The sequence below is a fragment of the Nicotiana sylvestris genome, chromosome 2 (genome assembly GCF_000393655.2).
Source record: "Nicotiana sylvestris chromosome 2, ASM39365v2, whole genome shotgun sequence".
NCBI lineage: Eukaryota > Viridiplantae > Streptophyta > Magnoliopsida > Solanales > Solanaceae > Nicotiana > Nicotiana sylvestris.
The window spans coordinates 85,532,961-85,605,049 of NC_091058.1; the positions used below are offsets into that span (position 1 = coordinate 85,532,961).

Here is a 72,089-nt window from a genome sequence, read left to right on the forward strand (position 1 = left end):
ATTTTATATAAAGGGTTCATCCATCTGTCAACCCTTCAGGATTTCAAACTCAATAAGAAAGAATCAGAAATAGTCACATTAGGTCTCCAACATTAACGCAAGTAGACCCAGATTACATAATTTATCAAAACCTTATTCGAAAGTTTGCTACACCATCAATCATTGTTTTCCATTTCAATGGTTCTTAGCAGGACATGAGGACACATATACTTACTCAATCAATTTCACAGTAATGCATTGCTCACTTAGAATAAGAATCAGATGAAAACCCAAAAAAATTACAAGCAAACGCTGCAACAAATAAAATTTGCAGGCCTCAAGTTTTATACAAACCATGTGCTGTAAATCACTAACTCTAAATTCTAAACTTCAAAAATTATGCTATCATAAAATGAACTCCAGCATCTTCTAAGGTAGTCAATGGATGTGATTAGCTGACTGGTGCAAATAGCTTAAATGAAAAGTAGATATACATAGTATGATTTTCAACATAGATATTCATGTGAGTTCACATGAATATTAAATTAATATCATAGATTCATAATTATTGAACATAGCTTCAATTTTCTAGCTTCTAATTAATAAACTATCCAAAACACTGAAATTCTAAAACTGAATCATATTTGAAGCAATAAGCATTGATCAGAAAAGGAATACAAGCATGTAGAAAAGGAATACAAGCAAGTTTCAGGATTAGGCAAACTAAATTCAAGAAATTAGACATAAACTCATCATGAACAAATCAATGTGTCATCCATAGATTCAGAGAAGAGAATACATATAAAGATTTACATACCTTGAGCAAAAATAATAAAGAAATGACCAAATAAAGGTCTGGAATCCAAATAAACAAGCTCAGCTAATAATAGAGAGACAGCAAGCAGAGAAGACCAAACAATGATCCTAACTTTAAAATTATAGCTCAAACACAGCCAAACAAGAGCAGAAACAACACAAATAGAAATAGCCCCAAAAACTCAGCTTGATGGAATATTTTGAGTGTTTTCCTCAATGTCAAAATCAGTATCAAAAATGAAGAAAAGGAGTCTGAATTTCAGAGGGATTTTTGTGAGTCCAATATCTGTGAATAAAGGGAATGCGAGGCCTTTTATATAGGCAAATGATGAGTGAATAATTTTTGGGAATGCAGTCTCTAAAAATATGGAGAAAGGGCATTTTTGAAACTGAATTGGGACAACCATTGGAGAGCTGTCCATTCAGATATTTACTCACATTTTTTCAGCCCTTTTACTTCTGATTTTAACCCTTTTAACCCCAAAATCAGATCTAATTTCTGTTTTTAATGCACTTTAGTCCCTTCTAGAGACTTTCCCAAAAAACTGAAAAAGATTTCATATTTTCAATGCCCTTTAGCCCCCCTTAAGTTTCAGTTAATACCAATTAGTGCCTTCTACCGTAACTCTATTGTCCTCTTTCATTAAACAGAAACAACAATTACTAAACAACAACTAACTATTCTAAATTAAAATTAAACTATCAAGTACAATTTAATCAAAAACATCAAACTAATTAACCTATTAATTAAGTACAACGTAATTTTTAACGACAACCTAATTATCAATCGACTAAACTTCAAATAGTTATTTTGAAAGCTAAAGCATTTTAGGCATTTAATTATTAACCTAAGCATGTAGTGAAGCAAAATTGATAATTAAAGAAGAGGAAGTGATGAGATTTTACCCCGATTAAACTTGGAAAGAACAATAATGATGAAAGCCGGTGGGCGAACGAATTCTGGCCAGCCGAATATGGGTCGGTAAAATTCTGGCGACTTCAAAATGAGCCAAAAATGACACTAATCGATTGTTCTTATTGAGAATAATCGATTAGCATAAATTTCAAGTCAAATCGATCCTTGAAACTCAACGAAAAATCAAAAGAAGAAAGAAACTAGGATTTTTCTTTTTTTTTTTCTTTTTAGATCCGAAATTGAGGACATTCGGTAGGGATTTTGTGGAAACCAGTGGTAGGATGATGATCAGAGGGTGTTAGAGATTATTTTGTGTCAATTTGGGGTGGTTTGGAGGTGTCGCAGCCGCCGTGGGGAGATTTCCGGCGGGTGACACTTATAAGGAAAGGGGAGATCAGTTGTGGACCATTAGATCTGTGAAAATCAACGGCTGAGATTGCACAATGCCCAAACGGCATCGTTTGGACATAAGGCTGGACCGGTTGGGGTTTTGATTTGGGCTGGCGGAATAGGGGGCGAATTTGGGCCATTGAAATTGTTTTTGGCCCAGATTTAAACAAGATTAGCATTCTAAATCTCTTCTTTGCTTCTTCTTCTTTTTTTCTTCCTTTCTATTTGATTTTATAAATTTAAAATTCTAAACATACTAACTAAAATCCTAAATTAGATTCTAAATTAATCTATTTTGTAAAATTATTCTTAACTTATTTTCACTAATTTAAACGCTAATTAACTTATAACTAAAGCTATTGCAATTTAAAACTAAAAGCTAATTAATCTATTTTCACTAATCCTAAATTACTTACTTTGATTTTTGTTTAATAAAGCACTTAATTAATGTAATTAAATCCTAAATGCAAATATGTCACAACCCGAATTTTCCACGTCGGGATCGTAATGGCACCTAGCATTGAACCCGCTAGGCAATCCAACATTACTGATCATTTTACCCTTTTACTTTGTCCTTTAACAATTTATAAGTTAATATAAGGAAGCAGCACAAACAAAAATGCGGAAGAACAGAATTTAACAGTTTAACTTAGTACAATTACGAAATCATAAGAAAACTCAATCCAGAACTAGTGTCATAATCTCACGGACTATCTACAAATACTACAAATAGTGGTCTGAACAAAGAAAATACACATCTGTCTCAGAAATAGATGACAATAGAAAGAAACAGGATAGAAGGGGAAACCAAGGCATGCGGACGCCTGCAGGACTACCTCGGGTCTCCACTGGATTGAAGGCAACAACCTCAATCTATGGTACGTATGGTCCAGTATCAGAATTTTCACAAAAAGTGCAGAGTGTAGTATCAGTACAACCGAACCCATGTACAGCTAAGTGTCGAGCCTAACCTGGGCGAAGTAGTGATGAGGCTAGGACACAACAAACATCATAACTTGTGCAATTAAACAATATCTAATAAAATAACAACAATAGAAGCTAAACAGAAATTAATGGGAAGGGGCAACATGCTATGGGGAATTCCAAAATAAGGAAACACATAAGTAACAGGAATGAAATAATTAAGGCACTTGATCTGATAACAACAATTAATCACAGCAAAAGGAAAATGAATGCACGGCATCACCCTTCATGTTTTTACTCTCAATCCTCACCATGCAATCAATAATGAAAATGTGCACGGCATCACCCTTCGTGCTTTATCACTCTTTCTAACTATATGAATATTAGAAATGTGCACGGCATCATCCTTCGTGTTTTATCTCTCTTCCTCACCATATGCATCAGTATAAATGTAAATATGCACAACATCACCCTTCGTGCTTTATCACTCTTCCTCACTATATGCATAAGTATGAAAGTAAATGCGCACGGCATCACCCTTCGTGCTTTATCACTCTTCCTCACCATATGCATAAGTATGAAAGTGCACGGCACCGCCCTTCGTACTTTATCGCTCTTTCCTCACCGAAATAACAAAAACAACAACATCTTGGCAAGGGAATCAATGATAGAAATAAATACATCCCAGTAAGGGAATCAACGACAGAAGTAAATACATCCTGGTAAAGGAATCAGCTGTAACCAATCTCGTTCCAACAATTAACTTCACAAAATAAGTCTCTACTTGGGCCAATACTCAACAATGGACATATACCAAGAAAATATCATAAATCTTGTTCAACATAGATAATCATCAATTTAGGCATAGATAGTACATAATATGAATCACACTCGTCACCACACCTATACATCATACATAACACTAACACATAGAAAATAAGATACAACACCTATTCCCTCAAGCTAAGGTTAGACCAAACACTTACCTCGGATTCCACGGCCAAACTCAAGCCTCAAATACCGCTTTCCCTTTAGATTCTACTTTCAATTCACTTGTATCTAGCCATAATTAACTTAACAACATCAATAAATGCTAAATAATTCAACTCCAATGCTTAATTATAGGGTTTCTATCATTTTTTCCAAAAAGTCAAAAATCGACCCTGGGCCTGCACTCAAGGATCAGAGCAAAATTCGATTACTCATTCACCCACGAACCCGAATATGTAATTAGTTCCGAATTCTGATACCAAATCGAGGTCTAAATCCCCAATTTTCCCAAAATCCCTAATTTCTACCCTTAAAGAATACGATTTAGGCCTATAAATCTAATGGGTGATGATGGAAAATAAAAGAAATGAGTTTAAGAACACAAACCTAGGATTTAGTATTGAAACTTCTCTTCAAAAATCGCCCAAGGTCGAATTCTACAGAAGGAGATATGAAATTTTGAAGAAATCCCGACCTAGGTTCTGTTTTAAAATCACTAGACAGACCTTTTTCGCGTTCGCGAAGGGTCTGTTGCATTCGTGATGATTTGTGGCCAAAAGGGACTTCGTGTTCGCGATGAGCTACTTGCATTCGCGATGGTCTGTTCCCCCTGACCATCGCGCTCGAGGGCTTGGGACAGCGTTCGTGATGAGCAACTCAGAGACTCCCCCAGCCCCCTCTATTACACTACGCGTTCGCGTATGGCCGGTCACATTCGCGAAGAGCAATCCCCCCCAGTGCTCCGCATTCGCGTAGAAGAAACCCCCCCCCCAGCCCAGCTTGCACTATACGTTCACTAGAGTTGCATCGCGAACGCAAAGAACAAAATATCAGAACACCAGAAGCAGAAATACAGTAGAAGTTCTTTAGTCCAAAACATCTCGAAACCTGTTCGAAACTCACCCGAGCCCTCGAGGCTCCAAAAAAAACATGTACACAAGTCTAAAAATATCATACGGACTTACTCGTGCGATCAAATCGCCAAAATAACAACAAGAACTACGAGTTTAGCATCAAAATCAAGGAAAATTTCAAAAACTCTTAAAGTTTCCATTTTCACAACCGAGGGTCTGAATCACATCATATGAATTTCGTTTCTCGGGATAGGGACCTCGGAATTCAGTTCCGGACATACACCCAAGTCCCATATTTTTCTACGGACCCTTCAGGATTGTCAAATTACGGGTCCGGGTCCATTAACCCAAAATATTGACCGAAGTCAACTTTGAAAGTACAAGAGGGGTGAATTGTAAATATTTAAACTTAATTACTTATTAGTTGACTAGTTAATCTAGTAGTCGACTAGATATAATAACTTAAAAGTTATAATGACAGAAGGTAAGATGTAGAAAGTAAAAGCAGGACTTAAAGACACCAGGATTTTATATTGGTTCAGATTCAATGTGAATCCTAGTACAGTCCCCTTGGGTTGCAAGGGAGTTCTCTTTAGTAAATGTGTTTCTCCGAGTACAGTTGAAGTGAATTGACAACACAGTTTCTCTAGCACTCATTTTTTTTTTATATAATGCCTCACCAGTGTTATACTCTCTTTTTTCTCTAACTTGCTACACAACAGATCTTAGTAAACTACAATGTTTGTTTGCAGTAGAAAAAAAGAGGATTTTTGGTTCGATCAAAGTATATCTAACTAAGGTTTAAGTCTAGGTATAAATACTTTGATGAAGGTCGAGGCTTGACAACCCAAGAGATTTGATCCTTGAAAAGAGATTGATTATTTCCAAGAATAAGATAGCTAGCCATTGTTTTTCCTTGATTTCCTTCTTTCAGCAGATGTATGAAATGAAGACTTGCTCCTTGATTGTTGGTTCTTCCGAAATAAGTCGTGTATCAAACTTTACAGGATCTTCGATCTTCCGGGATGTTGGCCTTGATTCATGCCTTAAGTTTAGGCTTGTTTGATTCTCTCCATCGCAGCTGGCCGTTACTCTTTACTGATTGATTTGCTGATTGAGTTCTTTCCTTGGTTATCCAGATTTGCGAGTTCTTTCCTTAGGCATCAGATTTGCTGATTGATTTCTTTCCTTAGGCATCAAGTTTGACTCCAGCAATCTTGTGGTATCTTCTTGATTCCTTGTAATTGATTTCCTGCATATGTATATTATTTGCATCATTAAAACTGGATCTAACAATCTCCCCCTTTTTGATGATGACAAAATAATATATAAATGTAAATACCAGTTGACTTCCCTGTGTTTTACTTCCCCTCAATGTATGCAGTTGACTAATCCATGATACTCCCCCTCAATGTATGCAGTTGACTGGTCTATGGTAGAGTCGACTTCTGCCACAAACTGTACCTGTACAGATATAACATATACTCTTTCTCCCCCTTTTTGGCATCAGCAAAGAGGGAACAAGCCAAGAACTAAACAAAATATATAGCATTTAAATAGGAGAGTTCTAGGAATCATCCAACGGTTGAGAACACAGCCCATAAAAACAGCACAGTAAAAAATATAAATTATCCAAAGGCTGAAAACACAGCCCATAACCAGTAGAGCAAAAGAAATTGTCATAAAACAACCACACTAACGACGCAGAAAATAAGTAAGGGTGTTGCAGATGGCCTCCTTCAACTGTTCAAAGCTTGCATTGGCTGAGATGCTCACTCTATCCAACCTGTCATGAATCTTCCTGAAGGCTTTGACAGCATTTTCCCTAACTCTGAAAACAACAACTCTAATTTTGGACACATTAGACCCTGTCTCCTTAGAAATGCATGAATGTCACCAACAGTAGACTGAGTGGCTGTGAGAAGATTTTTGATTTTAGAGAGTTGAGAGTCAATAGCACGAAGTTTGTCACCAAGATCAGGGCTGTCAAGACTGGGATGAGGAACAGAGGGTGAAGGTTTGGGCTCTACAGGGGCATGCTTTGCTTCACTATCGTGCTTCTTAACCCAGGAGCCTTTTACACTCACATATCCCATACTAGCAAAGGCTCTAGAATTGTAAGACTTAGATATAGTGATGAAGGGATAGTTTGAGAGGGAAATTTGATGAGCTTCCACAATGTGAGTGATTGTCATGCCATAAGGTAGACTGGTGGGATCTTCAGCACTCTCAATCATTAAATTGATGACCTGGGAGGAAAGCTTGATTTTGAGTTTGGTCATGAGGCAATAGACGAAGAAGGTGTCTCTTTAAGAGAAGGTTGAAAAGAAACCAGTACGGGGAAGCAAAGTAGTTGCTACAATATGGGCCAGAACGCGAGTTTCGAAACTGACATCACTGGGACCTAATTGGTTTGGAAGGGAGTCAGAGGGACACTCAGCAATACACTGTTTGGCTTGGTCAAAGGAAATTTCAAAGTCATCAATCCAGGTGTTTTTAAACAACATAGGAAGACCAGAACAACGACACTGAAAGAGCGAATCAAATAGGGCATAGTCAAGAACAATGCGCTTACCTAACACTAAAGATTCCAACCTATCAGGTTTACTAGAACGAAGATTTGCAGAAAATATTTTTACTAGGGGTTCATATATAATAGGCGGAGGAATAGAGAAGAACATAACCCAACCTTGATGAACGAAAAGGAATTTGACCTTGCAGTTGAGGGCTTCCATGTCGTCAAGGTTGACAACCCTTCCATGAGCAATAGGCTTGTCTTTCGGAGCAATGAAGAAATCCCTATTTGGGGAATCCCAGAAAATGAGGTCAGATTCAAGAGAGGCAGAGATATCAACCTTGGATTTCTTTGGGGTGGATGAAACAGGGGGTTCTTCCATGGGTCGCTTACCTAAAGCTTTTTCTCCTAGAGTTTAAGAATGTTCAGAGAATCTCCCTGAAAAGAGGCGAAACCCTCAGAGTGATCGGACCCTAGGTCTACTTGTTCTGGGGGCATAGAAGAGGGTTTTGCTTTGGAACGAGTGCTTTTTCTGGTGGAGGCAGAGGGATTTCTGGGATGTTTGGACATTGTAGAGAAGGGGTTTGATCAGAACTTTTGGAAAAGAGATAAAGATGAGAGTGATTGAAAAGGGTTCTCCGCCTTAAGAAGAGGGTTTTTGACGGTTGAGTACAGAAAAGGAAAAGATGTCAGTTGAAGAGACGTGATGATTGGCTTTCCAACTTTGAATGACAAAATGATGTGAAAGAAGAGAAAAGAGAGGGAAAAACTAAGGCGTAATTAATGCATGGGTAAAGGAAAATTATTGCGAAAAAAAAATTAACAGTACACATAGGTCCTAAGGGTTATTAGTAATGCAAGTAATACCAAGTAATTTTCTTAAATCACAAAATCTCTCTTCTAATAAAGGTTTAGTAAAAATATCAGCTAACTGATCAGCGGTTCCAACAAAAGATATTTCTATGTCTCCCTTAAGAACATGATCTCTAATAAAATGATGCTTGATATCTATATGCTTTGCTCTAGAATGATGCACATGATTTTTTTAAAGACAAATAGCACTAGAGTTGTCACAAAAAATTTGTATAGGCTTAAACGAAAGTTCATAGTCACCCAATTGATGAGACAACCACAGTAGTTTTGCGCAAAATTGTCCAATAGCAATGTATTCAGCTTCAGTAGTAGACAATGTGACTGATGCTTGTTTTTTACTGTTCCAGGATATCAATGCCTTTCCCAGTAATTGACATGTAACACTTGTGCTTTTTCTATCGTCCTTATCACCTGCAAGGTCAGCATCTGAAATACCTTCTAATTTAAAAGAGTTAGAGATAGGGTACCATAGTCCATAAGATACAATCCCAATGAGATATCAAATGATTCTTTTTATAGCAGTCAAATGTGATTCCTTGGGAGCTGACTGAAACCTGGCACATTTAAATACGCTGAACATAATATCCGATCGACTTGCTGTCAGATACAGCAGTGATCCAATCATTCCATGATATTTAGTTTCACAACAGGAATATTATGTTCGTCTTTGTCTAGATTTGTGGAAGGGCTCATTGGTGTGCCAATGGATTTTGCATTGCTCATACCAAATTTTTGAATCAACTCTATTGTGTATTTGGTTTGACATATAAAGGTTCCTTCTTTAGATTGTTGAATTTGTAATCCAAGGAAGAACGTTAGCTCACCCATCATACTCATTTCGAATTCGCTTTGCATAAGATTTGAAAATTCCTTGCACATGAGAGGGTTAGCACTACCAAATATAATATGATCGGCATAATTTGAATAATGAGGTTACCTCCCGATGATCTTTTAATGAACAAGGTAGTATCTATGTTACCTCTTGTGAAGCCATGATCAACAAGAAAGGAACTCAGTCTATCATACCAAGCACGTGGATCTTTTTTATCCTGTACACCGTCGTAGTGAGCATGTATACATGGTATGGGAATTTTGAATCTACAAATCCTGGAGGTTGTTTCACATATACTTCTTCTTCGATAAATCCATTCAAAAAGGCACTTTTAACATCCATTTGAAACAGCCTGAATCCTTTAAATGATGCGTATGCCAGAAGAATTCGTGTGGATTCCAAATGAGCTACTGGGGCGAAAGTTTCATCATAGTCGACTCCTTCCTATTGTGAGTAGCCCTAAGCAACTAGTCTGGCTTTATTTCTTATGACCTTTCCATCCTCGTTCAATTTATTTCTAAAAACCCACTTTGTTCCGATTACTGACACATTATATCAGATTCCACACTTGATTCTTACTGAACTGATCTAACTCTTCCTGCAAAGCTTGCACCCAGCTTGAATCTTTTAGTGCTTCCTCTATCTTCTTTGGCTCAATCTAAGAGATCAATGCAATATTTGATTTCTTTTTGAGATCTCCCCTGGTTTTCATTCTTTCATTTGGCTCCCCTATAATGAATTTCTGAGGATATTCAGGCTCGTTTCTCCATTCATTTGGACGAGCTACATTAGTAGTTGACTCGATTGGTTGATCTGGTACATTGTTGTTGTCTTCACCAGTTGACTCTGTTGCAACAGATGTATCAGTCAACTCTTGAGATTTGCTTGTCTCCTGAGTTTCTTGAGCTTGATCTTCATCACCTGCAGTAATTCCTGATTCATCTTCAATAGCACATCCTGTTTTCTTAAAATTTACCTCATATCCTGAGTTGCAGAGTTGACTTATGCTCAAGAGATTGTAGTTGAGGCCATAGACAAGATAAACTTCAGTGATGTCACAATTGTTATTGAAGGGAATTGTTCCAGTACCAATTATTTTGCCTTTTGAATCATCCCCAAACTTAACACTTCCTCCATCAATTTTGTAACTTCTTTGAACATATTTTTGTCACCTGTCATATGACTGGAACATGCACTGTCTAGATACCATTTGTTTTTGCGGCTTATTCTATGGTGTTCCTGCAAAACAAGATGATTACTTTCTTTTAGGTACCCAAGCTTGCCTAGGTCCTGGAGGGTTAGTGTTACCAGGTTTAGAATTTTTTGGTTTCCAAACCCATCGTGAAACGTTTGTTTTGCGAAAATGACAAAATGAATATTTATGCCCACTTTTGTTACAGTAATGACACATAACTTCTGACCTACTTTTAGGTCTTTCATTAATGTTAGTACTAGTCAACTTGATTCTAGCTGCTCCTTTTCCAGTTGACTTGTAAGTTGTCTGGTTTGACCTAAAGAACTGTGACTGGTGGACTTGCGCATGCCATTGAGTTGCATTTGCAATTCCACAAACACTTCTTGAAGTACTTCCTTTTCTATTTCACATACTTCATGTTTGAGTTTCCAGTCTTTAACTTCCTTATTGAGTCTCTTAAGTTCATTCATAATTTTTTTAGACTCCTTCAAAGTTAAATCAAGAATATTCTGCAATTCATTGCATCTTTCACAGTTATAAGATCTTACCTCACTGGTTTCACCTTGTGCCATGAAACAGTTTTCATTTTTGTCATCTGAAATGTCTCGTCTATCCAGCATCCTGAGAATTTGTTCATTTTGTTTTCCAGAATTGTCATGAAGCAGAGATTTGCTATCTCTTCGTGGTCTGAATTATCCTCATCACTCCAGCTTCCGAAGGATTTGTTCTTGTTGAAGCCTCTAGAGATCTTCCTCTTAAGTTCTGGGCACTCAACTTAAATATGCCCAAATCTTCCACATTCATAGCATTTTCCATCATTCTTATCCTGTTCGTTGTATTGTCTGGATTGTCTTGGTGGAATTCTTCCTTTCTTTGTGTTCTTGTATCTTCTCATCAATCCATCCATATTTCTTGATAGCATAGCAATCTCTTCTTGCAAAGCTTCAGGATCATCATCAATTTCGTTTTCAGCTATTTCAGTAGAGGTCTTAAATGCAACTATTTTCTTTTTCTCTTCTTGATTGGTCTTCTTGAGATGCGTCTTTTCAAAAGCAATGAGTTCTCCTCGTAGTTCATCATAGGATAATTTGTTTAGATCTTGAGATTCCAGTGTGACTACTTTGGTCTACCAAGTGGTTGGCAAATTCCTAAGAATTTTTCTAACTTGATCATCACTGGTGTAAGGCTTGCCAAATGCCTTTAGATCGCTAATTATTTTGCTAAACCTGACAAACATCTCTTCAATAGATTCTCCTTCTTTCATTGAGAAGAGTTCGTAATCATGGACCAGCATGTTGATATGTATTTTCTTTACTTTGCTGGTTCCTTCATAAGTGACCTCAAGCTTGTCCCACATTTCTTAGGTTGTGTCACAGCTTGAGATTTTCTCATATTCTTCACCATAGCATTATGGAGCAGATTTCTCACTTTGTTGTTAACTTGTACCACTTCCATTTGCTCTTTTGTATATGAATCTATATCTTTAGGATCAACAAGTGGTGGAGTGGCAGCTGGTAAGGGATAGTTTCCCTTTTTGATGACTCTCTAGACTTTGACGTTATAGGCTTTGGCAAAGATCTCCATTCGTACTTTCCAGTGGGAGAAATGTTGTCCATTGAAGTATGGTGGTCTAACTTGTGAAGTTCCTTCCTGAAAGAGAGCTCTTATGATAACTTGACTTGTCATGATCTTTTCTCACAAACTGTTAAGCAAAAGTAAAATGTGAGCTTTGCTCTGATACCAATTGAAAGTACAAGAATGGGGTGAATTGTAAATATTTAAACTTAATTGCTTATTAGTTAATTAGTTAATCTAGTAGTCGACTAGATAGAATAACTTAACAGTTATAATGACAAAAGGCAAGATGCAGAAAGTAAAAACAGGAATTAAAGACACCAGGATTTTATACTGGTTCAGATTCAATGTGAATCCTAGTCCAGTCCCCTTGGATTGCAAGGGAGTTCTCTTTAGTAAATGTATTTCTCCGAGTACAGTTGAAGTGAATTGACAACACAGTTTCTCTAGCACTCATTTCTTTTTGATATAATTCATCACCAGTGTTATACTCTCTTTTTTCTCTGACTTGTTACACAACAGATCTTAGTAAATTACAATGTTTGTTTGCAGTAGAACAAAGAGAGGATTTTTGGTTCGATCAAAGTATATCTAACTAAGGTTTAAGGCTGGGTATAAATACTTTGATGAAGGTCGAGGCTTGACAACCCAAGAGATTTGATCCTTGGAAAGAGATTGATTCTTTCCAAGAATAAGATAGTTAGCCGTTGCTTTTACTTGATTTCATTTTTTCCTTGATTTCCTTCTTTCAGCAGATGTATGAAATGAAGACTTGCTCCTTGATTGTTGGTTCTTCCAAAATTAGTCACGTATCAAACTTTACAGGATTTTCGATCTTCCGAGATGTTGGCCTTGATTCATGCCTTAAGTTTAGGCTTGCTTGATTCTCTCCATCGCAGTTGGTCGTTACTCTTTACTGATTGATTTGTTGATTGAGTTCTTTCCTTAGTTATCCAGATTTGCGAGTTCTTTCCTTAGGCATCCAGATTTGCTGATTGGATTGTAATCTTTGCTGATTGATTTCTTTCCTTAGGCATCAAGTTTGACTCCAGCAATCTTCTAGTATCTTCTTGATTCCTTATAATTGATTTCCTGCATATGTATATTATTTACATCATTAAAACTGAATCTAACAAACTTAAATTCAATTTTAAAGGAAAAATTAGCATTTTTCTCAAATTTTCACATAAGAATTTTTTGGAAGCGCGCCCAGACTGCGCATGCAAATCGAGGAGAAATAAAATGAGGTCTTGAAGGCCTCGAAACCCTGGATTGGGTTCTAAAACACGAGATGATATTTTGGGTCATCACATTCTCCACCTCTAAAACAACCGTTCATCCTCGAACGGACATAGAAAAGTACTTAAGTGGGGGAAACGATGGGGATATCGGCTACGCATATCGGACTGGGACTCCCAGGTCGCTGCCTTAACAGGCTGACCTCTCCACTGCACACGAGCTAAAGGGAAATTCTTCGATATCAACTAACGAACCTGCCAGTCTAGAATAGGTATCGGCTCCTCCTCATAGGTCAAGTCCTTGTCCAACTGGAAAGTGCTAAAGTCTAACATGTGGGATGGATCACCGTGATACTTCCGAAGCATGGGCACATGGAACGCTAGATGCACAGCTGATAAACTCGACGGTAACGAAAGTATGTAAGCCACCTCTCCCACTCGATCAAGAATCTCAAAAGGACCAATGAACCTAGGGCTTAACTTGCCCTTCTTTCCAAATCTCTCACGCCCTTCATGGGCGACACCCGAAGCAACACTCGCTCTCCGACCATGACTGCCACATTACGAATATTGCGGTCGGCATAACTCTTTTGCCTGGACTGAGCTGTACGAAGCCTATCCTGAATGATCTTAACCTTGTCCAAGGCATCCTGTGCTAGATCTGTACCCAACAACCGAGCCTTTCCCAGCTCAAACCACCCAACTGGAGATCGACACCGTCTACCATATAATGCCTCATAGGGAGCCATCTGGATGCTCGACTGATAGCTGCTGTTGTAGGCAAACTTCGCTAAAGGAAAGAACTGATCCCACGAACCTCCAAAGTCAATAACACATGCTTGGAGCATATCCTCCAAGATCTGAATAATATGCTCGGACTGTCCGTCCGTTTGAGGATGAAATGTTGTGCTCAACTCGACCCGTGTACCCAACTCACGCTGAACTGCCCTTTAGAAATGCGAGGTAAACTGCGTACCTCGGTTTGAAATAATAGACACAGGCACACCATAAAGACGAATAATCTCCCGGATATAGATCTCAGCTAACTTCTCTGAAGAATAGGAGACTGCCACATGAATGAAATGCGCTAACTTGGTCAGCCTATCCACAATAACCCACACTGCATCGAACTTCCTCTGAGTCCATGGGAGTCCAACAACGAAGTCCATAGTGATACACTCCCACTTCCACTAAGGAATCTCAATCTTCTGAAGCAAACCACCAGATCTCTGATGCTCGTACTTTACCTACTGACAATTCAAACATTGAGCTACATGTGCAAAAATAACTTTCTTCATCCTTCTCCACCAATAATGTTGCCACAAATCCTGATACATCTTAGCGGCGCCTGGATGAATAGAATACCGGGAACTATGGGCCTCCTCTAGAATCAACTCACGAAGTCCATCTACATTAGGCACACAAACTCGACCTTGCATCCTCAAAACTCCATCATCTCCAACTATAACCTGCTTGGCACCTCCGTGCATCTCCAACTAAATGAGGATCATCATACTGGCGATCTCAGATATGCTCAAATAATGAAGAACGAGCAACTGTGCAAGCTAGAACACGGCTGGGCTCAGAAACATACAACCTCACGAACTTATTGGCTAAAGCCTGAACATCCAAAGCAAGAGGTCTCTCATCGACTGGAATATATGCAAGGCTGCCCATACTGGCTGACTTCCTACTCAAAGCACCGGCCACTACATTGGCCTTCCCAGGATGATACAAGATGGTAATATCATCGTCTTTCAACAGCTCTAACCACCTCCTCTGCCTCAAATTTAACTCCTTCTGCTTGAACAAGTATTGCAAACTCTTGTGATCCGTGAATACCTCACATAATACGCCATATAAATAATGCCTCCAAATCTTCAGTGCGTGAACAATGGATGCTAGCTCCAAATCATGAACTGGATAATTCTTCTCATGAATCTTCAACTGCCGCGAAGCATATGCAATAACCTTGCCATTTTGCATCAACACCAAACCAAGTCCAATACGAGATGTGTCACAATACACTGTATATTTCCCTGATCTTGTGGGCAATACCAACATCGGTGCCATGGTCAAGGCTATCGTGAGCTTCTGGAAGCTCGCCTTACACTCGTCTGACCACCTAAACTAGGCACCCTTCTGGGTCAACCTGGTCATCAGGGCTGCAATAGATGAAAACCCCTCCACAAACCGACAGTAATTGCCCGCCAAACCCAAGAAACTCCGGATCTTTGTGGCTGATGTAGGTCTAGGCCAGTCCTTGACTACCACAATCTTCTTAGGATCCACCTGAATACCCTCTGCTGATACAACGTCACCCAGGAATGCCACCGAACTCAAACAAATCTCACATTTTGAAAACTTTGCATACAACTGACTGTCTCTCAGAGTCTGAAGAATGACTCGAAGATGCTGCTCGTGCTCCTCCCGGCTGCAGGAATAGATCAAAATATCATCAATGAAGACAATCACGAAGGAATCCAAATAAGGCTTGAACACTCGGTTAATCAAATCCATGAAAGCTGCTGGGGCATTTTTCAACGCAAATGACATCACTAAGAACTTATAATGCCCTTACCGAGTGCGAAAAGCTGTCTTGGGGATATCGGATGCCCTAATCCTCAACTGATGGTAGCCAGACCTCAAATCAATCTTCGAAAGTACCTTGGCACCCTGAAGCTGATCAAACAAATCATCAATCCTCAGCAATGGATACTTATTCTTGATGGTGACTTTGTTCAACTAACTATAATCTATGCACATCCTCATCTATCCATCCTTCTTCTTAACAAACAACACCGGCGCACCCCAAGGCGAGACACTAGGTCTAATAATGCATTTATCAAGTAGGTCATGCAACTGTTCTTTCACTTCTTTCAACTCTGGCGGGGCCATACAATATGGCGGGATTGAAATGGGCTGAGTGCCCGGAGCCAAATCAATGCAAAAGTCAATATCCCTGTCGGGTAGCATCCTCGGCAGGTCTGAAGGAAATACCTCTAGAAACTCACGAACAACGGAAACAGAATCCATAGAAGGAACCTCGGCACTAGAATCATGAATATATGCCAAATAGGCCAAACTCCCTTATCAACTATACGTCGAGCCTTCATATATGAGATAACCCTGCTGGTAGAATGATCAGGAGTCCCTCTCTACTCCAAACGAGGCAACCCCGGCAATGCTAAGGTCACGTTCTTGGCATGATAGTCCAATATAGCATGATAAGGGGATAAAATAATCCATCCCCAAAATGTCATCGAAATCCACCATATCGAGAGGTAGGAGATCTACACTGGTCTCAAGACCCCCAATAACAACCACACATGAACGATAGATACGATCTATCATAATAGAATCACCCACCGGTGTAGACACATATACAGGCGCATCAAAGAATCATGAGGCACAACCAGATAAGGGGCAAAATAAGATGACACGTAGGAATACGTGGACCCTAGATCAAATAGAACCGAAGCATCTGTACTGCAAACTGAAACCGTACCTGTGATAACTGCATCGGAGGCCTCAGCCTCAAGTCTGGTGGGAATAGCATAACATCGGAGCTGGGCCCCACCACTCTCAAATGCATCCCTAGGACAGCCTCCTGCTGGCAGGCCTCTACCTCTAGTTGCCTGACCTCCACCTCTAATACCTCGAACCCTACCTCTAGCTGGCTGAGTGGGTGGTGGAACACCCAGTGCTAGGACCATAGCACGATAACCCTGGTGCTGATAATTGCTCGAGGCTCAAGGGCAAAATCTAGCAATGTGCCTCCACAAGTATAACAAGACTTCGGCTGGTGAGACTGCTAACCCTGAAACTGACCCTGATGACCTGAATAACCACCCTAAAAACTCTGGAGCGGAGGTGCACTGATAGAAGTCGGTGGTGCATTGTAGGGAAACTGATCAGAATACTGCATATGAGAACCATAGCCACCTGGAGCACCGTGAGAAGCCTGAAGTGCTGACTAAAATGGCGTGGAAGGATGGCCTCTACCAAAAAAATCCCTACCTCCAGACGAGGCACCACTGAATATGCCAGAATGATAAGGCCTCTTATCAGACCCCTGACCGCTCCCCTGAGCTAGAACCATCTCAACCCGCTTGGCCACATTGGCCGTATCCTGAAAAGAAATCTCGCTCCTGGTCTCCTTATCCATCTGCAATCTAATAGGCTGAACGAGTCTCTCTCTCTCTCTCTTTCTCTCTCTCTCTCTCTCTCTCTTGGTAGGGAGTATCAGAAGCGCATGACGAGGAAAATTAATAAACCTCGTTTCATACTGGGTAACAGTCATAGAACCCTGTTGAAGATGCTCGAATCGTCTGCGGTACTCCTCTCTCTAAGTGACGGGAAGGAACTTCTCGAGAAATAGTTGTGAGAACTGGCCCCAAATGAGAGCTGGTGACCCAGCTGGTCTGGCTAAACAATAATCTCTCCACCATTTCGTAGCATAACCTGACAGACGAAAAACAGCAAAGTCGACTCCATTGGTCTCCACTATCCCCATGTTCCGAAGAACCTCATTACAGTTGTCCAAATAATCCTGGGGATCCTCTGAAGATGTACCGCCATAGGTAGTAGTGAAGAGCTTGGTGAACCTGTCCAATCTCCATAAGGCATCTAAAGACATAGCTGACTCATCACCGGTCTGAACTGTAATACCCGATGGGACTACCCAAACTGGCTGAGCTGCTGGAGTCTGAAACTGGGGAGTCATCTGCTCCAGAGTTTGAGTAGCGGGAGTCAGTGCTCCTCCCCTATCCTGAGAGACGGCTGGTGCTACAGGAAGTATGCATGCCTTATTGACACTCTCCATAAGTCCCACTAGACGGACCAGAGCATCCTGGAGTACCGGGGTAGAGATGAACCCCTCTGGGACCTGAGCTGGGCCCGCTGGAACTGTCTGGGCCGGAACCTCATCACCAAACTTTACCTGAGGCTCTGCCGCTGGTGCTGCTGCTCTGGACTGAGCTCTGCCCCTACCTCGGCCCCTAGCACGACCTCGGCCTCGTCCTCTGCCCCTCGTAAGAGCAGTCGCTGGGGGCTCGGGCTACTGATCAGCTGATGAAGCGGTACGTGTTCTCGCCATCTACGAAAGAATAGAGTAGAAGTTCAATTAGCATCGATAAATCAAACCGCACGACAGAGATAAATAGAAATGAAATTGTTCCTAACTCTGTAGCCTCTGGGATAAGCACAAACGTCTCCGTACCGATCCCTCAGACTCTACTAATCTTGTCTATGAATTGTAAGACCTAAGCAACCTAGAGCTCTGATACCAACTTGTCACGACCGGAATTTCCCACCGTCGGGATCGTGATGGCGCCTAACATTGAACCCGCTAGGCAAGCCAATGTTACTGATCATTTTACCATTTTACTTTATCCTTTAACAATTTACAAGTTAATATAAGGAAACAGCGGAAACAAAAATGCGGAAGAACAGAATTTAACAGTTTAACTTAGTACAATTACGAAACCATAATAAAACTCCACCCAGAACTGGTGTCACAATCTCATGGACTATCTACGAACACTACAAATAGTGGTCTGAACAAAGAAAATACACATCTATCTTAGAAATAGATGAAAACAAAAGGAAACAGGATAGAAGGGGACGCCAAGGCATGCGGATGCGTACAGGACTACCTCGGGTCTCTACTGGACTAAAGGCAGCAACCTCAATCTATGGTCTGTATGGTCCAATATCGGGATCTGCACAAAAAGTGCAGAGTGTAGTATCAGTACAACCGATTCCATGTACTGGTAAGTGTCGAGCCTAACCTCAGCAAAGTAGTGACAAGGCTAGGACATAACAAACATCATAACCTGTGCAATTAAACAATATTTAACAAAATAGCAATAATAGAAACTAAACAGAAATTAACGAGAAGGGGCAACATGCTATGGGGAATTCCAGAATAAGGAAACATAGAAGTAAAGGGAATGAAACAATTAAGACACTTGATCCGATAATAGCAATTAATCATAGCAAACGAAAAATGAATGCACGACATCACCCTTTGTGCTTTTACTCTCAGTCCTCACCATGCAATCAATAATGAAAATGTGCACGGCATCACCCTTCGTGCTTTATCACTCTTCCTCACTATATGAATATTAGAAATGTGCACGGCATCACCCTCCATGCTTTATCTCTCTTCCTCACCATATGCATCAGTATAACTGTAAATGTGCACGGCATCACCTTTCGTGCTTTATCATCTTCCTCACCATATGCATAAGTATGAAAGTAAATGTGCACAGCATCACTCTTCGTGCTTTATCACTCTTCCTCACCATATGCATAAGTATGAAAGTGCACAGCGTAACCCTTCATGCTTTATCGCTCTTTCCTCACCCAAACAGCAGAAACAACAACATCCCGGCAAGGGAATCAACAATAGAAATAAATACATCCCGGTAAGGGAATCAACAACAAAAGTAAAAATATCCCGACAAGGGAATCAGCTATAACCAATCTCGTTCCAACAATTAACTTCACAAAATAAATCTCTACTTGGTCCAATACTCAACAATGGACAAATACCAAGAAAATATCATAAGTCTTGTTCAACATAGATAATCATCAATTTAGGCATAGATAGTACATAATATGAATCGCAGCAATCACAATATAAGACTCGCGGGCATGCTTGACACCAACGTATAGATACTCATCATCACACTTATATGTCGAACACAATACTAACACGTAGAAAATAAGACACAACACCTATTCCCTCAAGCTAAGGTTAGACCAAACACTTACCTCAGATTCCACAGCCAAACTCAAGCCTCAAATACCGCTTTCCCTTTATATTCCACTTTTATTTCACTTGTATCTAGCTATAATTAACTTAACAACATCAATAAATGCTAAAGAATTCAACTCCAATGCTTAATTATAGGTTTTCTATCATTTTTCCCAAAAAAATCAAAAATCGACCCCGGGCCTGCTTGGTCAAAACTCAAGGTTCGGACCCAAATCCGATTACCCATTCACCCACGAGCTCAAATATGTAATTAGTTCCTGAATCCGACCCCAAATCGAGGTCTAAATTCCCAATTTACAAAATCCCTAATTTTCCCAAAATCCCGAATTTCTACCCTTAAAGAACAAGATTTAGGCCTAGAAATCTAATGGGTGTTGATGGAAAATGAAAGAAATGAGTTTAAGAACACAAACCTAGGATTTGGTATTGAAACTTCTTTTGAAAAATCGCTCAAGGTTGGATTCTATGGAAGGAGATATGAAATTTTGAAGAAATCCCGAAATAGGTTCTGTTTTAAAATCATTGGACAGACCTTTTTCGCGTTCGCGAAGGGTATGTCGCGTTCGCGATGCTTTGTGGCCAGAAGGACATTTGCGTTCGCGATGAGCTGCTCGTGTTCGCGATGGCCTGTTCCCCCCTGACTATTACGTTCGTGGGCCTGGGACCGCGTTCGGGAAGAGCAACTCAGAGACTCCCCCAGCCCCCCTCCATTACACTACGCGTTCACGTATGGCCGGTCGTGTTCACGAAGAGCAATCTCCCCAGTGCTCCGCGTTCGCGACCAAGGCCTCACGTTCGCGTAGAAGAAACCCCTCCCCAACCCAGCTTGCACTACACGTTTGCGAGAGTTGCATCGCGAACGCGAAGAACAAAATATCAGAACACCAGAAGCAACAATACAATAGAAGTTCTTAAGTCCAAAACATCCCGAAACCTATCCGAAACTCACCCGAGCCCTCGGAGCTCCAAACCAAACATGCATACAAGTCTAAAAATATCATACGGACTTACTCGTGCGATCAAATCGCCAAAATAATACCTAGAATTACAAGTTTAGCATCAAAACCAAGGAAAAATCTCAAGAACTCTTAAAATTACGAGCCCGATACCAAATTTTACAACTGAGGGTCCGAATCACGTCATATAAATTTTGTTTCTTACCAAATTTTACATACACAACTTAAATACCATATTAAACCTGTACCGGGCTCCGTAACCAAATTACGAGCCCGATACCATCAAATTCAAACATCGTTAAATTTCTAAAAACTCTTATATTTTCAGTTAAACAATTTTCTTCAAAAATTCATTTCTCGGGCTAGGGACTTCGTAATTCAATTCCGGGCATACGCCCAAGTTACATATTTTTCTACGGACCCTCCGGGACTGTCAAATCATGGGTCCGGGTCTATTTACCCAAAATATTAACCGAAGTCAACTTAAATTTAATTTTAAAGGCAAATTAGCATTTTCTCAAATTTTCACATAAGGGCTTTCTGGAAGCGCGCCCGAACTGCGCACACAAATCGAGGAGAAAGAAATGAGGTCTTGAAGGCCTCGAAACACCGGATTGGGTTCTAAAATACGAGATGACCTTTTGGGTCATCACAAAATAAGATCTAAAATGCTACGCAATGAAGAATTAATGTTTTTGATATTTTTCATGACTTTAATATATTAAACATGCATAAAAATGAAACTAAATGCAAACAATTAACAAAAAATTCCTAAAAATTCTATATAAAAAAATTCTATTTATTGATTTTTGTAGGAGTATTTTTGGTGAGGCAAAAATTACGTGCTCACAGCAGCAGCATCGACGCTAAAGTTATATTCTAATAACCTCGGTGCTTCTTTGGGTCTGATAGGCCCATCGAAACCATTCTTGCTCATAAGTCCCCGGTTGCTCTAGCCTCGCTCATTTCTTTTTTCATTTCGTATAGAACTTCGTCTGGACCTATTGCTTCTTCGATCCTCATTGTACGGCTGATACCGATCTTTGTTCGACCTTGGTTCACGATCGATATCTCTCTCAACTCTGTCGATGGGTCTAACAGGATAAACGGACCCAGAAGGAGCCCCTAGTTGATTATCTTCGACTCTGATCTTCGATTGATATTGGCTATGCACATCAACCCAGGTGACAGCCAAATATTCTATCAGATTCTGTTTCAACTGCTGTGAAGCCACTGAACTTCGAATATTCAGTCCTTGGGTAAAAGCTTGAACGACCCAATCATCAACGACTGGTGGCAGGTCCATCCGTTCCATTTGAAACCGAGATACAAACTCTCTGAGCATTTCATTATCCTTTTGTCTTACTTTGAAGAGGTCTGATTTCCTGGTTTTGACCTTGATAGCCCTGGCATGTGCTTTCACAAAAGATTCTGCAAGCATAGCAAATGAGTCAATAGAATTAGGGGGAAAATTATGATACCATATCATAGCTCCCTTTGATAGCGTTTCTCCCAATTTCTTTAACAAGACAAACTCGATCTCATCATCCTCCAAGTCGTTTCCTTTGATGGCGCATGTGTATGAAGTGACATGCTCGTGTGGGTCGGTCGTTCCGTTGTACTTAGGAATTTCGGGCATGCAGAATTATTTAGGGATCGGCTTCGGAGCCGCACTCGGAGGGAAAAGTTTCTGTACAAACTTCTTGGAATCAAAGCCTTTCAATATTGGTGGCGCTCTCGGGATCTGGTCGACCCTAGAATTGTAGGTTTCCACCTTTTTGTCGTTTGCTTCGATTTTCTTCTCCCCTGATTCTATTCGTTTTGTCAGCTCCTCGAGCATTTTTATGATCTCGGGGTTATTAGCCGACCCATTCCACTCGTCCTTTTCGCGACCAATATCTCTCGAAACGGGTCGGGCTCGATCCTGCTCGGTACGCGGCTCTGGTTTTGTAGCTGAGCTATTGCCGCTTGTTGACCCTGCAACATTTCAAAGATCATCCGTAGATTGACCCCGTCTCCTCCATTGTTTTGAGTGTTCTGTGATGTTGACCAAGCTCCACCACTGATGCTATTCTCGGGGTCAGTAGGGAGTCTTGTGTCGATAGCCACATGCAAATTAGCGTCCAACGGGTTCGCAATTGGAATTCCAACGGGATCAACAAGTGGTACCTCGTTACTGGGCGCTATGTTATTGTTTCACTGTGGTGACCAGACTCACCGTCAGCAGGCAGAGGTGCTAATTGTGAGTTTGAAATTTTGAGTTTAAGCCTGAAATCAGAGACACTTCAAAGAACAAGTGTAAAATAGTATGTGTTATGAAAATTCGTATCAAATAACCATTATTATCCTTAGCCCCACGGTGGACACCAAATTATTTACCCTTTAAATCAGATAATAATTAAATTTATAAGTGGTTTTAAGGATACGTGGATTAATCTGGCACAAAGCAATGGATTGAATTATAAATAAAGAAAATAATAATAAAGTAAATTCAAACCGTGTGACTTGAATAGTTATAACCTTGGGAAATAAGTTTCACTTGAATTGAATATGATCCAAATGATGTCAAATACAGAACAGTGGCTTGCAGTAAGAAAATAATATTATAATACTTTAGGATGCTTGTTACAATATGTATTACAAAGAATCAGACCTCCTTTATATAGTAGGAAAATCCTGCTTTAGATACAACTCTATCAAAGGTAGGGCTGCTTATCGGGCGGATTGGGCGGTTATTTACTCTTAACGGTTTGGCTTATCGGTTATCGGCTTTTAAATGTATTAATCTGCTAGCCACCCAATAAGATATCGGACGGATTGATATCAGTTTAGCTCTTATCGGGCGGTTTATCGGCCTAATTCAATCAAAATAAAATAAAATTTAGTCTCTGTATGTTTACATAGGTGGTCGACGTACTAAGAGGGACGAAGCAGAAGAGACACCGTGATGGGTAAATCATCTGTCTAGAATCTTATTTATGTTTATGCACATTGGCCTTAGTCCATGTGAAAGATTTCTTGGTGTGCTAATATTATGATTAGAAGTGGGCCTACTGTATAGTTTAACATGTCATCTGCTTGGACAGAATTGCTAGGCCAAGAGTTCTGTTAGTTAGAACTTACAAATATATATTTGCCCAGGATAAGAAAAAACAAATGTAATTTTAGGTGAAAGTAAAAATTAGAATTTCTAATTTATAGACGTAGAAGTCACAGAAATAATTTTGTGTCAATTAGTACAAAATCATACATTAAAATCTTAATCCTATTGTATAGAATAGAAATAAAACATATAAAAAGTTACTACACGATGACTATATATAAAATGAATAGGAAGAGATTTCTTTACGAATCAAACAATGTAGGATCACAAAAAGTTTATAAAATTATTACCTACTAATAATTCAAAACAATTGAAAAGAAAATCATGTGTCTTGATATTATGTTAAATAAGATAAAAGTTATTAGTGCATATAAACCTTAATACTCGAAAACAGTGAAGAGGAGAAATATGAGTTTGAAACAGTTATCAATTTGAACCGGGAACGCTTTCAAATTCCTGGTGGATTGACAAAAATTCAAGTAGGCAGAAGTTTAGTTGAATTCAAACGTCGAAAATAATTGGTAAAGTTCAATATTACAATTCTATCCAACATAAATTATCTCGTTGAAGGAATTTAGTCTTGTAAGGGCATAAAAGCCGATTAATATTTTGAGGATATTTTTATCAATCAACATTTAGCGTAGAACATTCGTACTTTTATAATAATATAGCTAGATATGGATAAAAATAAATTATATATATATTCTTAACAGGTTAACGGATTATCCGTTAAGAAAATTGAATAATCCGCCCCTCAAACGATAAGCCGCTAATAAAAAAAATTCAATATGTTCTCCGTCTGTTAAACCGTTAACCCGATACTAATAAGCCATTAAGCTTTGATTTTCGGTTTCGGTTCGGTTTTGAACACCCCTAATCAAAAGTAAGAAATCTCATGATTTGCTAATTAATAGGTCTCTCATTCATATGTGCCGAGATTTCCGTCGTGATATTCGACCGGTTGCGGATATTTTGGCCTTCTGTTATTGAGTCTGATAATGTTTCCTCGAGCTTATTCGGAGTTGGGGTTGGTTCCGGAGTCATGGGCTCGAAGATCTTGGAGACGTATGTTCTGACTTCGTACTTTGGTTCGATGGAACCTGTAGTCGACCTTCAATCCATCACATTTGGTTCCGATTCGTCATGCAATAGATGAGTTCGGTTTCAGCCGTATACATAGTGTTTGGCCATAAATTTTTAAATTTTCTCTTGAAGATGAATTTTGAAATTGTTCGAAAATTTGGAAAAGTCCAAAAAAACTATTTTTCCAAATTTTCATTCAGATCACTCATAAAAATTTAAAAAAAAAATAAAATTATATTCATTTCCAAAAATAACTCTAATTTTTAAATATCATTTTTACTTGAAAAAAAAAATTCACTTTCTCTCGAAATTTTACAATTCTTATGTCCAAACGACAACTAAATTTAACGGGAATTCTACTTTAGTCTTTAAAATGAGCCAAGTCAGAGTGGTTTATGTATCGACCTTTCCCTCTCTTCCTTTCTTTTTTCCTTGGGATTATTACTTGAGTCAGTAACCGTCACCGACTTAAGCGGGACAACTATTTAACGGCTACTTGTCATTTCTGCCTTACGAAACTTCCAAATTTTGAAACTCTTGAGAATCCAATTCCCCTTCTCTTGCCCATACAGTTCCCAAAAGAAGGAGAAGAAGAAGACTCACACCATTTTCTTCATCATCTGGAAGGAGAGAAGAACTGCAAAGCTCTTCAAAAATTGGATAACACCCCCCAATTCTGTTCTATCAGAACTTGTAGTGTAAGGTTTCTTTTTGAGTTCACTCATTGCATTCTTTGTTTTCAAGACGCCATTTTTAAAAAACATTCTTTTCCCCTTAATTCTTAGTTTATCTTTTCCTCTTTTATCATGTTTTCTTGGTGTGGAATTTCATTTTCAATCGGATTATTTCATAACAAATTGCCATACTGAAAAAAAAAATGGTAGAAATCTTTTCTTGCATGCAATTCCTTCCACTGCTGTAAACTTCTTTTCTTGATTAATTGTAGAGTTTCCAGAAAGTGGAGTGAAGATGAACGATCTCATGACGAAATCGTTCTTAAGTTATGTGGAATTGAAGAAACAAGCCCAGGTGTATCTTGAAACAGAGAGGGATTTGGAGATGGGCCAACTCAGCCGCACAGATGAAGACAATCTTTCCAACTTCTTCCATGAAATCGAGACAGTGAAAGTTGACATTCAAGAGATTACTAATCTCTTGATTGATCTTCAAAATCTGAATGAAGAGACTAAGACCACTCACGGCCCCAAAGTTCTTCGTGGCCTTAGAGATAGAATGGATTCAGACATGGTTTCTGTCCTCCGCAAAGCCAAGATTGTCAAGGCAAAACTTGAATCACTCGACAAATCAAATGTGGCTAATCGCAAATTATCAATGGCATATGCAGAAGGCACTGTGGTTGATCGAACGAGAGTTAATATGACCAATGGATTGAGGGTCAAGCTTAGGGACATTATGAATGAGTTTCAGGCTTTAAGAGAGAAAATCATATCAGATTACAAAGACTGCCTTAGAAGGAGATATTATAACGAGACGGGTCAGGAGCCAACAGAGGAAGTGATTGAGAAGATGGTGTCAGGAGGAAGTGGGAAAGTTGAAATATTTGCAGGAAAGACAGAGATGAATGTGGAGGAGAAAGATAGGCATGAGGCTGTAATGGACATACAGAAGAGCCTGGAGAAACTTCATCAAGTATTTCTTGATATGGCTGTTTTAGTTGAGACACAAAGTGAACAGATTGATGATATTGAGCGCAATATGGCTACTGCTGGAAGTTTCATCAGTGGTGGAACTAACAGTCTTTTCTATGCTAAGCAGCACCAGAAGAAGAGAGTGACTTGGGTATGTTGGGTTTTGGCTGTGGTGTTTATCATTTTGATGGTTTGTTTCATTGCTATGTTGATCTCTTGATAATACCCAATTTCATTTTAGTTTCTGCTTTGTGAGGCAACAGTTTTTAGTATTCGGCTCTGTAATTACTCTCGTTTGGCCTTTCTGAGCTTGAGCACTTTTACCATTCTAAGAGATAGTTGGAAATGTTTTGAATGCAACAAGCATAATGTAGGACTCAGTTCAGAATGAATCAAGAACTTGCATTTCCTTTTTCTTTTCCTTATACATAGTACATTTCCCCCTCAATCACAAAATTTGGAGAATCCAACATACATGTTTGGCAGCTTCATTTCCTAACTTTGAGGATTTGGCAAATAAAGTGGAGATTAAAGGGGGAGAGAAGAGGGAAAGAATATGAAAATATCACTTCAACACTCTAATTGCCATGAAAATCATGCCATGCAAGATACAACATTATTTTTTTATTGTGTATTGTCCTTCTCAACCATTGTCCAGAGATTAGCCTTTTAACTTGAAAAGCAGCAAAGATTTCTCCAAAAAGTTGATTTCTCTACTCATCCATCTTTAAGCAACAGTTAGATGTTGTACAGCCGTCCAAGATTGCTCCGGTTCCAGTTGAACTTTTCCAATCTGATATGAACGAGGGAAAATAATAAAAAGGAATAAATAGCAAATGAGGTCAAGCATCCGAAGCTTTTCAACCATAAATAAGAGAAATAACATGCAATTGGGTAGGCAACAGGTTACTAATTTTCAATTAGATCAAATGTATGTGGAAATCACATGCAGAATGTCAAAGGAAATGGGTCGAAGAAATCTAGAAACACATTTCAATGTAGTAACACAGAGAGATCCTATATAAATACCTTGGCATTTTCAACGCAAACAAAGTCTTTGTAGCTTTGTTCCATGGTCAGATGAGGGTTCCATAGAACAGCATCAGACCAGCTGCACATACAAAACACATTCAACTTGCTAAATTAGACAACTGGGGGCAAAGATAGTACTTTGACCAACTAACTCCCTGAGAACAAAGTGGCTGAGAAGTAGTATCTCACTTGCTGTTTTTGATGGATATCTTATCACCCAAACCATTATCTAGCTGTAACTCATTAGGTGCATCAAGATAAACACAGTCCACAAATCCAGGAAATGTCACCACATCCCTGTAGCAGAGAAAAATTGTCAGAATGTGGATTAGTTTCTGCAGAATGCATGAACAAATACCATTAATCTGAGAAAATACCATAAAGAAGGTATGTTCTTATTTGCAGTCATGAAAAATGATAATAAGTATATCCTGGTAGAAGAGAATGACTCTTTCTTGATCTATTTGAGACCTCATACTGACCTTTCCTCCTTGCCCTCCACAGGATTTGTCGGATCAGGAACTTTGTTTAGAGTTTTGCAACCTTTTAAGCCACTAACTGATGCACCTGTTACAGAAGCCTGGAGAATAGAACAATGGATGAAAAAGATTTTTCTTTTTGGTATAACAAGCTTACTAATGATCATGAATCAATTTTATGAGAAAGAAAATGAAATTCTTAAGGAAATGAGTTAACTTTCATCACCCCCAAAGCCAAAATGTTTGAGGGAAAAGAAAGAAAAAAGAAAAAAGGAGAGGTTTATTAGAGGGAGACAGCAGACCAAGATTATTCAGTATTGACATCTTATTTATTCTTTTGGGATTAAACAATATCTTATTATTCCATTTCCCAACACTATAATTTGACAGGCCTTGAATTCCTGATAAAGTTCAAAAGTTTCAGGAGATGTGCCCCAATTATGGAAATTTCTACTCATAAGTTGCCAGAGAAATACTTACGCGGAAGTAAGTATGAAGAGCAGTAGTAAATGAAAATGGTTCGTTGTCAGTATTTGTAACTGTGAATTCCGTGGAAAGGGTCTTCTTATCAAGAGTGATCTGCAAGAAATTGCAAAACGCAAAGTTAAAAGTTTTATCATGTATCATGCTTGATCAAAAGAATGTGGATTGTAACTACGCGTTACTGGATATGTATACAGTATACCATAGCCATCTATCACATCAAATAGGTGTTTCACCAAAGTACGTAAATGAGAGTCCCTTATCAGATTCCTTTACATAAAAGTCACATACCAGTGATAGAGTTTGGATTTGAGAGTTGTGGGCCGATAGATATAGGGAAGAGGGTAATATAACTTTCTCAGAAAAATTGGAGGGAGGTGGGGGGGTTACTTTTGAAAATTGTTTACTTCTGTTTTGCAGTACCTCCTTGGTGCTTACATTAACAAAATTTACTTACCTTTTCAAAAAAAAAATGTACTAGTTAGTTTTGAAAAATTACAAATTAACATGGGCAAACATCATTTTGAGATGCAAAGGTAGCTGGGCATTTTCCCCATAGCTCTGCCAATAGCTTTCAACGTTTCTGTATACTCAAACAGGTATTTATCCAGTTTAGCCCTCTGTGACCGGCTAATTAGCTGCAGAAGCAATCTAGGAATATGAGGATAAACAAGACGACAATTTTGATTGGTAAATGCAAAGATGCTAAAATTCTACTACTCGAACCTTGTAAAGAGCGTGGAAACTATAGTCCCACATCGCACGGCTGTAAGGGCCATCCTTTAGCTCCACAGTAACAATAGGATTCCCTTCCACATTTTCAGAGCTAACAAGAGACCAATTCATGTTCCTTCCAAATCCGTGCTGTCAATCAGATGAGCACATGTAAGACTCAAAACCAGCATCCAGAAACTGATCAGATAACTTGTCCAAGAATAAGTTGACATATTTGCGTGCCGTAATTACCAATATAACTCTAAGTGGAGCTTTAAAATATTTTTCTAGCATCTAACTAAGTGCTAGAGTTTGTTGGCAGCAGATATTGTCAGTTGAAAATTTTGTAAAAGAGTTGCTTCTCCAGTAAGAGATGCTGAGCTCTCTAACTATAAGTAGTCTAAAATATATACATCGAAACACGTGAAGCTATTTACCTGCTGGATTGGGCCAGGTCCAAATTGGGGGAAACAATGTGGTATTCCTCCACTATACAACGTAGAATAGTCAGTAAGGAAGGTGATACAACTTCTTTAGCTCTTTCAGTTTCAAATAAGAAATTTAAGATACTGCAGCAATAACAAAATTAAAGGAAAACGGAACATGTACAAAACCTGATTGGTTTTTGACCATTGAATACAGCGTCTGGTCTAACAAAAAGAAGATCTTTACTGTCTACTTTCCAAGATGTGAGACAAGCTCCAAATAGATATAGCTCTGCCTCACTGCAAAATAAGGGAAAGAAAAACTTGACATCCGACATTTTTCAGAACAACTAGTTTTTTGTCCAGATTGTGATCAGTTCAACATGAAGAACTTGGAAGATCTTCACTACCCTTGTCATTACATTACTATTTCCTTATTCATCTTTGAGAACATAGCCCAATATATTTAATCCTTCAAGATTAGACCTTTTCTGAGTAATTAATATAGTACCATTATGGTTTAGGATTAAGCTTCTACATCAAATGGCTGACTTCTGTTGCCACAACTATTTCTTACAATCCTACTTGGACAGAAAATTTACAATTTTAGCTAGCCTTCACAATCAGCAATTAATAAATTAACATCTAATCTGAACCATTAAGCTAAAAACTAAGAATGCACCTTCCATGAGGAGAAGTCAAAACGACCTTGGGTAAATTCCCCAACCCTTCAGTAGATTTCACACTTGCAAATGCCATCCCTGGATATCTGTAACCAACCGCAACCCGTTAATTCAACCAATAACCATCCACTTAAAAAGATTGCATTTTTAAGACTTACAAAGCAAAAAAAGATTGTCTTTTTGAAGAATGAATCAGTAGCTGGGGCAGAAAATTGATCGATAAAATGGGTGAAATGAAAGAAGAAAATAATACCCAAAAACTATAATTAAAAGACGGAATGGAATTTGATATAGAGAAATGAAGGTAAAACTCACCGGTTGACTCGCCTAAATTTGGAGGAGGTTAAGGGAGAGCAAGACCAAGTCATAGACAGTGCTGCCATCTTCTATTTGATGGCAAAATTTGAAGAGATTTGCAGAAAGTACGTCCTTTTTTTTATATATATATTCAACTGGACATTGCTCTCATTTTTTAATTTCTGTGTGTAGCTCCATGTTGTCCACTGAACTACTTAACTGGATATTGTGCCTTCCAACGAGTCGAATATTCTTTTTTCTTTTTTCACTTTAATTTTATATAGTTTGCTATTGTTTATTGAAGATAATTCTTGAATTTGCACTAATATTAAGTAGCAACAATGTTTTTACCATTTTTAAAAGGGGTTATTTTTATAAATCATTATTATTATTATTTTTATTTTTATTATTTATTGTTATTATCGCATTTACTGTTGCAACTTTTTGCCATTGCATTTTGACCACTTCTTTCTTAAACTAATTTCTTAACTATTCAAGTTACTTGGCTTTAAAGTTGTCACGACCCGAATTTCTAACTTCGGTACTGTGATGACGCCTAACATCTATTTGCTAGGTAATCCAACATTAGATAATTATTTAACTATTAACAACTTAAAGCCAACATTAGATAACCATTAACAACTTAAAGCCAATATTAGATAACCATTAACAATTTAAAATAGAGTGATAACAGTTGTTAACGACTAATAAAGTTGTAATACAATAAAATAAAATCATAATATAGCACGTTCTAGTCTAATCCCAAAAATTTGGAGTCACTAGTATATGAGCAATTGGAATACTACAAGTATGGTTTAAATGAAATACAATTATTTGAAATGAAATAAACAGTAAAGACAGGAATGGAATGAGACTTCAGGAACTGCGAACGCCAACAACTCTACCTTAAGTCTTCGCTGTAGAAATGATCCGAGCAGAAGCACCACTAGACATAGCTGGGACCAACATCAGTATCTGCACAAGAAGTGCAGAAGTGTAGCAGTACAACCGACCTAATGTACTTCATAAATGTCAAGCCTAATCCCGACGAAGTAATGACAAGGCTATGACAAGACGCCTACTGAGATCTTGAACAGATACATACATGAAGCAACATAAATAACAGATAAGGTTTTAACAAAATAACGGGAATGGAACATGTAGAAAAGGAAAGTACGATAAGAATAGCAAGCACAAAGTCACCAAATAAACTTCTTCCAAGATAAACAACAATGCAACCCACAAATCACAAAATCCAGAAATCAAATAAAGCGATGGAATCATCAATGGCACGGAATCACCTTTCGTGCTTTTATTCTCAACCTCACCATATAATGATGATATGATAAATGAAATGGCTTACTCTCTTCCTCACATAGTAGGATAAATGATAATAAGAAATTCAGTGCATAGCATCACCCTTCGTGCTTTAATCCTCACAATCTCTCAAATAAATGATAGCATATGCAAATAAGGCACGGCAACGTTTCGTGTTTTTCACTCTTCCTCATAAAGCAACAATAATAAACCAAGGTATCAATGCAGGAATAAATTTCACTTCAATCATACTGTTATGATAAGCAACTTAAAAATAAACGATGATCACAAAAGCGTATAATTAATGAGATAATTTTCAAATTGAAGCAGGGAAAGCATCAATTAATCAATTTCCACCCACATGCATTAACCCTAATGACAACGCGTATATACTCGTCACCTTATATATACGTCGTTCTCACACATAAATCACGTAGCAAATAGGCCAAACAAGTCATAATTCTTTCAAGTCAAAGTTAACCACGATATTTACTTCACGCTGCAATCAAGTCAATTAACCAACCACAGCTTGCCTTTTGAATAAGCCTCCAAACCAACCAATTATCGATCAAACAATTCAAAATAAGCTTTAGAAACTACTCACAAAGGAAAAAGGTTCAATCTTTGATGAATTTGATAAAGTTAACCCGGGCTCCACTTGGTCAAAACTCAAGATTCGGACCACAATCCGATTACCCATTCAGCTCCCGAACCTGGTTATGTGATTTGTTTAAATTTGTCTCAATTTGAAGTCTAAATCTCAATTTTACAAAATTTCTAATTCCCCCCCCCCCCCAAATCCCTAATTTCTACCATTGGAATTCTAGATTTGATGTTAAAGACACATGAAAAGTAGTGGGTAATTAAAAGAAAATTCGTTAAAGTTGCTCACCAATAATTGTGGGAAAAAGAAACTCTTGAAAAATTGTCTCTAGAGTATTTAGGGTTGAGAAATGGTTTAAAATGAGCTAAGTCCCGATTTTTTCCTCTTTTACCCAGTTGTGGATGTCGCAGTTGCAAAACATAGGTCGCAAATGCGAACTGTTCCCCAACCTGCATAAGTCACAATTGCGACAAAACTATCGCATTTGCGATATCCCATCCAACCGCAAATACGATCAAAGGTTCGCATTTGCGAACCTGCCTAAGCCCCATCGCAAAAGTGAAGTCTGGGATGTCAACAATTGCGAATATTTTCTTGCAAATGCGAAGACTACCCTGCCCAGTACCCGTCGGAATTGCAAGCTCAACTTCACAAAAACGGAGTTTGCATTTGCGAACAGATCATCACAAATGCGAAACCTACAGCCCATCACCAGAACTAGAGCACACCAACAATCTTCAACTAGCCCAAACTCATATGTAGCACCTCCGAAACTCACCCGAGTCCCTTGGGCTCCAAACCAAATATGCACATAAGTATAATAACATCATATAAACTCGTTCGCACGATCAAAATATCAAAATAACATCTAGAAACCACGAATCGGACATCAAAACTCATGAAATTTAAAAGAAAACTCAAGAATCTCTAGAATCACAAACCGCGTGTCCAAATCCTATCAAACCAATTCTGAATTGCACCAAATTTTGCAGACAAGTTTCAAATAGCAAAACGGGCATATTCCAAGTCTCGAAATCAAAATTCGAACCCGGTAACTATAAAGTCAACCTACGTTCAAACCTAATAAAATTTCAAACTTTCAAATTGCTAACTTTCGGCAATACAAGTCAAACCAACATAGGGACATTCGAATTCAATTTCGGGTATGCGACCAAGTCCAAATCACAATAGGAACCCACCAGAATTGTCAAAATACCGATCCGGAGTCGTTTACCCAAAATATTGACCATGATCAACTCTGTATAATTTTTAGTCAAATTTTTTATTTTCTTCAAAATTTCAGATAAAAGCTTTACGAAAAGCAACACGGACCACACATGCAAATCAAGAAATATCAAATGAAGTTACGGGAGGTCTCGAATCATGAAAATTAAGGCTAGAACTCAAAACGATCCATCGGGTCATCATAAAAGTAACAGTAAACCATCTCTATAACAATCTTGTTTGTTCCAAGATTTTTTAAGGTTATAGTAAAGTGCTGTTATATAGAACATATATTATAACATACATGTAACATAATAAATGGTTTCGAGAAAAACTTAACTTTTACCGTAAATGACTGTTATACGAGGGTGCTTTATAGATTTGATTGTAGTAACTTTTTCACCCATACTAACGCGTTTCGGGTTTAGTGATATTTTCAAACATAAAAGTTTCACAAAACATTTTTTGTGAAACCAAATCCAAAACATGCAAAGTTTTCTCAGCGTTGCCAAAACAAATTCTCCGAAAACCAAACATAAATACGATCAAACGCCACCTAGGAAATTAACATATGTCCTTTTCTGCTAATTGTAAATTCTCTTCTAGAATGAAGTACACTTTCCCTTTCTCTCAGAACACAAGCTCATCTGAGCTACATTTGATGAAAACGTACAAGAATGCACTACTTCCCAATTTCTCTCTTTCTCTTTATAAGTGCAAGCTTATCTGGCCTAAATTTGATCAAACCTACATGATTTTGTTTTTGCATATTTCATGGAGGTTACTCACGATTCTAGGTATTTTGCTCCCATATTTTGGATACTTGTCGATGTCTCTTTCGATTTTTCGCAATTACAGGTGGGTTTTAAATGAGAATGATTTATGTTGCAACCCATTCTTTCTCTTTTTCTGCTGCACCTTTTGGCCACTTCCACATTACTAATCTCAGTAGCAAAAATCATATAATTCGCAAACTTTAGGACATCAGATGTAGAAATTTCATCTTGTTCTTTACATTTGCTGTAATAGTTCTGATGAATTGGTTAAGTATAGAAAAGGTATGAATACCTCATTAATATTTGAAGTTTAGCAAGCATAGCTTTCACCAAGAAAGTGACCAAATGCTCTATTTTGGAGTGCTCGCTTCACGACTTCACGTCTTATTTGATTAGTTGATCGCTTAAATGCTTCTGCTAATTCGTATAATCTCGTAAAATTGAACTTTTATGTGGTGTATTGAAAAATATATCTAAATATCATTGTTTCAAGAAAGAAAGAAAAGAACTTTGATTGAATTCTATGAGTACTTTCGACAAGAACATGTTATTGTATGTTGATAAAGAAATGATTTATCGATAGGTGTAATAGTCAACATCAATGGAGCCTCTCCGCTGATAGAAAAACTTCTCCTATGATACCAACACGCGAGCAAGATTAATTCTTAACACTGCTGACAGAGGAGGCAGTTGTCAAAGTGTTTGCTTCAACTTAGTCTAGCATGAAAGCTCAGGACTAAGGTTTGCATTCTCTACTAACATCTGCTGATCATGCATTTATATTTCATATTTCTCTTACTGCAAAAGTGCTTTCTGCTTACCGATAAACTATGATACAATAAGAATCTAAAAGCATTAAGCTGTACGTAACTTTAAAATGGAAACATTTAAAGCATTTAAACATCACTAGTATTATTGACTTCAAAGCCCTCATCAAAAAATGGATCTACAAGCATTTGATGTCCTTTCAAATAGCACCCATCAATCCCTATAATTGGTCTACATCCAGCTACTAACCCTTGTTTACAAGCTGCATAGCAAACGTAGAGCGTAAAAAATCTTTTCTTGCCTCTGACAATTGTTCTTGGATAATCATCCATCATCCAGCTTCAAAATACATGTAGTCCTTGGATTACTCCTTCATAGCTCTGCACAATGGTCCCGCAACATATTAACTTGTTCTTCTTTGGTTCCTGTAATTACGTCTAGTGCCTTCCCCTTTGCCCTGTAAGATTGTTATCTACGAAGTGTCCACTTGCGAGTTCTTTTCACATGAGCTTGAAATTCTTTTACTGCCCAGCTTGGTTGTCACATGAATGATTAGGGCCTATTGTCTTGATCATGATAGGTTCATCTTGATTAGCATTTTATGCGAATTATGAACCATTTTGAGTTTGGCACGTTACAAATTGCTCTTGACCTCCTAGTTCATTCTTTACAAGCTTAATGTCTCCTTTTCTTCATCATTGCATGTATATCAACTGTTGCAACTTTTTGCCATTTGCATTTTGACCATTTCTTTTTTAAAACTATTTTTTTAAAAATAATTCAGGCTAGTTAGCTTTAATATATCTTTTCCACCCATATTAATCAATTTAGGTTTAGTGATATTTTCAGACGCAATAGGTGGCGTAATATGCAAATTTTTTCAAAAGCCAAAGTCAAAACTAATTCTCCCAAAACCAAACATAAATCAAACCCCAAACCCATCAAGCACCACCTTAGGAAATTAAAATGTCTTTTTCTTCTGCTGTTTTTTAACAAAATAGCTAGGATGTTGGTTTTCCTGAAGTATAGACAGTTACTTTAAAGTGTTTTCTTGGTTTTATGGGGGCATCTTGGCATTATCTTATATGGATGATTGAAATATTTTAGGACATCCAGGTGCTTAATTAGATTAATTCATGTTTGCTATAGTTGATAAATTTATCAAGTCAAAAGCAAGTATCGACATATGTATTTCAATGCAACTAATAGATATTAAATGAATCAGGGAATTTCATAAAAACAACAGTCCAAAATCTTGTGGACCTTTATTACAACTCAAACTACAAACAAATCCAAACGAATCTCTTTAATTTTCTTGATAGAAACTCCTTTCTTAGATGTGTATGATCCTTGAAGCCTTTTGCCTCCATATGGAACATGAAGCAAAATTTGTAAAGATGCACAAGATATCCATCTGTATAGATAAGAACGAAGGCCTGGTGAATTAGCAGCGTGGAAGATCCTTGGGTGGAGGCAGAATATTATGATCTGATCCTGGTCCATTTTCCACTAAAAATGCTGTTTTAAGTCCCCATCCTGTGTGCAACTCCAGATGACAGTGGAAAAACCAGACCCCTTCACAAAAAATTGGATATGTTAAGAATAAATGAGAAACAATATATAGAAAAAGTTCATTAACTAAAGTTGGTTGTAAACTAGGTACCTGGATTATCAGCTCTGAACCGAATAGCAGTCCAACCACCCGTTGGAACACCTACAGTATTTCTTTCTACAGGATCAACCAAGTTATATTTTGCTGGATCCTTTTTGGGATCAAAGTTTCCGACGCCAGTTCCAACCACAAAGAAATTGTAGCCGTGGAGATGGAAAGGATGTGATTCCACTGATAACAAGTTGGTGTCCTGAATTACTATTTCAACTGTGGAATTGAAAGCAATTTTACTAAGCCTTGTGCCTAGATTTGTCCGTAGGTTGGCTGTAAGAGGTGCCCCTGTAAAATTGAATGGAGTAGGTGGTTTGTCTGGGAAATCTGGAGTGTACACACCCTTAATGTTGAAGTAATGAGCTTGAAGAAGTGCAGTTTGTGGCATGCTAAAGGTAATGTTGTTGAGAGAAGCTGTAAACCGAGTTCCATTTAGACAGGTGGGACAAGGATTTATTCCTAGGCCTACTGTAAGCAAGAGGTGTCGATCAACATTTAGGGGAACATTTGCTGGATATTTAGGGGTATTTAGGCTTCTGAGTTTAGAGTTATAGGTCAAAGCAAAGTTTGTGTCATTTTGTTCCGGCAAGGTTGGAAGTTTTGGCAGTAGAGTTTGTGGGATTCCCTTGTACTGGAATATAGCAGTAGCAGTCTTGTTATCCACAGAGATTGGAGCATCCATAAATGCTCTTGCAGCCATGAAGTATCTTCCTGGAACTTGGTTGGCACGAACCAGAACGTTTGTTGTCTGGCCTGGCGCAATCAGAATGGCCTCTGTGCTGAATGGTTTCGTGTACACTGCATCAATTTCCACCACCGTGAAGGTATGATTAGCCAGCGCAAAAAAAAGCTCATCATTGAGAGCAGCATTGACGATTCTCAACAGGTATGTCTTCCCTTTTTCAACTTCCATGGCAAAAGTATCTGAAAAAGATATGCAAATATTAAATGATGTTGGAGTTGAACACTCTAACAACCATATTTTTCCTCATATACAAGGTTGAAATACTCCAGTCAATGTCAATCTTACGTTTCTCAGAACATGGGAAAAGAGGCCCTGGCTTTCCGTTGATTGTATGGGCATCAGACATATTAGGAGGTATGCCCAAGGCGTTTCCTTGTTTCTCGACTTCTTCAACATCAGCATTCCACCATTCTCCTGCAGCATGATCAAATGAAGCAACGTCGTGTTTTATTCATGCTTTGCCATAAAAGAAGTTCAACAAATTTCGGGGTCGAATTCTATATATATTAATGAATGCCACACTCACCTAGTACAAGTACTTCTTCCCTATCTGGTTGAGGGAAAGGGAAGGGAGTTCCTTGTTGTGGCATGATAACTATAGCACCATAGACTGTTGCCCTTAGCCAAAGAATGTGTGCATGCCACCATAAGGTTCCTCTTTGTCCTGTTATATTGAAGTCATAAACATAGCTATTTCCTGTCTGAATAGGGCACTGTGTTATGTAGGCTGGCCCGTCTGCCCAACCATTGCGATATTGTTTCAATCCATGCCTGCAAGAATCAGAATAAGAACACTGATTATCTGAAATTCTGAGACTTGAAAGAGTTTTGCCATGTGAATTTAATGTTTCTTACCAGTGGATGGACAAGTTATATTGTGCATAGTTAGTAACATTGATTTGAACTCTATCTCCTTCTCTAGCATATATAGTTGGCCCCGGAAATCTCCCATTAACTGTAACAATTGGTTTTGCATGGCATAATCTGCTCACATTTGCCACTTGAACCTGTAAAAGACAGAAAGTTGGCCATGATGAAAAAATGAGGGTATAAAACAAAACATTAGCTACGAACCAAACACTAAACAAAAGCATATTTTTTTGAAAATTGGAGGCACAAACATCAAACTGATATTTCTTGAGGGCAGCCTCAGCAGGTAGACAAATGAAACAAAGAAATCCAATGACGAGGAAGCCTAGGACTGGACAGAAACTTGTCTGCTTTGCCATTTTTCTTAGCTAGAAAGTCTCAAACAACAACTGTGTGAATGGATGATGAGAAAAGGAATTAAGAGGCATATTTATATAAGTGAAATGGTAGAGACAATTTGTTCAGAGGGAAAGGAAGTTGTAACAGAGATTAGGTAGAAAAGGATTTCAATGGGCTGTACTACAAAGCTTTTAAGCAAAATTCAGATGTAGACATTTTTAAAGCTTTGACTAACGTAGAGGCTAAATTCAAAATCCACCACACTCAAGCTAAAAACGAGGAGTAGAAAAATAAACATTAGCATATGAAGTTTATCTTAACGGTAAAGAAAAGAAGTTCGTCTAGATTGTTTGGTGCTATAGTATAAGAAGGTGCATGTTAATTAGCATGTAAAATGAGGCAGACCTCAAGTAATATTTGACGGCAGTTTCATTGGCTGGTCAAGTCATAGCATTTGATTTCGACATAGATTAAATGTTTTTATAGTCATGTAGACCTACTATAAGTTTCACCATTTTTCTTATGTTTTTTGTGGGTAATTTATTTTCTATGACACTGAAATAGCACCTTCCGCCATCTGAGTTGTCTATCCTTTACTCTTCTCTCAACTAAGTATTTCTCTCTTCTTTTCTTTTTTCTTCTTGCCTTGGTGTTATTTAAAAAAAAATTGACCGAGTGAGGGAGGGGAACGTAAAAGATTGAAACCTTAATAGAACTGTATCCGCGCACTTCAAAAGGTTTGGGTAAAGTTTACAATCACTACTTTAATGAATTTTAGAAATAAAATGAACCACTAATTGATTCGATTATGTTTCTGAAATCAAAACATTATACAAGGTTTAAATAGACTGCAGCACTATATAGAAAACATTACAAATTAACTTTGCGAACTTTATGCAATTAATCAACCCTCTTTATCATTGAAATATAGTACTAAAATCTGTATTACTATTTTGATTAATTTGAGAAAATATCTCAGGGAGTGAGGTACAAACAGAAAGGCTCTAATTAGTTTACTTAAGAATGAGCAAAGACACTAGAGAATCGACGTTTCTAAACTTGTATCAATTTCGTCATGTAGTCCCTGAACTGTTTATTTTCTAGTATTTGATTTTGTTTCACTTAGTTTTTTTAAACAAATGTTACCGTCTAACACCTCTAAACTGAAACATTGGATAATTGACAAGTACTCCCAAAGGTTTAGAATTTTCGCATATATACAAGACTTAAACTTATTTACCCGGTTTGTCTAAGTTTTTATATTTGCAGAAAATAACTAACGGATTTTACAAAAAATTATACAAATTCTATCAAAATCTACAGTTTATCTACCACAAAAATATAATCTTTTTGTATATAATTCGGTCAAAACCTACAATTTACATACAATTTATATACAACTTGTATACAACCTTGTAAGTTGTAGATATTTTGTATACTATTTTTACACTTGATATACAAAATATATACAATTTGTTTATGTCTTTTTTTTCGAAGTTCAATCTATAATTCCAACCAAAACCACCTCTAATATTCACCAAATTCTCTCAAAATTGAGATATAAACTTCAAAAGATATTCTCGATCATTTGCAACAACAATCCAAACAAAAAAATAATTTTGCAAATCATCCAAACAAAAAATAATTTTGCAAATTTTGATTTTCGATTATTTCTCGAAAAACTGATTCGATTGATGGGATTTGGTATGAGATCGATTATCTCGATGAGATTGATATTCCAATCTTTCTTCTTAGAACGTATTGATTTGACCCCATAAGTGGGACCATATGTTGCCGCAAGAAGCAAAACCCTGTATTTCTTCTAGAGAATCTCCTAATTGTTCCAGAGCAACTAGAAAGAGATTCTTTAACCATAAAGAATTCGGTTCAGATATAGAATACCTATCCAGAAGTTTTCGCAACTCAATTATAGATGATGTAATCATCAAAGATTTGACTTTTTCGAACTCTGTCTGTAACTCACTAGATTTAAAGCTTCTAAGTTTTCTAATGGGCAATGGCTATCAATGGAGTTTAAGCTCATGATACACAACCAACTTCAATTTAGTTTCAATTACACTATCAATTAATTTCAGTTTAGTTTCAAACACCACTCTTGTCGGCAATTTCTTGTTTATTCATCTAAAAAAAATTTGGTAACCCCTTTGTATTGGTACATATTCAATGGCTTTTAACGAGTTGAATTATTTTTTTTCACCATTTTTCAAAGCTCGAGTATGTTCATCTGCAAAAGCCGATGCGAAGAGGAACGAGAGAGAAATATCTATAAAGAGAAGAAAAATAGAGAAGAATAAAACCTAAAATGGATAAGATTGGAATCTAATATGTTATTTGTATATAAATGGTAAATTGTATATGCTAATGTAATTAAGTAATAACCTCTCTATGAGGGGTAAATAAGTTTATAATGTAGTATAAATAGGTAAAAATCCCTATTATAAATTAGAAAGAGAAAAAAATTAAACCTATGCATAAAAACATTTATAAATTCTTAACGTCTAGATTATCAAAAATTTAAAATAAATAAGAGTTTACAAATTATGGCCATCTATAATACATGTTAAAGTAATAGATATGTGAAATTCAGTAAAATTAATAAGAACAGTTTCATTTGAACAATACTATTGTACGTTACTAATTTTTTTTTAAATTTTATTTGTTGTTTCATTGGATCATGAGTTTTATAAATAAAATGAAAATTTAATTTTATTAATACAATTACCAATTCTCAAAAATAAATGAAGAATAAGTTTTGTTATCTTGCAAAGGATAGAAACTTACAATAGTTCTGTAAAATATCTTTTGAATACGATTAAAATTAAAATGCGTGAACTCTCATCTTTCTATAGTGCTCACTTTGAGTAAAATTATCATAACTTTTAGTTTTGCAAAGAAAAGTTCAAGGACAAATCATTCAAACTGTTGGAAAATGAATTTCAAAGGCTACAATTTCCCTTTAGAAATCATGGTCAAATTCTTTCTATGAATTATATGGTTCTTACTAGTAGATATTGTATTTAAGGATAGTTTAGTCATTTTTATGTACATGTAAAATACTATAAATATCTCTCCGTGTACTACGATACAGATTGTTGTGAAATACACATTGTCACATGATATCAGAAGTCCAGGTCATCTCTATATTGATTATTCCTCTCTTTCATCAAATTATGGTTTCCTCTTCCCCTACGGAATCAACACCTTCTCCACCTACCTCCATGGTAAAGGCTTCTTCCCTTCTCCCATCATCTCATTATGTTATTTTTATCTCGAACATTAAGAATCTTATTGCCACGGTTCTTGATTACATAAATTATATATTATGGAGAGAATTTTTCTTGCCTGTTTTCAAGGGTCATGGTATCTATGGCTTCATTGATGGAAGTATCCCTTGTCCCGAGCCTTCTATTTCTTGTGATGATGACACATCTGTGTCTAATCCCGCTTTCAGATAATGGGTTCAACTGGACTTTTTTGTTCTTTCACGGATTCAGGCAACAATTTCTCAAGAGATTCTCCAGGCTATAATCAAGCCGCCACACCATACTCTCACTGCTAGGGATGCTTGGCTTCAAATTAAGCGTCCATTTCGTGACCAAGTCAGTTTCCAAACTCTTCAACTCAAGGTCCAGTTTCACAATCTTAGGAAATGTGATCTTTCAATAAATGAATATGTTCACCGTTTCAAGTCCATTGCTGATGCGTTAACATATATCCATTGGTAATCTCGTTTCTGATTTGGATCTCGTTTTACAAATACTTTCTGGCCTACCTCCTGAATATATGTCTGTGAGCACTTCTATCTGTACTCGTATCCTTCCTCCCACCTTTGTTGAAACCAGATCCCTTCTTTTTCTTCATGAAGCTCAGTTGAGTAGTATCTCCCATCCACCTAAAGATAATTCTACTACTGCTTGTATGACTAAGCTAGATTAGTACGATCAATAACTTGGCCTTTATTACAACCCATATTTTTGTACGGGAAAGTACGTCGTAAGTCCGTTGATGTAAGCTCAGAAATGAGATCCTCTTGGAAAGTATATAAAGTGATTTAATGGTGTTACATCCCATTTTTTTCTTGCAAGCCTTTGAGAGTTAATATTCAAGGATAAATATTTACAAGGGTACATGTTGTTACACCACGTACTTCAGATGTTACTATCATTATAGGATTATCTAATGCAAACTCAAAAAGGATGAAATCCTTCTACAAGGACAAGAAAGGTTTGCCGAAGTGTTATGCAAGTTAAGATAAATATGATACTTGTTAATCATGATTTAAATGAGTTTAAAGCCATGATATAACTATATATGATGTTTGTATATGGAGTATAAAGTTTGAGAATAATCGGATTTAAGTTGCGAAAAAACCGACTAAGGATTTGTCTTGTAATGAAGCTTTTTGAGTAATAAATTTCGTGTGCTATATGAGGTCTTTTTGGGACATATTATATATCAAATTAAAGGTCTTGGAATGTAGTTTCCAACGCTCTTAACTGTTTGCTCATACGACACCCGGATAAAAAGTTATAAGTATTGGAAGACGAGCCAATTATAGGGTGCCAAGTAGCACCTTTTGACTTTTCAACAAAATGGAGATTATCTCCTTTATCTCGTCTCTTTCTGCATATTTCCAGAGAGCACGACCAAATAATACCCCTAACATCACCCTTAAGCTCTATACAAAGGTTTCAAATAATACCATCATCCCGGGCACGAAATCACGAAGCAATAACACAAGAACGATCCCCACGACGTAAGTATTGCTATATAACCTTTCTTTTTCTTTATAGTTTGAGTGTTGGAAGGTATTTAATAGTTAAGAAAATTCTTAATTTTTGGTTTTAAGCTCTTAAATATCAAGTAAGGTTGATTAATTCATTTCATAATATTTAGAACTCACGGGAAGGTGATCGGAAGCCGTGAGTTCGAGTTATTTGATTTGTAATGGACTGTTTTGTGGGCTATTTCGTGTAGCTTTTGGGCTGTATCTTTTGCTGATATTTAATGGAGTTTTTGGAGGATAAATAGTTTGAAGAAATACCACATATTTGTGAAATAATGGATTAGTCATTCTTTGTAATATTTCCGGGGTGTTGGACACTACTATAGTCGTTGTTTTTGGTATGAATTGATTGGGGTGTGTTGGGCTGTTGTAAGCTAAATATAATATAGATTTCGACTTGCATCTACTGTAGGAGGTAATTATATTGTGTTCCAACAAGTGCTTAAGGTTATATTGACATCGGTTGAGTTAAATGGATGAACTAGACATGAACTAGTGAATAAAGTTGCTAATTAAGAATAATTGGAGTTGTGGATCATTTTCTTTGTTATGGATATATGGTATAAGGTTGGAATTATTGATGAATGACTTCATTATCATGTTAATGATACTATTAATTTAAAGTAAAAAGTCTATAAGGGATGATAAGGGATATACGAATTCCAATTGGAGCTTGTCGCTCGTCGTAAAATAGTTATGACTTGTTGTAGTTTTATGGTGTCTTGTTATTGATAATTGGTATTGATGGATTTCTCTGGTAATTGTTGTTGGTATATGGTATTGGAGGAGGCTCTTGTTACTGGGGAGATGCTGCCCGAATTTATATAAATGAGCTACAAGTTTAAGTTGCAAACTTAGCCTTTATTCAACACTAATTTTGAATCTCCTTATGCAATGGTAGATTGAGTTGAGTTGTTTGAAGAGTTGCTTAAGATGTATTAAGGACTCACCATGGTTAAGGTATGTTAAGGCACTTCCCTCTTTCTTTTGGCATGATCTAAAGTGAAATGAATACACTATTTCGTAACAGATCTACTCCTAGAAACTAAGGTTGCCCATGTTGTTCTTTCCTTATAAAGTTATTCTAAGCAAGTATGTATGATCCTCGAATCCTATAGAAGCTCATATTGATGGTATGATGTCCATAATGTTAATCGAAGGTGCAACGACCTTAAGTCACTTCAAAAGGTTTAGAACGTGATTCCATGAGTTTAGCATGCATTATATATAATATCTATTTTACTCTACCGAGCCGCACTATAGTAGGCCGGGTACGATATATATTGTGTAACCACTGATCAGTTGGATTTACCGAGCTCCACGTGGCCGGGTACGATTCTACCGAGCCTTATGATGGCCGGGTACGTTTTTACCGATTCCTCTTTGAGGCCGGGTACGATATGATGATGATGATGATGATGATGCCTACAGACGCGTATATTTTTAAAAGTTTATGTATATATATGTATTACGCATTTCATGTCAGCAGCCCACAGAGGCACGCAGATGTTACAGGTTGTATCTCCTCTATCTCTCTTTATATTACTATTCTTGTTTATGCTTTCTTGCTTTACATACTCGGTACTTTATTGGTACTGACGTCCCTTTTGCCTGGGGACACTGCGTTTCATGCCTGCAGGTCCCAATTGATAGGTTGACATTCCTCCTAGTAGGCTATCAGCTCAGCGGAGGTGTTGGTGCACTCCACTTGCTTCGGAGTTGCCTATTTGGTCAGTATGCTTTAGATATATACTGATTGACATGGTGGGGCCCTGTCTCGACCTTTATGATTTTATGAACTCTTAGAGGCTTGTAGACATATGTTATGTATATGAAAATCATATGGCCTTATCGGCCTATGTTCAGTGTATGAGTTATCACTTTGGTTTTATAGGCACGTATGTCACATGTATAAGTTTTCATGTCATGTCAGGTCGTCCAATATTTAGTATTCCCTTATATTTTATTTTTGTTATCTCATGACGACCTTTCTAGGCTATTTGCTCATGATATTATGATATGACAGATACGTTATGTTGGTACTCGGTTAAGTAAGGTATCGGGTGCCCGTCACTGCCCATTGGTTGGGTCGTGACAGAAGTGGTATCAGAGCAGTTCTGTCCTAGGAAGTCTACAAGCCGTGTCAAGTAGAGTCTTGTTTATAGGTGTGTTGTGCACCACACTTATAAGCATGAGGCTACAGGGCATTTAGGATTGTCACTCTTTCTTCTTGTTCTAGATCGTGTGCTAGATCTCTGTTATAAGAATTCAAACTCCTAAATTTTGTTTTATTCATAATACAATGATACTTACATCCAGAAAGATAGTTGGTAAGAGGTTGAATTTTGATGCGAAAGAGTTGAGTCAGAGGAACTCGATTTTGCATCATGCTTATGATGACTAAATATGAGGTCTTCAACAGATCATATGTGTATTTAGATGTGTAAAGCTCTTGATAAGGATCCCTAAGACAAGAATATCTATCCACTCGTATGGTAAAAAGGAATAAGAGAATCGGAAAGTAGACACAAGTTTCACCAAGTAAAACAAGCAAGATGCTGAAGGGTACGAGGTACCTAGTTAATGAAGATTATCAGTATTTACAATTCAGGCAGAGAAATGTAAGTATTAGTGTCACCTTCAATATTATGGAGATATATACAATTGGCCAAACCCATCTGAGTTATGCCATATGGGAGCTAACAAATATAGTTTAAGAGAAGAATGTGATATCAAGATTCAGTTCCGGTTTGAGTAACCCAAAGATTATGGATAGATTGTTATCATTAACTAATGTTTCCGAAAGATGGTGCAAATGTGGTAATAGATCTCCTTATGAGATACCCAAATGGTGAACTCTAGAGTAGTACAATCAAATATAAATACTGGAATATTCAGAAATTTCAGAAGATAGGCAGTGGGATCCTAAAAGGGACAAATATTTACCTTAGTATGACTCTAGCCCTAAGTAAAAACAAAATAGGAGAATGTTAGGCATTCCAAAGAGCCAGTAAGATGAAGCTAGGGGAGCAAAAAGGGAAAGAACTTTTTGTTGGAATTTTCAGAATAAAGTGATAGACAAAAAGTATTATCCGGAGAATAAGAAGAGAGTAAATGAAGCATTATGAGTAAGATGTGATATATGGGTGATAATAGTAAATCAAAATATGACACGATGATAGAGTCTATAGTCAACTGAAGGAAAATACAAGAAGTGATAGTCCTTGAGGCAATAAAAGAGTATAAACCATAAAGTCATATCCTTATTTCGAGAAGTGAGTTGGTGACTTCAGCGTGATTACAAGGAGGAAAGGTTAGACCCCAGAGTAATAAAAATCAGTATGGGCTGGTGAACAAGATAAACTGAACATGAATTAGGGACTGAAGGATTTTATAATGGTTGATATCATGAGAATTTCAGAGATAATATTCCGACAATAATAGAATGGACAACAAAATAATAACATTTAAGGTTCATTCAGGAAGATGCTTCCCAAAGCAAGCACGTGGAGCAGAGTTAAGCCTAAGGGAGTAAGTGTGCCACTTACACTAAGTGTCACCCTTATGCGTAATAAATTCAATTATCCCCGGTATAGAAAGGTTACCGCAAGGCGAGTAAGATGTTAGTGAAGATGTGAAAAAAATGACAAAATGAAGAGGTAACTATGGAATAGTAAATGAGGAATGCGACAAAAGGGTGAAAGGAATGAGATTGCATCTATTTAGATCCTATAGATATGATATGACTCCAAAACATTATACAAGTATGATACCGGAGAGAAGCGGTAAGGGTTGCACACCCGATGATTGATAAAGAAGTACAAATGAACACTTGATATATAAGGAGTCAGTGTGAGAGGTAACTTAAGACAAAGTAATTAACTAAAGAGAGATTACACAGAATATAGATATGAGAATGGACCAACGAGTAGTTTGTAGTTGATTTAGGAAGAGCCAAGTTATGGCTATACAAGAGGTTATAAGCAAATCAGCAGATCATGCAAGATAAACATAGTGAATCCTAATCTAGCAAATTCAGTCTCGCAGATATGATGTCGTAACCTTGAGAAATGTTCAGATAGGAGTTGGAGTATTTAAAGGTATTGTATAAGTGTTACGGAAATAATGGAGAGCGCCACTAAGGAGATAATCAAAATCTGAGTTTAGAATTAACACAACGAGTACAAGGGCACGAAGGTATGTAACTAAGGATGTTTGTAGGCGAGTAAGAATATCGAAAATTCCTTCGGGTATATAGTATAAAAAGATCGTAACTTTACAAGATCCAGAAGGTCTCCTTAAGTAATACAAAGAAATACTAGCTGAGGAAATAAGGAAGAAGGCTTCAACTTAAGCATAATGACATAAAGAAGATATGGTTGGGTAACAACAGTCCCACTACAACATTGTATGTACTCAATACGAAAGTGGAACCTATCGTGACTAATGAACGGGAAGTCAAAAGTGATATTTGAGATCAAATGAGTTATAGGAAATTCAAGTATTGGTGGGAAATAAAATAAGCCAAGTATTCATGCAACAAGTGGCAAAACGACCAGGAAAAGTGATTGCTTACATTTAAAGAACGCTGAGAAGGCACGAAAGGAATTATTCAATCAATGATCTAGAGTTAATTACGTTGTGAATGCACTTAAGACTTCAGAGTTATATCCATGCAGCATATATGTTGACATTCATACAGCTATAGGAGACTCTAGTATAAGTTAAAAGAAAGAATTAAGTCCACGCACCTATAAAGGCTTGAATTGTTAAAAGATTATCTCATGGATGCTACATAGAGTCCATGAAGGGCTAATGTAATAGCTAATACCATAAGCTGAAGATTGGAAGATAGCCTAAGCTTAATTAAAGGCTGATAAAGAAGAGGAAGCTCGAAAGTTACATCACGAGTCCGATTGTTAGACCCAGATGATTATAGAAATCGTGACTCAAACCATAGCAGGAATACTTTTAATAGTAGAGGTATAAAAGAGATAGTACAACAATCATATTCTATAAAAGCTCTACGATAAATCAATTAGAAGAGTACCATCCTCATAAGACGTTAATGCGAAGCTCCCACCAGATTGTGTATGCACCAGGGTTGCAAGTATTATAGTAGAGCTTTAAGGTATGGATGTGAATTCCACTAATGTAGAAGGGAGGTTATGAAATTGATAGAATATACGGTGCGAGATTTAAAGGTAAGTATGGTAAATATGAGTGAGAAGATGGAAATAATAGGCAAGGTCTCAGGATTAAACCCGTCAAAACAAGAGGTCTAATGATTTCCATGAGCTATAGAAAGCTCGGTACACTTTGAATGAACTTAGAGGAGTATAAGAACATGAGCAATTAGAAGAGATGGATTACTGCTGCCCTGGTAGTAGAATAAGGGTGTAATTGTGATTGTTAAGAGAATAACGTTTGGGCCTTCGATTGAGTAATGATTTAAAGAAAAGAGATTTTATGGATGACACGGTATTAGAATGCCCCCATAAGATTAATACGTTGGGATGTTATGAAAATGCAGTTATTGAAGTATAGTATCATCCCTAAGTGCATCAAGAATATCACTTCAGATGTTCCCTGATGAGACGCGAGCCTTAGTGACAATGTATTACATCCGAGGCGATGGTTGGAGTTAGTGAAAGACTTTGACGTTTATACTTTATATCATCCAGGGAAAGAGAATGGAGTAGTCAACGCCCTCAATCGTAGATCTATGTTTAGCCTATCATATTTAAAGGTATAGAAGAGTGAGATAGCTTGCGAGCTTCATCTGCCAGCTAATCTTGGAATTCGATTACTAGATGCAGGTGGTACCAAAGTTACTACTTAGGACATGGAAACCCCATCTTTAGTAACTGAAGTGAAGGAATGCCAGTATGAAGATCATGTGCTAGATCATTAAAGAGATACAACCCCTCAAAAGGAGAAAACACTATTTGAGATTACAGGAGATGGAGTCCTCAGATATCAAGGTCGATTATATGTTCCTAATGTGGCAGGGTGAGATGGAGTACTAAGATATTGAGGTCGATTATATGTTCCTAATGTGGCAGGGTTGCACCGACAGGTTATGGGACAAGCAATGAGAAAGTAACCTATAGTTGTGTAGCACACCTCAGTAATAATACCAAGGCTATAAAACGAATTATAGCAATAGTCGTACATTCAGCAAAGTACCAAGCGAAGAGCTTAAGTATACCTATATATTCCTAGAGGGACATCATGTCTTAGTTCTATATATGTATTCACAATGTGAAGCCAAGAGATTGGCAAAAAGCCGGAGGAAAAAAAAGAGAAGAGTCGTGCATAAAAGGACACAGTCATATAGGACTCATTATAGAAGGTAGTCGAAGTTACGAGATTGGAAAAACTCCGGCCATAAGTCGCGATGTGAGAATAGGCCTAAAAGGGGGAATGCCCTAGTTTTTGGATTTCTTCATAGAACAATTGCCTAGATGGCAAAGGACAATATTAAAGTATTCATAAGAGCCATATGGTATGATAATGAGAAGCGCATCAGTCAACATTCGAGGACGAATGTTCTAAAGGGGGGAATAATGTTACAACCTATATTTTTGTACGGGAAAGTACGTCGTAAGTCCGTTGATGTAAGCTCAGAAATGAGATCCTCTTGGAAAGTATATAAAGTGATTTAATGGTGTTACATCCCATTTTTTTCTTGCAAGCCTTTGAGAGTTAATATTCAAGGATAAATATTTACAAGGGTACATGTTGTTACACCCCGTACTTCAGATGTTACTATCATTATAGGATTATCTAATGCAAACTCAAAAAGGATGAAATCCTTCTACCAGGACAAGAAAGGTTTGCCGAAGTGTTATGCAAGTTAAGATAAATATGAGACTTGTTAATCATGATTTAAATGAGTTTAAAGCCATGATATGACTATATATGATGTTTGTATATGGAGTATAAAGTTTGAAAAAAATCGGATTTAAGTTGCGAAAAAACCGACTAAGGATTTGTCTTGTAATGAAGCTTTTTGAGTAAAAAATTTCGTGTGCTATATGAGGTCTTTTTGGGACATATTATATATCAAATTAAAGGTCTTAGAATGTAGTTTCCAATGCTCTTAACCATTTGCTCATACGACACCCAGATAAAAAGTTATAAGTATCTGAAGACGAGCCAATTATAGGGTGCCAAGTAGCACCTTTTGACTTTTCAACAAAAATGGAGATTATCTCCTTTATCTCGTCTCTTTCTGCATATTTCCAGAGAGCACGACCAAATAATACCCCTAACATCACCCTTAAGCTCTCTACAAGGGTTTCAAATAATACCATCATCCCGGGCACGAAATCACGAAGCAATAACACAAGAACGATCCCCACGACGTAAGTATTGCTATATAACCTTTCTTTTTCTTTATAGTTTGAGTGTTGGAAGGTATTTAATAGTTAAGAAAATTCTTAATTTCTGGTTTTAAGATCTTAAATATCAAGTAAGGTTGATTAATTCATTTCATAATATTTAGAACTCACGGGAAGGTGATCGGAAGCCGTGAGTTCGAGTTATTTGATTTGTAATGGACTGTTTTGTGGGCTATTTCGTGTAGCTTTTGGGCTGTATCTTTTGCTGATATTTAATGGAGTTTTTGGAGGATAAATAGTTTGAAGAAATACCACATATTTGTGAAATAATGGATTAGTCATTCTTTGTAATATTTTCGGGGTGTTGGACACTACTATAGTCGTTGTTTTTGGTATGAATTGATTGGGGTGTGTTGGGCTGTTGTAAGCTAAATATAATATAGATTTCGACTTGAATCTACTGTAGGAGGTAATTATATTGTGTTCCAACAAGTGCTTAAGGTTATATTGACATCGGTTGAGTTAAATGGATGAACTAGACATGAACTAGTGAATAAAGTTGCTAATTAAGAATAATTGGAGTTGTGGATCATTTTCTTTGTTATGGATATATGGTATAAGGTTGGAATTATTGATGAATGACTTCATTATCATGTTAATGATACTATTAATTTAAAGTAAAAAGTCTATAAGGGATGATAAGGGATATACGAATTCCAATTGGAGCTTGTCGCTCGTCGTAAAATAGTTATGACTTGTTGTAGTTTTATGGTGTCTTGTTATTGATAATTGGTATTGATGGATTTCTCTGGTAATTGTTGTTGGTATATGGTATTGAGGAGGCTCTTGTTACTGGGGAGATGCTGCCCGAATTTATATAAATGAGCTATAAGTTTAAGTTGCAAACTTAGCCTTTATTCAACACTAATTTTGAATCTCCTTATGCAATGGTAGATTGAGTCGAGTTATTTGAAGAGTTGCTTAAGATGTATTAAGTACTCACCATGGTTAAGGTATGTTAAGGCACTTCCCTCTTTCTTTTGGCATGATCTAAAGAGAAATGAATACACTATTTCGTAACAGATCTACTCCTAGAAACTAAGGTTGCCCATGTTGTTCTTTCCTTATAAAGTTATTCTAAGCAAGTATGTATGATCCTTGAATCCTATAGAAGCTCATATTGATGGTATGATGTCCATAATGTTAATCGAAGGTTCAACGACCTTAAGTCACTCCAAAAGGTTTAGAACGTGATTCCATGAGTTTAGCATGCATTATATATAATATCTATTTTACTCTACCGAGCCGCACTATAGTAGGCCGGGTACGATATATATTGTGTAACCACTGATCAGTTGGATTTACCGAGCTCCACGTGGCCGGGTACGATTCTACCGAGCCTTATGATGGCCGGGTACGTTTTTACCGAGTCCTCTTTGAGGCCGGGTACGATATGATGATGATGATGATGATGATTCCTACAGACGCGTATATTTTTAAAAGTTTATGTATATATATGTATTACGCATTTCATGTCAGCAGCCCACAGAGGCACGCAGATGTTACAGGTTGTATCTCCTCTATCTCTCTTTATATTACTATTCTTGTTTATGCTTTCTTGCTTTACATACTCGGTACTTTATTGGTACTCACGTCCCTTTTGCCTAGGGACGCTGCGTTTCATGCCTGCAGGTCCCAATTGATAGGTTGACATTCCTCCTAGTAGGCTATCAGCTCAGCGGAGGTGTTGGTGCACTCCACTTGCTTCAGAGTTGCCTATTTGGTCAGTATGCTTTAGATATATATTGATTGACATGGTGGGGCCCTGTCTCGACCTTTATGATTTTATGTACTCTTAGAGGCTTGTAGACATATGTTATGTATATGAAAATCATATGGCCTTATCGGCCTATGTTCAGTGTATGAGTTATCACTTTGGTTTTATAGGCACGTATGTCACATGTATAAGTTTTCATGTCATGTCAGGTCGTCCAATATTTATTATTCCCTTATATTTTATTTCTGTTATCTCATGAAGACCTTTCTAGGCTATTTGCCCATGATATTATGATATGACAGATACATTATGTTGGTACTCGGTTAAGTAAGGTATCGGGTGCCCGTCACTGCCCATTGGTTTGGGTCGTGACAGCCTTATTCTTCATTACAAGGCCTAGACAATTTATGCAATGCTTGTCAACGTGGCAAACATCACAAGTTACCATTTATGGATTCGTGGTCTTTTTTTGAATCTCCTTTTGAATTAATCCATAGTGATATTTGGACTTCTCCAGTTCCTTGATTTACTGGTTTTAGATATTATATTTTTTTTCATGATGATTTCACTAAGTTTTCTTGGATTTTTCCTATAAAGCTGAAATATGAGACTTTCACTATGTTCAAGCAGTTTTATGCATATGCATTAACTCAATTTTCTATAAAAATTAAATCTCTCCAATGTGATGGGGCTGCTGAGTTTGTTAAGCTTCAAGAATTTCGTTCCTTTCTTAATAACAACGGTGTTTTTCTTCGCTTTTCATGCCCTCATACTCACCAACAAAATGGTAAAGCCGAACGCATGCATCGTACAATTTTAAATATGGTTCGTTTTTTATTATTTCAGTCCTCTCTTCCATCTCAATTTTGGGTTGAAGCTCTTAACAATGCTGTCCATCTTTTAAATATTATTCCTTCCTCTAAACTTAACTTTAAGACTCCTTATGAAGTTTTTTTGGTAAGCCTGCCACATACCATCACTTACGTATCTTTAGTTGTTCGTGTTATCCTAATTTACGTGATTATTCATTACATAAGTTGAGTCCTAGATCCAAACACTGTATTTTTATTGATTATCGCTCTAATTATGAAGGATATACGTGTTTTGATCCTTCAAGTAATAAAGTATATATCTCTAGACACGTTATTTTTAATGAGCACTCTTTTCCTTATCCTTATCTTCTCTCATTATCCTCACCTGGTTCAATAAGTCCTAATTTTAAGCTTCCTTCTGCACTAGAGTTTCACTCTTATCCCTCACAATATTTCAAAGCTACATATGCTTTTTCAGTTTCAACTGTGAGCACGTGATTTTTGCCTCATACGAATTACTCCAAAAGAATTCCCAAAATTAGGACTTTTCTTTAATTATGTGCTATTTTTAGGAATTATTGTGCGATTTTCCTGATTGTTTGCATATGTTTGTATGCATGTTTAATTTTATTAACGCATTAAAAATACAAAAAATATAGCATTTGCATTTAAGATTTGATTTTTTATAATTAATTAATAATTAGATGTTTTACAAAAATGAAAATTCACAAAAAATAACATATTTTTGTATTTTGGTCAAATTGTGTGATTTTCTTTTAATATAGTGTTTAATTATTTGTGATAGGTATTATTTAAAGTTAATTAATATTTTTAATCTAATTTAGGTCTTTTATAATTAATTTAGGATTTTTAAGTTTTAATTTTTGCAAGAAAAAGGAAGAAAAGAAAAGAAAAAGAATTAATGAAAGAGAAGGAAGACAAATTTGGGCCAAATTCAATTTAATTCAAGAGGCCCAAATCAAATACACCTGAAAACCCCCCACCCCCAGTCCGGCCCAAATCCGTTCCAACCCGGCCCATCACCAGACTAAACCAAACGACGTCGTTTGGACATGCTTTAATCTGGGCTGTTGAATTAATTTGATCGAACGGTCTAGAGCTTCACCCACAACCCGACCCATTCCCACACCCGGACCGCCCCAGTTGAAACCAAAACGACCCCGTTCTCATTTACGATTTAATCGGAGCCGTTGGTTTCCAATCATCCAACGGCCCTAATTAAATCAAACATTTAATATATCAACCCCCCCAAACCCTTACCCCTCTCAGAACCCCCCCTCCTTTGTCTCTCTTCAGAGACACCCCTGCCTCACACCGCCTCACACCACCGCCCTCCGCCCACCGGAAATCGCCTCACAGCGGTTCTGGTAGCCCAAACAACCCCAAATTAACACCATCGATTCCCCTTCATCTCCTCATGCCAAATCCTCACTCCCTTTTCCTCGAATCACCCCATAACTATTCGAATCTTGGATCGAAGATCGGACCCCGAACCCTAGCCTACCCAACCAGCCCCAAATCGATACCCCAGGACCATCTCACTACCCTCTTTCCAAATCTCCACTTCACACCCTTCGAATGACACCAGAATTGTTCGAATCTTAAAGGAACCCTAAAATCCCAAATTCCAAATCGGTTAAATATTGGAAGGTTTGAGGTCGAAATCGACCTTAATTGTGTGGAAGATTTGGTCTGGTTTATTCATGAGCTTTTTTAGCTATTATTCATGTCATCTGAATTCTTGATTTCTTCTTTTAATTATGGTAACCTCTAAGTCCTTCGTATTCTAGGTTTAGTCAAAATGATTAAGATTAGTTTAATAATTTGGTTTAAATTCTTGTTTAATTGTGTTGATAAGAATTGATTATTATAAGTTTATTACAAGTGGTCACTAATTGAGAAGCTTCTAATAGTGGTAGGGTAGTATTTGCATTATTGAATTAACTAAAAGCACTAATTTGAGTGGATAATTTAAAATGGAGAAGATAAGTTGTAGTGAAAAATGCACTAATTGAGACCCATTTAAGGGAGCTGAAAATCGGAAGAAGAAGAAGAAGAAGAAGGGGGAGATAGAGCTTAAGATATAGAAGAGAGAGGCTGGCAGTTAAGAATACAAAGAAAATAACTCCGAAAATACTGGAAAAAACTAGAAATTATTGTTTTCATTGATTTCTATTTTCTGGTTTTCAATTTCGAATTGGCTGAAACCATCTTCCATATACTGTTTCATTGAACTATCTGGGGTTAATAACTGTTTTTCTTGGATTAAAATTGGGACTGTTTTGTCGCTGCTGTCGATTTCTGCTGTTTATGTTCTGATCTCAACTCAGTTTTTCTCCTTTTGTGTTGCTGTTTGTTACCAGGTATTCATCTCACCTTCCAAAGTATGAGAATGAATAAATATGAAAATTAGTTCCTTTAAATAGAGATTTGTACTAATGCAGTTGGTTATTCAATGTTTCTGCACTTTCAGAACTGTTTAGCTTAGCTTGATCCTCTTATATTTCTTTCTGTTTGATCTGAGTATGGACTGTTGTAGTAGTATTAGCTGGGTAGTTCATTGTGGGGCATCAAAGGTGAATAAAAGGTCATGTTAAATGTTTGGCAATATTTGAAAGTCGTAGGTATCTATGAGATTGGATAATTAGTACATTTGGTGATCAACATATAGGCCTGATTCTATATTTATATTGAAAGGAGTGTGTTCAAAGTTAAGTTGTAAATGTGATTCAGTATAGAATCCATGCTAGAAAGGAGAGATGTGATTATATAGTTAGTTGTTTCAGTGGTGTTTCAATTTTTAATATGTGAATAACATCTTGTGAATGTGTTTCATGGCTGTGGATTGCATGGTATTCATTCCAATCGATCTCTGCAGTAGTTTAGTGAGTTTGATCTAAATGTACCTTCCATTAAACATGTATTAAGTAAGAGCTTCTTAGTTTGCCGTAATATATTTGGATCTGCTATGCATAATGGATGTGTAATTACTAAAAATGGAATTTGGTTTATTAATTTCAGGGGTGTTTCTAGTTTAGTGGTATCTATGTTTATACAAGGTTGCGAAATTTTTTACTTTTATATGTTCAAAGGACCGTTGGTGTAATTTGGAAAACCTATGAGTCGATCATGTTGCTGCAGGGATTCGATCTTGAATCCCTGCGTGGCCATTACATTGTGTCATTGAATTGGGCTGGCATTGGTAACATGATACTGGGCTCATTTTGGGCCCATGATTTAGATAGTATCTGGACTCATTAGTAATTAAAATAAGGTAGGCTGATGGGCTCAGGTTTGAGCCTAAACTGGGCAGCCTTGTGTTAATTAAACCATCAGTCCATTAATTGAAGAAGTATAAAAAAATAGTCATTAGTTGGGTTGTTGGGATTACTGCTGAATGAGACAGGAATCCGGGTAATCGGAAGAATGAACGGTTTGAGTTTTGGTCATGTTATGCATTGGGCTTAATATCAACTTCATTTTTTTCTTCATTTATACTAGTAGTATATTTATTTAAGGTAAATTGCTTGCATTCGAATGCTGAATATTGTTTGGTTTATTAATTATGCGAGTTTGCTTTAAGTGGTTTAGGCTAGTCCATATAATAAAATCTGGGTGTTGTAGTGCCATGATAAAAGTCATTTAATTGTTGGAATTTCACATTTCAAGCCTAAGGCTCAAGAATGCAAAAGGTGGTTATTCTCGTAAATGTCTCTACTTTAGTATAAGGCTAGTTATTCTTGCAAATGGCTGTTTAATTAATGAGTAATTAAGGCTGCAAATTAGAATAGTAAGCGCAGTTTCATAGGTGGGAGCGAATTAACTAATTAATGTAAGAATTTAATTGAGTCATGCCGAGCAAAAATGACAATTGCGTGGCCCTCGCTTTAATTAATTTTCAACTCAACTTTAGAATTCGAGGCGTGCCATTTAGCAAAACTCCATGGCACTCGCAAAGTTAAAACGCGTAGTTGCTTTAGGCGCGTATTTTAATCCTAAACTCGGGTGCACATTTATGTGACCCAAATCCAAATCTTAACAACGTTAAATAAAATATATCGCGAATCGTGGGTGCATGTCATGTGGCATGATTACGGGTTCCAGAATTAAGACCAACGTATGCGTTCGCGCAACATCGGGCGAAACAATCTTAGTCTTAATAAAATACTATCGTGGTCGTGTACATGTTCGCGTGACATAATTACGATTCTAAAAGCAAAATCGGAGTATGCGCAATTTTGGCCCAATTTTCTTAACATTAATAAAGCGTTATTAATCGTGGACACGTATGCGTGACATGATTTTTGACGCGCCAAATAAATGGGTATACGTGCGCGTAACCCGTTTCAAGATAATTTTCTTAATTAAAAAGCGGTTAAAATTAAAATTGCACGTAGCTTCAAATCGTTCTAAATTAGATAATTAAGCTAGATATAACAGTTAAGCGACCGTGCTAGAACCACGGAACTCGGGAATGCCTAACACCTTCTCCCAGGTTAACAGAATTTCTTATCCGGATTTCTGGTTTGCGGACTGTATTACAGAGTCAATCGTTCCTCGATTCGGGATTTTAAACCGGTGACTTGGGACACCATAAATCTCCCAAGTGGCGGCTCTGAATTTAATATAAATAATCCTGTTTCGATTGTCCTTTAATTGGAAAAACTCTCTTATATTTACACCCCTTTCTCGGGGGTGTAGTAAAAAGGAGGTGTGACAGCTCTGGCGACTCTGCTAGGGACGAGAACCCAAAATCTCTGGTTCAGGGTTCAAGAATTTGAGCTTAGAATAATTGTTATATTTGGCTTTATTTATTATCTAGTTTATTCACATGTTTGGGCTTAATGTGCTAAATGTTGCTTTTTACCGCTTTGATATTATCTGAACTGTATATATAAACTGTTACGAAACCCTTATTCTTTCTGAGTCTTCTGAATTTATGGTGCACACGTGCGCGTGACCCACCTTTTTGTTAAAAGTCATACCAAATAGAACGAAGTTAGGCCAAGTAACTAGGCCGGGTAGATTTTCGTGCTCCCGGTACGTTGCCCCCACTTCGGCTCAAGATGTCCGCTTGGGTAAGCCAGGTCTAGAACAGTATACCCTAGGTTTTACACTTAGAATAACTCCGCTTCATGTCGGATCCCTATTATGAACGTTTGTTTGCATCATGTGCATTTGACTTCGGAGACTCAACACATGGGTTGGGTCTGTCTAGGATAGGTATACCCGAAATGAAAAGACCATCCTGATGCATCTTACTTGCTACTTGTGCATTCATTTGTTTCGGATTTGCATGTTGACCAGCTTATAGGAAAAAGTTAGAAAAGGAAAATCAATGTGAGAACCGAGAAAGAAAATTGGCTGTTTTCGAAAAAAAAAAAATTCCAAAATATGTTGAAATTCTGTCGAAATTTTGAAAAGAAAAGGAAATGTTGTGTTTCTTTTAAAAATAGTTTTATTATTTCGAACTACGTAAGTTTGATTCTCGCCGGATGTGAGATACATAGGCAGCCCACATCGGGCCCAACTATTTAAAAAAATATAAGAAAATAAAATAGATAATAAATAATTAAAATGTGGGTACGTAAATGTCATTGTATTGTCATAAGTAAGGCAATGCCATTCTTGTCCAAAATATGCCGAACGTCCCCAAAAGGGCGCCAGAAGGCTGTTTTTGCAAGAACAACCGCCTTTGGTCGTTTTTTTTTCAAAAAAAAAACAAAAAAAAAATTGCCGGTTAGCAAACACAACCTTTAAATCTTCTTCATAGAAGTGTTTTTTTATATTAATGATTTTTTCAAAATGAGTCTTGATTTTGTTTTTTAAAAAAAAAACTAAAATCACTCACAGGTACAAAATGAGCACCGTCCAAAACCCACCGTTCACAAATGCAGATGAGTTTCTATTTCGGCTTCAGATGTGGTGGCGTGAGTTAGGACGATATGGTCAAAAATGGGTCATTAAGTATTTGGGAGCTCTCACAGATATTATGAAAATTAAACCACGCGATGATTTGATTACGGCACTAGTGACTTTTTGGGACCCTGTTCACAATGTCTTTCGCTTCTCTGATTTCGAGCTTACTCCCACATTAGAAGAAATAGCTGGATATTCTGGTTTTGACGGAGATTTGAGAAACCAGAATCTTATATTCCCAAAGGCTCCTTCAGTACACCGATTCTTTGGTCTTCTGAATATCAGTAATCAAATCAGAAAAAGCAACATTGTCAAAGGGTGTTGTTCTTTCAACTTCCTATATTCAAGGTTCGGAAAGCCGGATGGATTTGAAATTCATGAAAAGGGCCTTACTAACAAACAAAACAAGGACACCTGGCAGATTCACCGACGCTTCGCTTTCATGGTGGCTTTTCTGGGAATCATGGTCTTCCTAAACAAAGAGCGGACGATTGATATTCGCATAGCCAGAGTCGTACAAGTCCTCACTACCAAGGAACATCACACTCTTGCCCCGATCATTCTCTCAGACATTTATCGGGCGTTGACTTTGTGTAAATCCGGGGCAAAATTCTTCGAAGGGTGCAATATTTTATTGCAAATGTGGTTGACTGAACATCTCCGACATCACCCCAAGTTCATGCAGTATGGTCCGAGCAAGGACAATTTTATTGAGAGTTATGAAGAAAGAATAAAAGATTATAAATTTCCAGAAGGGGTGGAAGCCTGGATATCCCATTTAAGATCTTTAATGGCAAGTCAAATTGAGTGGACTTTGGGATGGCTCCCGGTAAGAGAGGTGATACACATGTCAACCTTAAAGAGTTATTTGCTGTTGTTGGGTTTAAGAAGCATCCAGCCGTATGCACCACAGAGAGTTCTAAGACAGCTAGGGAGATACCAAGTGGTGCCTGATGATGAAGATTTGAGTGTGCAAGTGATTGAGCTACACCCCGAAGCCACTCTCCCTGAGGCTTTAATACAACGGATTTGGAATGGTTATCGATACTTGAAAGATGATACCCAAGTTCCAGATCCTGCGAAAGGAGAGATAAATCCGGGATATGCTAGGTGGTTTGAGAAAAGATCCCGTGTGGATGATGCACCAGAACCTGATCCTAGAAGGCCCATAAAAAGACCGCATGTTCAAGCCTTTGATGACAAAATCCAAGAACGGTTGGCTTGGGGTGAAAAGGAAAAGGGGTACAAAGCAACTATTCATGCCTTAGAAGAAAGCCTGAGGAACCTCAATTTGGAGAAAGACTTACAAGCACAAGAAGCAGAAGGTGAAAAGAAGAGTCTGATTAGCGAGAATAAAACTCTCCGCGCTCAGTTTCAACAGATGAAGAAAGCCTCTGAAGCGCCAGTGAGAAGTTAGAAAGATCAGAAAATCATTGCCAATCTGATGGAAAAAAATTCAAGATTATGACTCCATCTTGACAAAGACTGAAAAGGCGTTAGACAAAGCTAAGGAAAAAATCATACAGTTAAATGAGGAGGCCAAATCTAGTAAGGAACGCCAAGTAATGAGATGTGAAGAAGAAATGGCTCAATTCAAGAGAGAGAAGGACCATTGGATACATTCAGAAGCTCAACTCCATGCACAGTTGGAAGAAATGAGAAGGTACAATAGAGAACATCAGCACGCAGATATTGATAAGGAGAGAGCACATGCAAGACTCGATCAGGCCAGACTTCGAGCTCAATTGGAGTCAGCTTTAGATCGCGAAGACCACACAAGAGATATAGCCACAACTCGCCAACAGCAATTGCAAAACCAAGACCAAAATCTCCAAGATTTCAGAGCACAAATCCATGATTTGGCCATTTATACTTTTCAAAGTTACGTAAATTGCCAAGGGATGGATTATGAAAGGTTTCTAGAGCATGCACCTACTTTTGCCCGTCATCATGCAATGGAGTTAGAGAGGATGTATCGTACACTAGGAGGTCAGCCGGGTCAAGCCCCACCGTGAGAAGATGTTCCAGTGATTAAAAGCAAAAGATTGTGGAGTGAAGTGTAGTCATAGTTGTTGGAACTTTTCATATAATAGTCATGTTTTAGTTTAAGTCCATGTTGAGTCTTTTTAAACAATTTTCTTAAAGTGTTGTCCAAATGTAATGTCATTTCTGTCTTTGTATTGTTCGTTTGTTAAAAATAATAAATAATTGTGTCCACCATAACTACGCTCGGTCTGATTCATGCAGGGTCATGATACGTAGGCAATCTTCATAAGATTCGACCACAACCAAAAGAAAGGAATAAAATGAAAAAGGGGAGGGAAATAAAAGATAGGTGTGAGTGACAATAAAAGGAAAAGGTCAGGAAAAGCTGGGATGACACAAGCAACCGAGCAAATACATGGTAGAAATGACTAATTGCCTAGGTGTATTGCATCCCTATGTGTGGTTGTCTATTTGTTAAAACTCTGATCACTAACAAGTTTGGTTGTCATTATCCAGAATTCAAGAAATTAGTACACCTAAGCATACTGGCAACCCACCCCTACCAAACCAGATCCAAAGGAGAAATAATCATGTCTATCCCAAATGTAGACACCAGTGTCATGGAGGGAGAAGAGTTGGACGTTAACGCCATAAAAGAAGAGATGTACAAATTAAAACAACAAATGGCCGAAATGTATCAGGCTTGGGCTAAAGGACAACCGCCATCCGCCTACCCGGCCAACCCTACCTTCACTCCACCACCGGCTCAAACTCAGGTTCATCCTGCCACCGATCTATCCCCGAGCTTTCCCATTTACCAACACTACCGGGGCACCACTTCTCATACACCACAATCTCCACCACCTAAACCAATTCCATACCCTCCTCCACCAGTAACTCCTGTCTTCGTAGCACCTCCACCAGCTACACTCCACAAATCTCCTAGCGAGCCTATGTTCCAGGCCCAGGACAACTAATACTACTCTTCGGAGCCCACTTTCAAAGCTCCAGAAACCCATTCCTATACTCCTCTCTTTGACCTCCCGATAGAAGCTGATAAACCAGTCAAAAATACCAAACAGAAGGAGATGTTCAGGAAAGTTAAAAGCTTAGAACAATCATTCAGAGACATGCAGGGGTTGGGAGGCAAGTCAGTGTGGCCTACAAGGACCTATGTCTGTTCCCAAATGTGCAATTACCGGCAGGTTTCAAGATGCCCAAGTTCGATCTATACAACACACGACGATCCAGTAGCCCACTTAAGAGGTTTTTGCAGCAAGATGAGGGGAGTTGGAGGAAAAGATGAATTGTTAATGGCTTACTTCAGTCAGAGTTTGGGTGGATCAGCATTGGAATGGTATACCCACCAAGAACATGGGAGATGGTACACCTGGGATGATCTGGCGCAAGCATTTGCTTGTCACTTCTAATACAATCTTGAGATCATTCCAGATCGACTGTCCTTGACTAAACCTGAGAAGAAGCACAGAGAAAGCTTCAGAGAATATGGTTTCCGATGGAGGGAACAAGCAGCAAGAGTAGATCCCCCAATGAAGGAAAGTGAGATGGTAGATTCCCTCCTACAGGCTTTGGAACCTACTTACTATGGCCATTTGGTCTCAGCTGTGGGAAAGTCATTCAACGAAGTAGTAAAGATGGGGGGCATGGTAGAAGAAGGCCTCAAGTCGAATAAAATCATGAGCTATTCGGCTATCAAAACAACTACTCAGGCTATTCAGGGCTGCATAGGAGGGATTGGGAAGAAGAAAAGAGAGGAAGCAGCAATGGTTGATTCAGGAACTTGGTCCGGATCCAGAGGTTCACCTTACCACTACAATAAACCTCGACCCCACCAACAAACTTATCACCACAATCCATCCCAACACTATTATCCCCCACCAGAACCTCATTTTTCCGTCCACCATGCACAAGCATACAACCAACCTCCTACCCACACTCAATGGCGTGCTTCTGTCCTACCAAATACTTATCCATATCCACGAGCCTACCAAAACACTCCCAGACCAAGTTTTAGGCCTAGTCAAGCACTCAAGGGTGAAAGGTTGCAGAAAAAGAAAACCTTTACTCCGTTGGGAGAATCATACACTAGTCTGTTCCATAGGCTAAAACAGCTAGATATGCTAAGGCCGATACAGTCCAAACTGCCAAATCCTCCTCCAAAGAATCTTGACTATACTGTCAGCTGTGAGTATTGTTCTGGTACTCCGGGTCATGATACAGAAAAATGCTGGCACTTGAAAAGTGCGATACAAGAGCTTATTGATACCAATAGAATTGAAGTTCAAGCTCCCGAAGTACCCAATATCAACAGGAATCCGATGCCAGCCCATCAGGAGGCAAATATGATCGAAATAGTGCATGCGGAGGGGGAACACAAGAAGCCATCATAGACCGTCATGATGATCCGGTCTAGTGGAGTCGAGACAGATGAACAATCAGCAGATGAGAAGTTGGTGCTCAAGCAGAGCAAAAAGAATGTTGAGCCATCTGTGGCAGTTGAGAAGGGGTCTTTAAGCAAAGTTGCAACGAAAAAGGAAGGGGTAAAGGTGATTGTACCGGGAGCGGCTAGCAAACCCATCATAATCATGGAAGGAGCCCGCGCAGATCGGGTTATCATCAAGCCGGTAACCCAGTTACCAATAATCAACAGCAAGGCTATTCCATGGAATTACGAACGGGTAACAGTAATGTACAAAGGGAAGGAAGTCAAAGAAGAAATCTGTGAAGTACAGGGTTTAACTCACTCGGGAAGGTGTTTTGCTCCCGAGGAGTTAAGAAGAGCTAAAAATAATCCAGCACTCATAAAGAAAGCCGTAACTGAAGAAGAAGCAGAAGAATTATTGAGGAAGATGAAGCTACAGGACTACTCTATCGTGGAACAATTAAGAAAGACGCCTGCTCAAATTTCCCTATTATCATTATTGATCCATTCGGATGAGCACCGTCAAGCTTTAATGAAGATCTTGAATGAGGCGCACGTTCCCGATAAGATCTCCGTGAATCACTTGGAAAAAATAGCCAACAAAATCTTCGAAGCAAACAGAGTCACGTTTTCAGACGATGAATTGCCTATAGAAGGTACTGAGCACAGCAGAGCTCTTTACCTCACATTAAAATGTGAAAACTCTGTGGTGACCCGGGTATTGGTTGACAACGGGTCAAGCGAAAACATCTGTCCTCTCTCTACTCTAAGCAAGTTGAAAATAGAAGATGAGAGGATCCATAAGAATAGTATTTGCGTGTGGGGATTTGACGGTGGAGGTAAAGATTCGGTTGGGGACATAGTGCTGGAGCTGACGATAGGGCCAGTCGAGTTCACAATGGAGTTTCAGGTGCTGGATATAGCTGTTTCCTATAATCTACTGTTAGGTCAACCATGGATCCACGCCGCTAAAGCAGTCCCATCAACACTACACCAGGTAGTCAAATTTGAATGGGATAGACAAGAAATAGTTTTGCATGGGGAAGACAGTTTATGTGCTCGCAGCAATGCCATTGTACCAGTCATTGAAGTGGAAGATGACTAGGGATCAGGGGTCTACCAGGTTTCTGACTCGATGTCGGTAGAGAAAGTTCCGGAGGGGAAATACATTCCAAATCCAAAGATAACCGCTGCATCAGTCATGGTAGCCTATGAGATGTTGAAGAATGGTTTTGTACTAGGTAAAGGTTTGGGCTCATCTTTGCAAGGCATCATACAGCCGGTGTCTCTTCCCAAAAATTTGGGAACATTTGGTTTGGGATTCAAGCCCACTGCTGCAGACATAAGAAAGGCCAGAAAGCTAAAACAGAAGGCATGGGTCCTTCCAAAGCCAGTCCCACGTCTTTCCAAATCATTTGTCAAGTCCGGTACCAGAAGTCGCCCAGTAACAACAAATCCTAATTCTATGATTACTCCTGACAAGGAGTTAATTGAAAGATTTGAAAAGTTGTTTGACAGTGTGAACATGGTGGAAAGTGGTGAAGGTCCTAGCAACGCAGAAATTCAATTCGTTGGGCCAGAAACAAAGCTTAATAATTGGAAAGCCACTCCTCTCCTCATTCGAAAGAAGTCTTGTTCTTTTTACGCTGGCTCTAGTGATATGACATGCATAAGGAATCCTTAGCCCAGTCTTAAAAATCAATCTGATTCCGAAATAATAGTTCAAGAAGTAGATTGTGATTACGAATCAGAATACTATGAGGATGAGGCCTTCGAAGAGATTAGTAAGGAGTTAATTCACTTTGAAGAAAAACCCAAACCCAACCTGAATGATACAGAAGCCATCAATTTAGGAGACACAGATAATATCCGAGAGACTAAAATAAGTGTCCACCTCGAGCCAAAGATCCGGAAAGAGTTAATCAAAGCACTCATCGAATTCAAAGATGTTTTTGCATGGTCATATGACGACATGCCGGGTTTAAGCACTGATTTAGTGTTCTACAAAATGCCCACTGATCTAGTGTTTCCTCCCGTCAAGCAAAAGTTGAGGAAATTCAAAACTGATATGAGTGTGAGAATTAAAGAAGAAATCACCAAACAGTTGGATGCAAAGGTCATTCGGGTCACTCGATATCCTGTTTGGTTGGCTAATGTCGTGCCTGTGCCAAAGAAAGACGACAAGATCAGAGTATGCGTCGATTACCACAATCTCAACAAAGCAAGTCCAAAGGACAACTTTCCACTACCCAATATCCACATTTTGATCGATAACTGTGCCAATCATGATATAGGATCTTTTGTGAATTGCTATGCCGGGTATCTTCAGATTCTAATGGATGAATAAAATGCAGAAAAGACTGCATTCATTACGCCATTGGGAACTTATTGCTACCGAGTAATGCCATTTGGTTTAAAGAACGCCGGGTCAACTTACATGAGAGCAATGACTACGGTGTTTCATGATATTATACATAAAGAGATTGAGGTATATGTGGATGATGTGATCATAAAGTCAAATCATCAAGCCGACCACGTTGGGGATTTGAGAAAATTCTTCCTAAGACTTCGCAGGTACAACCTCAAGCTTAACCCTGCCAAGTGCGCATTTGGTGTTCCATTTGGAAACCTGTTGGGATTCATAGTCAGCTGGCGAGGCATCGAGTTGGACCCATCGAAGATCAAAGACATCCAAGAATTGCCACCTCCGAGCAGCAAGACTGAAGTGATGAGTCTGTTAGGAAGGTTGAACTATATCAGCATGTTTATTGCTCAACTCACGGCAACTTGTGAACCTATTTTTAAATTGCTAAAGAAGGATGCTGCAGTCAAGTGGACTGATGAGTGTCAAGAAGCATTTGATAAGATAAAAGGATACTTGTCAAACCCACCTGTGCTGGTTCCGCCAGAACCAGGGAGACTTTTGATTCTTTACTTGACAGTCTTGGAAAATTCATTTGGCTGTGTACTGGGACAACATGACATTACCGGCAGAAATGAACAGGCTATCTACTATCTCAGCAAGATGTTCACGGCTTATGAGGTTAAGTACACTCATCTGAAAAGGACATGTTGCGCCCTAACTTGGGTGGTTCAGAAATTGAAACATTATTTGTCATCCTACACTACTTACCTCATTTCGCGCTTGGATCCGTTGAAGTATATCTTTCAAAAGCCTATACCGACAGAGAGACTTGCAAAATGGTAGATATTTCTCACAGAGTTTGACATCATCTATGTGACTTGGACTGCGATGAAAGCCCAAACATTGGCCGATCATTTAGCCAAAAACCCGGTCGATGAAGATTACGAGCCATTGAGAACTTATTTTCCCGATGAAGAAGTGATGCATATCGATAAACTAGATCAAATTGAAAAATCAGGATGGAAACTTTTCTTTGATGGGGCTGCCAACATGAAAGGAGTCGGAATAGGAGTTGTGCTTATTTCTGAAACAGGGCATCACTATCCTGTTACGGCTCAGCTTCGATTTTATTGCACCAACAATATGGCTGAGTATGAAGCCTGTATTTTGGGTCTAAGGCTAGCTGCAGACATGTATATCCAGGAAGTCTTGGTCTTGGGATACTCGGATCTTTTGGTACATCAAATTCAAGGAGAATGGGAAACGCGAGATTTGAAGCTCATGCCGTACCGACAATGTTTGCATGATCTTTGTCAACGGTTTCGATCAGTGGAGTTCAGGCATATTCCAAGGGTCCATAATGAGGTCGCCGATGCTTTGGATACCCTGGCATCAATGTTGAACCATCCGGACAAAGCTTATGTCGATCCTCTGCATATTCAAGTCCGAGATCAGCATGCTTACTGTAACATGATTGAAGAAGAACTTGATGGCAAACCATGGTTCCACGATATCAAGGAGTACATCAGAATGAGGATATATCCAGTGCAAGCCACGGGGAATCAAAAGAGAACAATTCGACGGTTGGTAAATGGATTCTTCTTAAGTGGAGGAGTTTTGTATAAGATAACACCAGACCTTGGATTATTAAGATGCATAGATGCTAGACAAGCTACGGCTGTCATGTCCGAGGTACATTCGGGAGTCTGTGGACCACATATGAGCGGATATGTGTTGGCAAAGAAAATTCTCCGAGAAGGCTATTATTGGCTTACCATGGAGCGAGATTGTATCAATTTTATGCGCAAATGTCATCAGTGCCAGATACACGGAGATTTGATTCATTCTCCACCATCGGAATTGCACACAATGTCGGCACCATGGCCCTTCGTTGCTTGGGGCATGGATGTCATTGGACCAATTGAGCCAGCAGCATCCAACGGGCATAGGTTCATTCTGGTAGCCATTGATTATTTCACCAAGTGGGTTGAGGCCAAAACTTTCAAATCAGTGACCAAGAAAGTAGTGGTCGATTTTGTTCACTCAAATATCATCTGTTGATTCAGAATCCCAAAGGTGATCATTACAGATAATGGTGCTAATCTTAACAGTAACTTGATGGAAGAGGTATGTCAACAGTTTAAGATTACACATCGCAATTCTACCCCATATCGTCCCAAGGCGAATGGAGCAGTCGAGGCAGCCAACAAAAATATAAAGAAGATACTTCGGAAAATGGTAGAAGGTTCGAGGCAATGGCACGAAAAATTACCATTTGCGTTGTTGGGATATCGCACTACTATTCGTACTTCGGTAGGCGCAACTCCTTATTTGTTGGTATATGGCACTGCAGCAGTAATACCTGCAAAAGTTGAAATTTCTTCCCTTCGGATTGTCGCTGAGGCTAAGATTGATGATGATGAGTGAGTCAAAACCCGTTTGGAACAATTGAACTTGATTGATGAAAAAAGATTGGCAGCAGTATGTCATGGCCAGTTATATCAAAAGAGAATGGCAAGAGCATACAACAAAAGGGTGCGTCCCCGAAAGTTTGAAGTGGGTCAACAAGTGCTGAAACGTATCCTTCCACATCAGGTTGAAGTAAAAGGCAAGTTCGCCCCGAATTGGCAAGGGCCATTTACTGTAACCAGAGTATTGTCCAATGGCGCTATATGTTTGACAGATATCGAAGGAAAATGTATAGACATGGCCATCAATTCCGATACAGTCAAGAGATATTATGTATGATTTCTTTGTTATAATTGTTGATTGTTTGTATTTGGCATTGTTTCGAAGATTGAAATGACGAAGGCAATTCGTTCTGCTATCTAAACACTTTACCCTTTGTTCCCCCTTTTGAGTCGCATTTGTTTCTTTCATACCCCTCTTTTGGAATCATAGAAAAAGAGAAAAGAGAAAAGAAAGAAAAAGAGAAAAGAGAAAAGAAAAGAAGTGAAAAGAGAAAGTATAACAACAAGGAAATTCAGGTGTGAACAACGTTTGACCTGATTCCTATTAAGGATACGTAGGCAGCCTCACGACTCAGTCATAGTAAAATAAAATATCAAAAGATACCCAAGCGAGAAATTGGGGCAGAAGTTATACTAAGAAATGTGATTCCAAGAGTTGTAATTTTTAAAACCCCTATCAAATTGTTTTGAGCCTTTGATACCCTTTCTTTCTAACCCCATCCAGAAGTCCACATTACGGTCTAAAGAAAGACCTTTCCGATCAGTCTTCGAGAGATGCCAAGTTAAGCAAATAGAGATGATTCATATCAGGATAACACTCTGGTCCAAGTAGGAAAAGTAATAAAAATGAGAGAGTCTTATTGGTGAAAACCCTCATGGGCACCATGAGGCGACGAAAGTTGAGAGAAAGTAAAAATGAGAGAGTTTTATCGGTGAAAACCCTCAGGGGTACCATGATGCGACGAAAGCTGAGAGAAAGTAAAAATGAGAGAGTCTTATCGGTAAAAACCTTCGCGGGCACCATGAGACGACGAAAGCTGAGGAAAAGTAAAAATGAGAGAGTCTTATCGGTGAAAACCTTCGCGGGCACCATAAGGCGACAAGGAATTGAGGAACAAACGAATGAGAGAGGTTTGTCGGTGAAAACCCTTCAGGGCACTGCAAGTCGAACAAGGTCCGTAAGTTGGCGGAAAGTAAAATTGGGTTGTGGAAATCTTGGAGAACAAAGTAAAACAATTGGAAAGGAGATTGGTTAAGTAGACTGGGCTGATTAATCCAAAATGCATACCATGATCATTAGTGCCAGTGACTCCACTCCAGTAAGTTCCTTTTTCCTATCTCCAACAGTCATCCAAATTTGGATTTTCTTCTTTATTCTTAATTCTCAAAATCGTCGCATTTCATTGCTGTTAATTTTTATACCTCCAAAGCTCTTCCAAGGTTAGCCCTGTTCCAACAAATAAGAAGGAATATCAAAGTATACTACCAGATTCAAAATTGTACAAAGCAAAATACGGCTAGGACATGCTGGAGATAGTATGATGAAAATTGGGACCTGGGGTGTAAGCAAAGGTTAAATCGGTGGAATGGTTCAGTAATGTCATGAGAGATGTATGGTTACGAATAAAAGGGTCAGAAGTGAAAAATAACAGTTGGGGGACCCCACAGTCAGGGATCAGTCAGAAGGTCAAAACAGTCTTTTTGACTAGTTCAAGGCAGTCGGATGAAGCAAAGCATGGCAAAGAGAAAACCACCCCCATCAAGAATGCCACAACTAACCACCACATTTTAAACTGACAAGATTTTCTTTGATTTGAAATAGGGGCAAAGATGGCGTTTATTTCAGGAAGCACCCTGTGAAGAAAGCAAGTACCATGCAGAAAATTTTCTTTTGTTTTGTCTATTTTTGTTGAAATCAGGCATCCACCTGGAGAACAAGGAACAACAGTTAAAGTATTAGCAATCAGGCGTCCACCTGGAGAACAAGGAAAAACAGTTAAAGTATCAACAATCAGGCGTCCACCTGGAGAACAAGGAAAAACAGTTGAAGATTCGGTAATCAGGCGTCCACCTAGAGAACAAGGAATAACAATTCAAGTTTCAGCAATCAGGCGCCCACCTGGAGAGCAAGGGAGTACAATTCAAGTTTCAGCTTTCAAGTTCTTACTGATTTTTGGTAACATGATTTAGTTTACACTCATATATATACCCAGCTACCAAACTGGGGCAGAAATGTTTCTTTGCTTTTGTCTATTTTGTTGAAATCAGGAGCCCACCTGGAGAACAAGGGAATATAATTCAAGTTTCAGCAATCAGGAGCCCACCTGGAGAACAAGGGAATACATTTCGAGTCTCAGCAATCAGGAGCCCACCTGGAGAACAAGGGAATACAATTCAAGTTTCAGCAATTAGGAGACCACCTGGAGAACAAGGGAATATATTTCGAGTCTCAGCAATCAGGAGCCCACCTGGAGAACAAGAGAATACAATTCAAATTACAAGTAGTTAGGAGCCCGCCTGGAGAATGAAGGGAAGAAGCAATTCAAATTTCAAATAATCAGGAGACCGCCTGGGAAACAGAGGAAAGGAAACAATAGTCACAGGAAGACATTTAAAAGGTTCAACAATCAAGTGCCCGCCTGGAGAAGAAGGGAAAGTATTTCAAAGAATACCATTCAAGTCAGCCACAAAGGAACTTCTGAAGAAAATACAAGTCAACGAGGAAACATCAGTCACAAGATCAAGTTTGGAAATAAATCTTTGTAAAGCATATATTATAGCTTAGTTTAGCTTCTTCATTTTTGTTATGATGTAATAGGGAGGTCAGTAGGCAGTATCAGCAGCCACAACAGCAGTAACAGTAAAACCGTAGCTTCATGGTAGTCGCAGCTACCAAAACTTCCCGAACTACATTGACCTGATTCCTTTATAGCCAAGGATATGTAGGAAACCTTTGAAACAGAAGTTCGGTCAAATCTTTCAAAAAATGCTTCCCACGGAGAGTTCAAACAGGTAAAAATTGCTCGTATCCGCTCACTTTATCTTTGCACA

General features: G+C 38.1%; 4 protein-coding genes and 3 long non-coding RNA genes across 9 annotated transcripts; 4 read left to right on the top strand and 3 right to left on the bottom strand.

Annotated features, from left to right (window-relative positions):
* Positions 1-21,789: 21,789 nt before the first annotated feature.
* LOC138885182 (uncharacterized) lies at positions 21,790-22,476 on the bottom strand. Its single transcript, XM_070166092.1, has one exon. The coding sequence runs from the start codon at positions 22,474-22,476 to the stop codon at positions 21,790-21,792; it is 687 nt and encodes a 228-aa protein (XP_070022193.1).
* Positions 22,477-25,642: 3,166 nt separating this feature from the next.
* LOC104240609 (syntaxin-112-like) lies at positions 25,643-26,980 on the top strand. The gene is made up of 2 exons (XM_009795475.2): positions 25,643-25,721; positions 25,970-26,980. Exon 2 carries the CDS (start codon positions 25,993-25,995, stop codon positions 26,890-26,892), a length of 900 nt encoding a protein of 299 aa, XP_009793777.1. The 5' UTR covers positions 25,643-25,721; positions 25,970-25,992; the 3' UTR covers positions 26,893-26,980.
* A 73-nt stretch (positions 26,981-27,053) lies between these two features.
* On the bottom strand, positions 27,054-30,975 carry LOC104240610 (putative glucose-6-phosphate 1-epimerase). The gene is made up of 10 exons (XM_009795477.2): positions 30,804-30,975; positions 30,488-30,574; positions 29,995-30,105; positions 29,818-29,869; positions 29,393-29,530; positions 28,664-28,762; positions 28,187-28,284; positions 27,894-28,001; positions 27,702-27,783; positions 27,054-27,465 (listed from the first exon to the last, which is right to left on the bottom strand). Exons 1-10 carry the CDS (start codon positions 30,869-30,871, stop codon positions 27,400-27,402), a joined length of 909 nt encoding a protein of 302 aa, XP_009793779.1. The 5' UTR covers positions 30,872-30,975; the 3' UTR covers positions 27,054-27,399.
* A 3,470-nt stretch (positions 30,976-34,445) lies between these two features.
* Positions 34,446-38,744, top strand: LOC104240612 (uncharacterized). Of its 2 annotated transcripts, none has more exons than XR_714490.2 (4): positions 34,446-34,788; positions 35,290-35,447; positions 37,134-38,023; positions 38,137-38,744. It is a non-coding gene; the product is annotated as an uncharacterized lncRNA (long non-coding RNA). The 2 variants fall into 2 exon arrangements; XR_011405385.1 differs by having other exon boundaries at positions 34,446-34,727.
* Positions 36,632-39,164, bottom strand: LOC104240613 (laccase-11-like). Its single transcript, XM_009795478.2, has 6 exons — positions 39,004-39,164; positions 38,738-38,889; positions 38,409-38,653; positions 38,168-38,296; positions 37,138-38,061; positions 36,632-37,049 (listed from the first exon to the last, which is right to left on the bottom strand). The coding sequence occupies exons 1-6, from the start codon at positions 39,109-39,111 to the stop codon at positions 36,919-36,921; spliced, it is 1,689 nt and encodes a 562-aa protein (XP_009793780.1). The 5' UTR covers positions 39,112-39,164; the 3' UTR covers positions 36,632-36,918.
* A 4,612-nt stretch (positions 39,165-43,776) lies between these two features.
* LOC138886353 (uncharacterized) lies at positions 43,777-45,678 on the top strand. The gene is made up of 3 exons (XR_011405042.1): positions 43,777-43,868; positions 44,800-44,858; positions 45,538-45,678. It is a non-coding gene; the product is annotated as an uncharacterized lncRNA (long non-coding RNA).
* Positions 45,679-51,120: 5,442 nt separating this feature from the next.
* LOC138886354 (uncharacterized) lies at positions 51,121-53,224 on the top strand. Of its 2 annotated transcripts, XR_011405044.1 has the most exons (3): positions 51,121-51,268; positions 52,199-52,257; positions 52,913-53,224. It is a non-coding gene; the product is annotated as an uncharacterized lncRNA (long non-coding RNA). The 2 variants fall into 2 exon arrangements; XR_011405043.1 differs by having other exon boundaries at positions 52,199-53,224.
* The last annotated feature ends 18,865 nt before the right edge of the window (positions 53,225-72,089 follow it).

Bases quoted from the DNA above. Each gene is read 5' to 3' on its own strand.
- LOC138885182 (XM_070166092.1), bottom strand. From the start codon at position 22,476: ATGCCCGAAATTCCTAAGTACAACGGAACGACCGACCCACACGAGCAT.
- LOC104240609 (XM_009795475.2), top strand. From the start codon at position 25,993: ATGAACGATCTCATGACGAAATCGTTCTTAAGTTATGTGGAATTGAAG.
- LOC104240610 (XM_009795477.2), bottom strand. From the start codon at position 30,871: ATGGCAGCACTGTCTATGACTTGGTCTTGCTCTCCCTTAACCTCCTCC. The intron at 30,106-30,487 runs GTGCATTCTTAG...CTTATTTTGCAG, and splicing joins TTGACTTCTCCTCATGGAAG to TGAGGCAGAGCTATATCTAT. The intron at 29,870-29,994 runs GTTTTGTACATG...TACGTTGTATAG, and splicing joins AATGGTCAAAAACCAATCAG to TGGAGGAATACCACATTGTT.
- LOC104240613 (XM_009795478.2), bottom strand. From the start codon at position 39,111: ATGGCAAAGCAGACAAGTTTCTGTCCAGTCCTAGGCTTCCTCGTCATT. The intron at 38,062-38,167 runs GTAAGATTGACA...TATCTTTTTCAG, and splicing joins TTTCCCATGTTCTGAGAAAC to ATACTTTTGCCATGGAAGTT. The intron at 37,050-37,137 runs GTACCTAGTTTA...TTTTTTGTGAAG, and splicing joins GTTCAGAGCTGATAATCCAG to GGGTCTGGTTTTTCCACTGT.